The sequence below is a fragment of the Hyperolius riggenbachi genome, chromosome 9, assembly GCF_040937935.1.
Source record: "Hyperolius riggenbachi isolate aHypRig1 chromosome 9, aHypRig1.pri, whole genome shotgun sequence".
Taxonomy (NCBI): domain Eukaryota; kingdom Metazoa; phylum Chordata; class Amphibia; order Anura; family Hyperoliidae; genus Hyperolius; species Hyperolius riggenbachi.
In genome coordinates, this window is record NC_090654.1 from 12,468,472 (window position 1) to 12,540,560 (window position 72,089).

At 48.1% G+C, this 72,089-nt stretch overlaps 1 protein-coding gene across 1 annotated transcript; it reads right to left on the reverse strand.

Annotated features, from left to right (window-relative positions):
* Positions 1–11,895: 11,895 nt before the first annotated feature.
* Positions 11,896–31,377, reverse strand: MPST (mercaptopyruvate sulfurtransferase). The gene is made up of 3 exons (XM_068251941.1): positions 31,281–31,377; positions 23,813–24,423; positions 11,896–12,554 (listed from the first exon to the last, which is right to left on the reverse strand). The coding sequence occupies exons 2-3, from the start codon at positions 24,411–24,413 to the stop codon at positions 12,256–12,258; spliced, it is 900 nt and encodes a 299-aa protein (XP_068108042.1). The 5' UTR covers positions 24,414–24,423; positions 31,281–31,377; the 3' UTR covers positions 11,896–12,255.
* Between the last annotated feature and the right edge of the window lie 40,712 nt (positions 31,378–72,089).

The window sequence follows — 72,089 nt, forward strand, 5'->3', positions numbered from 1 at the left end:
AGCTGCAGATAAATACCGAACACTTTTACCTGATTTACCAAACGCTTTAATCTTTGTGAATTGCAGTTTCTTGACATATCTTGAGGTATTTACCCCACAAGTCTGTAAATTACCTCAACGGTCCGTAATTGTACTTTTCAGTGTGGTGAAAGGCTTCGTGAATTGGCATTTGGCAAGTCGATTGGGAAAAACAGCTGTTTTCTGCATTACCAAATGTGGTAATGTGAGACCTTAGTAGCAGAACAAATAATGCCCTGACAGTCCCTGCCTGATGATGATGGGGGGGGTTGAACATACAGCCAAACTGACTGCCGCTACATGTTAATGCGGTTCTAAAGTGTAGGATTTCGATGCGTATTCTTGAGAATCTCTGTGCAGACTGGAATTAGAATTCCACCACCACTGAGTTCAGCTAAGCATGAAATCTTCGTCAGGGATCCGGTGTGACGAGTTTGCTGGGAATTAGCAGGTTGAGGACCTGTCATTAGGCCGGAGAAAGCTTGTTGGAGGTTAATGAATGGCTATGGGGGGATGCAGCAGCAGTTAGACTGAAGCAAGGCTCTTTATAGCGCAGGAATTTCTATATAAACGAGGTTTAGGAGGAAGGAGGTTACATGGAATATATAGAGAGGTTTTCACATACAAAACACAGTTTAATAAGAATGTTTTAATCATTTCGGTCAAAAACTTAAAGGTCAACTAAATCGAGAGGTATATGGAGGCTGCCAATATTTATTTCCTTTTATTGTTAGGGCTCGTTTCCACTATTGCGTTGCGAAATCGCTGCGAAAATTCGCATGGATGACGCTGTATGCGAATTTAACCATGGCAAATGCCGGTGTGCTTTTCCATTGATTTCATGCAAATTCGCATGAAAATTCGCATACCAAAACAGCATGCGAATTTCCTATTAAATACATTAGCGGCGATTCGCATGCATTCCACTCGCAGGCGAATTCTGCGGCTCTTTTGTGCGTTTTTTCACCGCTGAAAAAAACGCACCTCAACAACGCTACAGTGGAAACAGGCCCATAGTCTTGCATTACATGTGCGAATCTGCATGATTCGCGATAGTGGAAACGAGCCCTCAAGCAATACCAGTTGCCTGGCTGTCCTGCTGATCCTCTGCCTCTAATACTTTCAACCATAGCCCCTGAACAAGCATGCAGCAGATCAGGTGTTTCTGAAGCAAGTGAAGTGTGGCCCCGGTGATGTACGGTCTTTGTACGGTTCTGATCCAGTTCTGTATAATGCCTGAAGAAGAAACTTAACGTTTCAAAAGCTTGCAATAAACCATGTAAAGCTTGGCATTAGAGGTATCACCAGAATCAACATTTGTTGGTTGATGTCTGTGTTTCTGACATTATTGCAACACACACAACTGCTCACTCCCAGCTAGAGCACTTTCCTACCTTTATCTGGTCAGCACATGCCAGTCAGCCAATCAGGTGTACAGTCATACACCCTTTGCCGGCTGTACCGAATCTAGCAGGAATTGCATAAATTAGCATTCAGGTGGGAGGCTTCGGTTGGATGCAATCGTGAATTGCATCGTTTACAGGGACGCCCCGTGTAGGCCCATCTCCCACACGGCCCGCTCCCTAACCACTCACCTGTCAACCGCATCCTGGAAGCTGCAAAAAAGAAATTTAAACTCACAAACACTAGTTTGCATGACAGCCCCGGGGGCCCCAGTCTCTCTCACTGGCTGGGGCCCTCAAACCACCATGCAATACCCAGAGGGAAGTGCGGGCGGGCCATGTACCTCTCACCCTTCCCCCCGGGAATTCACCCCCACTGCCTCTGAACTGAATGCTAACTGCTATATATGTTTCCTTTTAAACAATGCCAGTTGCCTGGCTGTCCTGCTGATCTATTTGGCTGTAGTAGTGTCTGAATCACACCAGAAAGAAGCATGCAGCTAATCCTGTCAGATCTGACAATAATGTTGGAAACACCTGATCTGCTGCATGCTTGTTCAGGAGCTATGGATAAAAGCATTAGGGTAGGAACACACTAGGCAGAATCGCATATGCATTTTCCACTTACGCATATGCGATTATGCCTAGTGGGTTCCTACCCTAAGGTCTTGTTCACACCTTTTAAATGTAAAAAAGGCGTTTTCGCCTTTTTTTAAGTTTAAAAGCGATTGTTGATTCCCTGAGAGTGTTCATATCTGAGCGCTTTGATTCCAATCCGCTCACCAAAGCGCTGCCTGTACCGTTTTTGGGCTGATTTGCCTCAATGGAATGTATAGAGAAATCGCAAAACGCTTGAAAAAGCGCTTAGTATAGCAATTTCCCCAGCGTATTTAAGAATAAATACATTGTATTTACTGTATATACGCAAATGTAAGCCGACCCGTGTATACGCCGAGGTACCCACTTTCCCCTCAGAAACCAGGAAAAAACTCACGTATAAGCCTCCTCCCCAGTACAAGTCATTCTTTCTAACCATAGCCAGGTGTGCCCCACGATCATACAGCTGTGTCTCAAGATGCCACTAGATGGCGTCATAGATATGAGACACAGTGATTGCCACACAGGAAGAATCCCTGATCATTGTACCAGTGACATGGTGCATGCTTTGCTAGCCAGGGGACACAGTGTGCAGAGTGCACTGCTCAAGACTACCTATGTTGCGGGGATGGGGGGGGGGGGGGACACAGCAGGGAGCCAGCTGGCAAGAGCAAGTTTACTAGTGCACGATCCTTACCCTCCTCTGCCAGTAACAAAACCTGCTCCACCATCCGTTTTGCTCCACTGACTCACATATAAGCCGAGGGGGTAACTTTTCAGCACATTTGTGCTGAAAAAGTAGGCTTATATGCGAGTATATACAGTATTCTTTTCCGGGTCAAACACTTCACTTCCTGACTTGGCAGGCAACTGGTATTGCTTAAAATGAAATACATATGGAAGCCTCCATATCCCTCTCACTTCATGTGTCCTTTAAAGGAAACATATGGACTTTTTTTCAGATATCCCGCATTTTCATGTTATGCGTCTGCAGTTGTGCATGACCTTGGCCTAAGTCACACACCTAACAGAGCCCCAGTGGGACCACGGAGGGAGGCAAGAGGATGCCAAGAGACATAGCGGGCTATGGAGGGGTTGGATGAAGCCCCAAGTAAGTCCAGATTTTAATTTCATTACTCTGCTCGGGTTCCCTTTAATTTCTCTGCTGCGGTACACACACACTAAATTCTCGTCTGAGATGGTCCGGCAACTGGCCTCCTCTGCCGACAACCATCACACCTGTACACAGCTTTACCGTGTAAACTGGTGCAGCTCCCCTACACTTGCACACAAAGAGGAGCGCGGACACAAACATCCAGAGTCCAAGGCAGCAGCCTGAAAGAGGACTTGGGAAGCTTCTGAAGGATCCAGAGGTACCGGCCATCTTAGGTACCTGATGTTTTTATTTTACTCTGCCTCAGGTTCTCTTTAAACTCGGAGAGATGGTCAGGTAAATATGACCTCTGTGTGATCTGCCTGGAATGTAAATACTCATCTCTCTGTAGCCAAACACCGGCCAAAATCACCAAACTTCATCCAGCCGCCAATATCATTGTATTCAGTGCTGAAAATGCCTCCACTAACAGCTCAGGCCATTGTTTTATTTGGCAACAACAAACAATTAGGAAATGAGTAACTTACTGATGATCGGAGGTCACCAGCAAAGCAGCCCCAGTCTCAACCACGACTACTGAGGCTGGGGAACTCCGACCTCATCCGCTCCAACACTGTGCAGCCTGGGTGTAATAATGACTGATCGGAGGAATCAAATGTCAGCAATCAAAGCTCAGCTGTGAATCTGAAGACACAAGTTGTTTAGGTGATACCTTTAGGGCCTGTTTCCACTACATGCAGATTGGATGCAGAATGCATGCAGAAAAAACTGACTCCAATGAATGTCTATGGGAAAATCTGCATCAGAAAAATTGTGTTTAGTTGAAACAGGCCCATAAGAAGTCATTGGAGTCAGTGGATCTGCATCCAATCTGCGTGTAGTAGAAATAGGCCCTAAATGACTAACTGTACAAGATCTCTCTGCAAGCTTTCAAAACTTCAAGTTTCTTTTCTTCTTTGGGCATGTTTCAGAACTGGATCAGAACGGTACAAAAGTAACGTCCGGTTCTGTATCATTCATGTCCAGTTCTGATCTAGTTCTGTATAATGCCCGAAGAAGTAAGTTAAAGTTTGGAAAGCTTGCAAAGAAATCTTGTAGTTAGTCATAGAAGGTATCACCTAAACAACTTTTGTTATGTCTTTGGATTATCTCCATGACAAATACAGGACCCCACGCAACTAGCTAGTAATAATTTTTCCCCTTAAAGTGAATGCCAATTAAAAAAAAAAAAAACACAACAGATACCTATGGGACGGGTTTACCATAAGGCACTGTAGGCAAGTGCCTACAGGCGCCTAGGAAAGGCAGATCACTTTCCTTCCTCCTTCCCTATGCAGATTCCTCCCTAGTGCCTTCCTCCCTCCTTCCTATGCAGATTCCCAAGCAGAGTGTGAATGAGAGGTTACTCACCAGGGTCTCGGCATTCCACTGACGAAATCTTGCTTCAGTTGGGGGCACCACTAGCTACTTAGTACTGAGGACACCTCTGGCTACCTAATGCTAAGGGACTCTTGTAGCTATGACAGGCGGTGTGGTTTAGTGGAGGTTTGTAGGTTCATGGAGGGAAAAGTCTATGGTGCCACGGTATCGGTACCTGTAGGCTCCTGTGATATAAATCCGGGCCTGACCAATGGAGAGGAAAGGCTCTGGGGCCTGTAGAGCCTTCCAGTTCCTCTCACGGTCCTGTCATTCCAGCGCTGTTGCCTCGTTCCAATCCCCCGCGGGAGACTTAGGAAGCGGTCGAGAGCCAGAGTGCTCCTGGAGATGGGCGGCTCCATACCGGGTACGCGCGAGCGGAGTACGGAGCTGCCCATCTTTAAGAGCACTCTGGCTCTCGAAGGCTTCCCAAGTCTCTTGCATGGGGGGGGGGATGGAATTGGAACGAGGCAACAGTGGGGGGGGGGGGGGGCGGGAATTGGAACGAGGCAACGGTGGGGTGGGGGGGTGGCGGGAATTGGAACGAGGCAACGGTGGGGTGGGGGGGGGGGGGCGGGAATTGGAACGAGGCAACAGTGCTGAGGAACTGGAAGGCTCTATAGGACCCAGAGCCTTTCCTCTCCTTTGGTATCTGTTTATTTTATTTTTTTTCTCAATGTGACATTAGCTTTAACCACTTTTGGACCCTGGGCTAGTGACCAGGCCATTTGTTGTTTTTTTTGTACAAAATAGGCCACTGCATCTTTAAGGTCTCACTGCAGGGCTGCACAACTCAGCACACAAGTGCTCCCCCCCTTCCTTTTCTGCCCACCAACAGAGCTCTCTGTTGGTGGGCTGTGGTGATCTTTCCCAGTATGTTTATTTTTTCATAATTTATTTTTTCAATACATTTTGCAATTTTTTTTAATTTTTATTTTGTAAAACCCCCTCCCTCCCACAGCCAGCCAATTACAGCGATCGGCTGTCATAGGCTTCAGCCTATAACAGCGGATCGCCCCTGTCTCCCCCAGGGGGACAGCCGTGTCACATGGCTGTCACAGTACAGCGCTGCATTAGATCGCCACTGGGAGACTGATGTGGAGATGCGTGGACATCGGCGCGCACGATCTCCTGCAAAATACCCCTCCAGGACTGCACTCCAATCGGCGTTAGGCCTTCCTGGGGCTGCCGCCGTGTCCACGCCAATTGGCGTGGTGCGGTCGTCTAATGGTTAAGGAACATCGCAAAAATTAAGCACCTCATAGGAGTACTTTGATTTTCTTTTCTTTAGTGCATTGCTAATCCTCTGCCTCTAATACTTTTAGCCATAGACCCTGAACAAGCATGCAGATCAGTTATTTCTGACAAAATTGGCTGCATGCTTGTTTCAGGAATGTGATTCAGACACTACTACAGCCAAATAGATCAGCAGGACTGCCAGACAACTGGTATTGTTTAAAAAAGGAAACAAATATGGAATCCTCCAAGTACGGAGCTGGAGCCTTCCGTCATGCCGCCACTACCCTTTGGAACTCCTTGCCTCACCCAATCAGGATATCTCCATCCCTTGAAGCGTTTAATCATCTGTGCAGACACATCACTTTATTATTCAGCGTTCAGAGCGGAAGAAGCACAAGTAAGCTCGGAGGGGAGGACTATGGCTTTATTGCTTTACATTTCTCTGTGTAACAAATGTGGACATTTCAGCATCAGCATTGGAGTGCTAGAGATCAGAGTTTTCACATTATTACTCAGGCCTCCCAGAGTGGGATTCATTGGCCACAAACAATTATTTCACCTTGCATCAGACACATCACTGCTCTGACATAATACACACGTTTATTTCCATCACCAGCTCCGCATAAAGGACAAAACAAAGCATAACGCATATTCTATCATCTATTGGAGGAAACATGTCAGCATTCCTTTCTACTATCCACAGTGACTGGAGGGATCGGCCAGCTGCGGAAGATGAGGATTCCAAAAGATGATGATTTTCCACAACCGTTTCCATAGTCCAGCAACAGATCCACCAACTCATCTACCAATTTTGTGGTTGACTTACCAGAGAGAGAACTGGAGTCAATAAAATAATACATACTGTATTTCTTAATAGCTGATCACCTCCACTTTAAATAAACCAAAAAGTTTAACTTTACTTATCTGTTAATTCCTTCTTTTAACTTCAACTTAAAGGAAACCTGAGGCATGGGTTATATGGAGGCTGCCATATTCATTTCCTTTTAAGCAATACCAGTTGCCTGGCTGTCCTGCTGTTCCTCTGCCTTTAATACCTTCAACCATAGACCCTGAACAAGCATGCAACATATCAGGTGTGGCTTACATTGTCAGATCTGACTGGATTAGCTGCATGCTTGTTTCTGGTGTGATTCAAACACTACTGCAGCCAAAGAGATCAGCAGGGCTGCCAGGCAACTGGTATAGTTTAAAAGGAAATAAATATGGCAGTCTCTATATCCCGCTCACCTCGGGTTACCTTTAACAAAAAAAAACAAACAAAAAAAAAAACCCTCTTACACTATTCTAATCTGCAGCCCGAATTTAGCTGAAATTAAACTGAAGTAAACCAGTCTTCATGTCTGCAATAATTAACATACTTGATTTTGCATTAAAATAACACAAATGAATGAACCCCGTCCCCCAAAAGACAGGAAATGCAAATGAATGGCCACGCCCCCAAAAAGACAGGAAACGCAAATGAACGAACTAGTCCCCAAAAGACAGAAAACACAAATGAATGGTCCCATCTCCAAAAGACAGGAAATGCAAATGATTGAACCCCATCCCCAAAAGACAGGAAATGCAAATGAATGGCCCCGTCCCCAAAAGACAGGAAATGCAAATGAATGGCCCCGCCCCTAAAATACAGGAAACACACATGAATCGCACATCCCTGAAAGACAGATCCCAACGAAAAACATCACGGGGGCAAATTTATTACTAAACTCAGTGTCACAATAATGTTTCTACAGAATCAATGCTCAATGAGATGCTATTTCCAGCTTGTATGCAAACTATCTTCCCCTTGGAGGTGGGCCTATTTAAATCAGCAGAAAGTGCATTTTATTAATCCACTGCATACAATTTGCATTTTATTTTCATGTAAGTTGCAATTATTATCTTATTGACCATCTTTAGTAGACAGCAAGTTCCTCGGGGTGAAAGAGGAACCCGTGGCCACAAGTTTACACAAAGAGCTACTAATAACATTGAAATACTATGTAAATGTACCAATACAGAAACTACGACTTTTAAACAGCTATTTTAAGCCTCAACTTCACCGAAGGTGTTTCCCCAAATACCATGTAGGAATTCGAGATGTGAAATTTAACTAGACGTTTCTCCTGCTCGGCAATAAGATGAAATCTGAGCTCACTCAAGCCACGTGCCTTCACTTACTATCACCCGTAGTGATCAGGAGTCAAACCCTCAGGTGTCCGTTCAGAGCCCAGTGCTGTACAGACGCAACGCTAGCCTCCAGTCTAGCAGTGCCTTCTGTTGTTGATCTCTAAGGTTATCACAAGCAAAGTACTGATATTCAAACGACGGTAAAGGCACAGCAGTTCTAATCCATGCAGGACAATAAGTCCGGGAGGATCTGTCCGGACAAAAATCGTTCCTACCGCACGATGGCAAACAATCGCTCTGTTCAAATTACTCATGTGTTGCAAATGTTGCACTTCCTGGTCATTTTTACGCCTGCACTGATGTCGTTCGCTCATCGCCAACCATCGGGAATCGATCTCTATTACATGTGTGTACAGAGCTTTTAGCAATGACAGGGGCTCCCATTCATGTAAGATGCTCATCCAAGGCTCAATCTAGTGCGTGTACATCGTGCAATGATTGAGATTGAGGTTTGATTATCTGACAGCGGATTATTCAGAGCCTAGTATTCAAATCAGATTAGCCCTGCAGGCAGTTCTGGTCCTGCCAGAGGCAATTTGGTTTTCTGTAGAGCAAGAAATCTACATCAAGTCGTATTTTCAGCTCATCAGAGGTTGTTTGGATCAAAAAATTTTCTTGCTCTCAAATTTCTTTATTAATAAATGGGCCTCCTAAAAACCTGATCTAACTTCAAACATGCCTGACACTTTTTTTAGCACCATATGGGGTGGTGGGGTCAGATTTTGGTCACTGAATCCCTGTTCCATAATTCCTGGAAAATCGGTAATCCACACTTGATTAGAGTAACAGATCATCAGCCCGACTGTTACTTCTCATCACAAAAGCAATGGTGGTTCTCTGTAGGCTATACCTTCATCTGACTACAGCAACTTCTCAGGGTGCCCATACATTCGTTGATTTTCTCTCAATATCCCCAGCAGTTTCGATCATAATGATAGAATCTGCCAAAGACAGATACTGCAACTTGGCTGTCCAATCTTAATTTCAATCGATTTCCAGCAGCAATCGATTGCAACGACCGATCCAATATACTGGAGAGGTATTGCTCGAGATGGGTTGGTGGGGCGAACAGTGGCAGCGGTGTTCGATTTCCCAACAACCGATGAACCGCAAGCCCAATTCCCAATGTGTACTGTATACCCGGACCCGTGGTAAGTCTTCCCTACATCACCACCGGGTTCCTGCACCATGTGACCTGTATGTCCTGTCAGGAGGCACTGGTGGACATGTAGGGTAAGGAACACCTACACACACACCACAAGGATGGAGGAGGGGGCAGGGGTAGGTGGGGTACACAATACATGGAGGGAGACCTGGGAGGTGGGGTTAAGCAGGCAGAGGCGTCTGCCCAGATTTTAATGCTGAAATCAGTTGGAAGTCTGTGTGCACTACACTGGCAGCAATAGATCTCTGATCAGATTCGATCAAGGAGGGATCTATCCAAAAGGTCAAATCTGCCAACCCATCGAGTAACATATGGATGCCTTAAAGTGAACCAGAGGTGCAAGGGATATGGAGGCTGCCATATTTATTTCCTTCTATGCAATACCAGGTGCCTGGCCACCCTGCTGATCCTCTGTCTCTAATACTTTCAACCATAGCCCCTAAACAAGCATGCAGCACATCAGGTATTTCTGACATTATTGTTAGATCTCAGAAGATTAGCTGCATGCTTGTTACAGGTGTGATTCAGACACTGCTGCAGCCAAATAGATCAGCTGGGCTGCCAGGCAACTGGTATTGCTTAAAATGAAATAAATATGGCAGCCTCCGTATCACTCTCACCTCGGCTTCACTTTAAAGAGATATAGCAGATTGTAAACATAACAACCATCACTAATGGCAAAGAAGCAATTCTGTAAAATACTGTATAAAGTTTTGATAACGTAAGCCGATCGTTATAAGTGATCAGCTGGTTGATGTGAAACGTACCGTTCTACTAAAGAAAGTATAAAATAAAACCCAAGAGTAACTTGTGAACAGCGCCCCCCCTTCTATAAATAGGCCCCTTATACTGGGCACGTACGACTAATTTTTGAGCCATTCAGATGGCTCGATAATTTCCGACATGTCCGATCTCCCGCCCGATCGGTTCGCCGCTTGATTCCTGATAGCAGTGAATGGAAAAAGATAAGAAAAACGAGCAGAATATAAGAGAATCGACTGCAGAATCAAGCGGCGAATCAATCAAACGGGAGAATCGAGCGGCAAAAACGAGCCGTGTTCTTACCAGCCCCGCTCCCCGCATCCCAGACTTCCTTTGTCGCAGGCCGAGATTTGCTCACACAGGTGAGTCTTTACAAAAAAATCTAAATCATCTCACGTCCACGAGGAATAACACTGAAAGGGATGTTAAAAGTTACAGACACTAGATTTTTATCATAAGATGTGATAGTTTGTGAGCTTCGAGAAAATTGAGCTTCTGTACACCTCTCCCACAATACTGTTTACAGACAAATGAACAATGTTTATTTTACTCTTCTTTCCCCCATGAGCGGCATTTTCTTGTCCAAAGCTTGCATCCCTCTTTCTACAGAGCAGAGAAGACCGCCCATCTGTAGCCAAACAGCAGGTCTGTACAGTAATCACACTCAAACAGTTGCAGAGTGCGCACAGCTGCGCTCTCATTAGTGAACAAGCACAGCCACACTGTGCAGCGCAGGGCGCTTCACGACTGAGCGGTAGTTTGGGGGTGTGCCGAGCCCAAGTGGATCCGTCAATAAAAAAAACGGATGGTCAATAAAAAAAACCCAAGCGGATGGTCAATAAAAAAAACAAATCATTTTGAGTTGATGCAGGAGCATGCAAATTGTGTGCAGTTTGAAAATGGACCAATCAAATTTTACCCCAGCAGGATTAGACTGGTGCGTGTTCAAGCTGCAGACATTTCCACACAAAATTTGCATAATCTTACATCAACTCAAAATGGTTAGCATCTCATGGCCCATCCCTAGTTCCGTGCTATTGGGCATGCATCCTGTGCAGTGTGATAGCGCTTGTTCAGGGACAGGAGCGCGGCAGCGAACTTCAAGAGGGTGCCAGAACTGGATCAGTGGTCGGGAAGTGGGAGGAGTCAGGAGGATACAAAGGTAAGTATAGCACTGACATCTTCTGCAGCGCTGTACAGAGTATATTGTCTTGTCACTTAAAGTGAACCAGAGACGAAGCACCCTCATGTATTTTCCCATATATATCAGTGGGAACATTAGAGAAAACACCTACCCTGCTCTCTGTTTCATCCTTCACTGCTCAGCCTGCTTCTTAGCAGTCCTGATAACATCCACTACTGAGTCATTATAGCAGAGCCAGAAGGGGGCGGGCTTGAAAAGACATCAGAGCAGACAGACTCAGCTATAGTGATTCCTGAGCAAAGCCAGATTGAATGCTCAGTCGGGGATTTTATCAGGGCTAATAACAAGCAAGACTGAGCAGTGAAGGATGAAACAGAGAGCAGGGTAGGAGTTTCCTCTAATGTTCCCACTGATATATATATATATATATATATATATATATATATATATATATATATATATTGTAAAATACATAAGGGTGCTTCGTCTCTGGTTCACTTTAACTGTCCCTCAGAGGGGCTCACAATCCTAATCCCTACCATAGTCATATGTCTATATTGTGTAGTGTATGTGTCGTAGTCTAGGGCCACTTTAGGAGAAGCCAATTAATATATCTGTATGCTTTTGTGAAGTGGAAGGAAACCGGAGTACCCGGAGGAAACCCACATAGACACGGGGAGAACATACAAACTCCATGAAGATAGTGCCATGACTGGGATTCAAACCAGAGACCACTATGCCACAATGCTACCCATAAGTATGCGACTTTCTCTCCTCTTAGAGTCCCAGGTTTACTCTAATAATAGGCAAACCAAGAAACCGGATTGAAAAACAGCACTTGAACAAGTATGAAAGAAAAAATATATTATAAAGACTACAGTATCCCTTTAGAGAAATGGCTGAAGTTAGAATTACTTCTGGCATCAGTTATTGATTCCCCAAGGGTCGTACATAAAACATTTATCTGAAAATGTTATTAAAAGCTCTTTCATATAATACAATCTTAATTTAATCAGCCCAAGTAGGTCAAGTTCCACATACAAGTGAACACCTCCCGCAAGAATCAAGGCACTTAATAGCAATGTCACTGCGGCACGGCTACGCGTTTCAGCTGTGAAGATGGCGAAGTGCGTAGGCTGCGCTCAGTTAACCGTTTCTGAAGAAGACACCTCAGCAAGTCCAGAAATCGCCACAGAAGGCCGAGCGCTCACAAGGTCTTCCCTCTGCCCTCCGACACGATGTCTTCCGGCTTGGCGCGCATGTACCACTCCACCCAGGAACCGTCGTATATGGCTGTGTCTTCCTTGCCGCAGAGGAAGGAGGCCAGGGCGATGTGGCAGGCGGTGACGCCGGAGCCACAGGTGGCCACCAGACGTTTGGACAGATCGATGCCTTTCTGCTGGAAGATGCGTTTCAGCTCTTCGGGAGATTTCTCGAGACCTTCCTCTGTCAGGAGGCTCGGGAACGGGATGTTCACGGCGTGAGGGATGTGACCAGACTCGATTCCTGGAAGGAAGAAGACAGCAAGTCAACCTTAAAGTAAACCTGGAAGGGAGAAAGGTTAGGTGCTTCCCTCAGTACTTGGAAGCTTATTATTTCTATTTATAGAAAGCCAACATATTCCATAGCGATATACAAAAGTGTAAAACATACAGTGCTGCCCATAATTATTCATAAAATCATTAACATTTTGGAGTGGCCAAGCCAGAGTGCTGACTTGAATCCAACCGAGACTCTGTGGGGAGAGCTAAAGATCAGGGGGATGGCAAGAAGACCCTCCAACCTAAAAGATTTGGAGCTCATTGCTAAAGATGAATGGACCGTGCACCTGTTGGCACCCACACCCGCTGCCTCCCACTGTCACCCAGGTACAGCTAAATCGGACACTTATGCGAGGATACATATTTTTGATGCCTGTCTGAAGTCTGTCATCCTTTTGCAATGTTACATTTCACCTTGCTGTTTTGTGTCACTCTGCTACATTTTAAACTATAGTGCCAGACTTCCATTCATTCTTTGAATTTCCACTTGCACGCCATGACAGAGGAAAGAAACACACCGGAGTCACGTGAAGAGCGAGGAAGTTACCTCCTGTGACTCCGCCCACGTGCTGAGGTGCGGTGTTGGGGATTATTTGGGTTCCCAAATTCCATACGTATCCCGAATTCGATCATCAACACTATCCAGATTTCCCAGGTCCTTATAGCGCGGACAAGCAGAAACACACTGGGCATGTGTAAGGTCTGTGCATGCCCAGTAGAAGGAAGCGCTCATATGTATATCATATCATATGCTCATATGTGTGGACCTCACTTGCACATGCCCAGTCCAGATGCACTGCTTTAGGAAGCACGGCCACAGCAATTTCTTCAATAACCTTGTGGTGAGTTCGTTTTAGAGGGACTCTGCCCTGGAAGGCTGTATGAGGATGCGGGAAACATGCAGAGGCCTCCCACTACTGAGATAAGTATTTTTATATTAATGCAGAGTAAGTAAGAAGTGGGAGAGGAGATTGCAGAGCTGTAGTACTGGCCACAAAGAGATATACTCTGCAGAAAAGGAGGTGTATAAGCTCATCTCTAAGCTCATAGGGAGTCTTGCAGCTGCCCCTCCCAGTTCATTCCTAATCATCTCATGTCAGGGAGAATAGGATTGGGGGGGGGGGGGGGGGGGGGTTAGGATCAACAACAATCCCTCCCACCCAGGCTTCAGGAACAGTTTCTGCTGCCAACTTTCTGAACTTCCTCCACACTAGCCTCCCCCCTGCGCCCACTTCGGATTTTCTTTTTCTCTTGCGCAGTAACCAACAAGTCTTGTTCACACTGCCATACATTTCATTTACTAGTGATGAATTTCTGTGTTATGTTTTTGCTTTTTTAATCTCTGCTACTTTTGCTGTATGTGATTTTAAAGGGAACCAGAGACGTTGGGGGGAAGCTTTTATACATACCTGGGGCTTCCTCCAGCCCCATACGCACGGATCGCTCCCACGCCGCCGTCCTCCGCTGCCTGTATCCGGCGGTACCGGGTCCCGTCATTACCGCCAGTCGGCCGGCAGACGCGGCCAATTGTCCGCATCACACGGGGCTCCCTTCATATACGTACGCGTGAGGCTGCATACTGCGCAGCCGCATGCGTACGGGTATGGAGGGAGCCCCTGTGATGCGGACAATTGGCCGCGTCCGCCGGAAGTGATGGGACCCGGTACCGGCGATAGAGGAAGCGGAGGATGGCGGCGTGGGAGCGATCCAGGCTTATGGGGCTGGAAGAAGCCCCAGGTATGTATAAAAGCTTGTTCTATTTTTTATCAATGGTCATCTCTGGTTCCCTTTAAGATGTTCTCTCTGCTGTATATCGAGTATCTTATCCTATACTTTAAGCCTTGTTGTGCCAAGTCCAATTCTGGGCATGACCCAGTCATACTTAGTGAAATAAAATTATTCTGATTCTAAAAACTGCAAGAAGAGGTGCAGGACATCATTAAAGTGAACCTGAGGTGAGAGGTATATGGAGGCTGCCATATTAGTTTCCTGTTAAACAATACCAGTTGCCTGGCAGCCCTCCTGGTCTATTTAGCTGCAGTAGTGTCTGACTCACAATAGAAACAAGCATGCAGCTAATCTTGTCAGATCTGACAACAATGTCAGAAACACCTGATCTGCTGCATGCTTGTTCAGGGGCTATGGCTAAAAGTATTAGAGGCAGTGGTTCAGCAGGACAGCCAGGCAGCTGGTATTACTTAAAGGGAGATAAATATGGCGGCCTACATATTACTCCCACCTCAGGAGTCCTTTAACTTCCTTAGCGTTCTGGACGAGCTGAGCTCGTCCAGAGACGCCGGAGGGTGCCGCTCAGGCCCTGCTGGGTCGATTTTCACAAAATAAAAAGGAGCACACACAGCCGGCACTTTGCCAGCCACGTGTGCTACCTGATCGCCGCTGCAGCGCGGTGCAGCGGCGAAAGAGGGTCCCCCCAGCCGCCCGAGCCCAGCGCAGCCGAAACAAACAGTTCCGGCCAGTGCTAAGGGCTGGATCGGAGGCAGCTGACGTCAGGACGTCGGCTGACGTCACTCCTCTAGTCGCCATGGCGATGAGGAAAGCAAAACATGGCGGCGAGGAAAGCTCATCGCGGCCCTTCTTCTTACTTCTGATCGCCGGAGGCGATCAGAAGTACGCATTAGGAGCGCCCTCTAGTGGGCTTTCATGCAGTCAACTTTCAGTTTATTAAAAAAGAAACGTCCGGTCGGAAGCCTGGCGATCTTAATAGAACGCCAGGCAGGTTAAAAAGGGAATTTTAAAAACAGACTAATAAAAAAATAAAAAAAAATCCCCTCCCCTGTAGCTACGGGGAATCTAGCGCTGGCTCCCCCGAAAGGCCCTCAAGGATTGACAAGAGGGCGCAGACGTGGCCAATATTTACCTACCGCGATAGGTAAATATTTAAAATTGCTGCTATTCAGGGGACTCGGGAAGGCTAACGGAGGAGGAACCCTCGTTAGGATCCAGAGCCTTCCTCCTCACAAGGCAAGTACCCCCCCCCACACACACACATGGGCCCTTTTTTGATACAGGTTCTCTTTAAGTCAAAGCTGGCCTGTTGCCGCCAGTCACGCGCACCCTGGTCGCGCCCCCAGCACCAGGTGCGCTCTGTGCATGCGCAGAAACGAATTACGCATTCCGCGCATGCGTACAACGCTCCTGGGTACAGGAGCGTGACCAAGGTGCGCGCAGCTTGGGGTCGCAGGCCAGCTTTGGGGGGGGGGGGTTCTGGGGGTCACTGCCATTAGCCGAAAGGGGATCAGGAGGACGTCATGGGCACAGTAGGAGTCCAGGGGGCTGGAAGGAGCGCCAGGTAAGTTAAAAAAAAAATGTTTTATTTGACTTAAGATTCCCTTATATGAGATAACAAGTACTACACCAGATAGCTCTTCACAATAACTTCTAGAGCACAGGTCCAGCACGTGAAACACTTGTGAAGGTACTAAAGATACTACAAAACAAACCCTTAACCCAGAAAGCCTGGAGTCACAGCAGCAAAGGTCACAAACAGCCCCGTAAATAACCGGTTGTATTCTCAGTGTATATTATCCTGATGGACGGCTGAAGCACCATAAGACATTTTGTTACAACATAAAGAGGTGGCGCACCTAGGGAGTTTCACCACACATCAATATCTGCAATATGATTCACTATAGTTGCACCAGTCCCTACTATTCACTAATATATAACAACAGTCTGTAGTTGTAGCTTGATCGCAGTATCACAGTGTTTAATGCAATATGACAACAGTTTGTAATGGCAGCTCGATCGCAGTATCTCCATCAATATATCAGGCTTCTATAGATGGACAGGCAGCCTCCACCACACCCTTTGTGCCAGACTCACCGTCTGCTGAGACCCCCACTCGGGTCAAGTAGCGTCTTGGGACCGTTACCAGGTCGTCCCCCACCACTCTGGCATATATGTGGACCACACTTGTCTGGCTCACCCACAAGTGGTTTGTCTTCCTGGTTTGTCTTATTCTTTTTCCCAGACCCTCAATAAAAAAGGCCTCTCATAGTGTAAAACTGTTAGGCATTTATTAACTTATAAAAAGAGTTTGCACTCACATGTTCCAGGATAAAAATAGGCAGAGTTTTGCTTGATGCGGGCTCTCCCCCGCTATGTTGGCCGCAGGCAGGCTGATCCTTGTAGTCCCTCCGTGTGTTACACCGCTGGTGCGCGCTCCCCTCGGCTACACTCCACGTGGGACGCCTGCCTCTTAGTATCCACTTCCTGCTCGCGTGGTTAGGCTCCGCCCGACATGTTTCATCATCATCATATGACTCATCAGGGACCTGGGAACGGTCCCAAGACGCTACTTGACCCGAGTGGGGGTCTCAGCAGACGGTGAGTCTGGCACAAAGGGTGTGGTGGAGGCTGCCTGTCCATCTATAGAAGCCTGATATATTGATGGAGATACTGCGATCGAGCTGCCATTACAAACTGTTGTCATATTGCATTGAACACTGTGATACTGCGATCAAGCTACAACTACAGACTGTTGTTATATATTAGTGAATAGTAGGGACTGGTGCAACTATAGTGAATCATATTGCAGATATTGATGTGTGGTGAAACTCCCTAGGTGCGCCACCTCTTTATGTTGTAACTGTTGATGAAGGAGAGGAGGCGAACAGGGAAAGATACACACACATACATGTTCTCCGGTCTCTCTTTTTATATTTTTTTTGACGGAAAATTTTGATATTGCATTGCGTATCAGCGCGCATGTGCTTTGGAATATAAGACATTTTGTGCTGCCTGATTTCTAGAGAAAAAGAAAGCTGCTCTGTAACTCCTTTGTGCAATCATGTACTCAGTTACTGAAAATACGAGGCGCCTGGCGTATATCGGACCTGCTGCTGTTGTATGCTCCCCCATTTTTATTGCCTGAGGAAGCGGGGTTATGCCTGCGAAACGCGTTGCAACTTTTTATGGAGTATGCTAATAAAACTATACATCTGAATAAATTGACAGTTTCTAGTGTCTGCTTATAGGAGGCAAGTCCACCACTGCCTCCCAATCATTTTTTGACAGTTTTAGGCCTCTTGCACACTGCAATTGATTCCGATTCAGATTCCGCTTTTTAATCAGTTTTTACATCCGATTCAGATTCCGATTTGCAGTGTGCAGGGAGCAAACTGCAAATCGGAATCTGAATCGGATGTAAAAACTGATTAAAAAGCAGAATCTGAATCGGAATCACTTGCAGTGTGCAAGAGGCCTTAAAGATTGCTTTTATCCTGTCTGTTCAGTACATATCTTTGAATCCACCCCTGGTGGAGGGGGATCCCCCTTTTTTCCGATCTACAGAGTGCGACTTCTTAATCCTGAGAGGGGAGAGGATAACTCATCTGCCTATACAGTGGTTGCCTTGGAGGTAACCCTGCCTTGTGAGTATATTACCTTTGTACTCTTCTAGACCCCCATTTGCCAGTACGTACTACACTATATTGGGCTCTCTGTATTTCTTCTTTTATATCTGAAAATACGAGGCGCACACCAAACGCTTGCACGCCGCTACAGAACACAGGCAGTGAGCTACTGGCATGAGGGAGAGGAGGCCACCCGCTATTTCAAGTCATACCAAGGCTTGGGGAAGACATCTCAACTCCTGACCTTAAGGCTGGTTCCACAGTGGGACGTTAAAGTCCCACGTTACAGCAGCCAGTAACGCAGCCTAACTCACAGCACTGTAAAATCAATGTGCTGTTCACAGTGCCCACCTTGCGTTACATAGTAACGCAGCACGTTTAAACAAAGTGCTGCATGCTGTACGTTATACTGGGCTAAGCCACGTTAGACTGTTTGCACATGCTCAGTAATGTTGGAGGAGGAGGTCTCCCCTCCTCCTCCGCAGCCAGCCACATGGCTAATTAATATTCACTGCACTGTGGTGACTCCTGGTAGGACTCGTAGTGTTGTCCGGATCATGAACGAATCGTTCATTTGATCCGAGTCTTTGTGAGTCGATTCATCCGGATCATCACAATGAAAGATTCGGTTCACAGTGGATGTCTGTCTGGAAGAAACAAGAACATACAGAATGTACAGTGCAGGGAAAGTCCTGCTAGTCATTTCACCCAGTCTGCTTCCCTAGTAAAATGATTCAAATGATTCGGTTCAAAGATCCGGATCTTTTCAATGATCCGATTCAAATGATCAGAATCCTTAAAAAGATCCGGACTTCCTATCACTAACCTGGAGCTGCTGCTTTGAGAGCTGCATAACGTGGCTCAATCTGACGTCCAACTTCAACACCACCAGGCGTTGCGTTAGGGGCACATTATGCGACCTTAACGTCCCCTAAAACGCAACGTCTTGGTGTGTAAGTAGCCTAAAAGGACAATTTAAGTGAGGGATATGGAGGCTGCCATATTTATTCCTTTTTAAAGAGTAACTGTCAGGCATAAAATTAAAAATAAATTATTTTTATCTGGTAAACAAGTAATAAGGGTGCTAACCAAGCAATCCAAAAGTTCAAATCACTATTACCTTTCTTGTTGATAAATGATTATTCCCCAGTTTACGTGACTCTTATTTGGTATGCAAAAGGGAAGTTGCAGGGCAGCCTGAAGCCCCTTTCCCTCCTGTTTTCCCCTCCCACACCTCTGTTCATCTCTGATTGGCCAATATTTCACATGCTGAGACAATGTACTTTCTATATTGAAGGGCGGGCAAACCAGGCAGAAGAGAGTAAGGGAGGAAAAGACTTCAGAATTGGCTTCAAAATAGCCACAGTTAACATGGGAAATGCTCAGAAAGATTTTCTCTTTTTTTTTACTATAGAAAAATCACTATAATCAAAACACGGACAGTATAATACACGTGTTATGTAAGTAGATCAAGTATTTATCTACTTATATATGTGTTTTTTTTCCTGAGATAGTATGGCGACAGCTCCTCTTTAAGCAATACCAGTTTGCCTGGCACCCCTGCTGATCCTCTGCCTCTAAGGCTGGGCATACACGGCTCGTTTCCCCCTTTCAATTGAGCACTCGATTCCCCGCTTGATACCCACGGGCGGACAATGGAAAGAAAACGAGCGGAAGATAAGAAGCGACCACGGGGACGAGCAGGTATCGAGCCAGCAGCTACCAGCTCGATACCATCGTGTATGCCCAGCATAATACTTTTAGCCATAGACCCTGAACAAGCATGCAGATGAGGTGCTCTGACTGAAGTCAGACTGGATTAGCTGCATGCTTGTTTCAGGTGTGTGATTCAGACACTACTGCAGCCAAAGAGAGCAGCAGGGCTCCAAAGCAACTGGGTAGTGGATCCGAGGTGAACTTTTACTCATTGCATAATTGTGTTCCTTTCATATTGTTTATAGGGCGTTCCTCTAGCAAAATACTCTCCAGGTCCACGTGGATGGTGGGGAATGATGTAATTCTGCTTCCAGCTATTGTAGCTTCCAGCAATGTTTTAAAAGCAACTTTAGCCGGCTTTTTTTTGTCATACATTTTTTATTGAATTTCAAAAGTTTCTCAGAACAAAATGCAGTATACCAGTGAAAAAAGTCTAACTGACAAGTTGGAGTACAAGTAGATGTGAAGGTAACAGCGTATGGAAAAAAGCATGAAAGGTTGTAAAGAATGAATAACATCAATAGTACCTTGTAGTATAGGTAAGAGAGTTCACAGTTACAATTTGTCTATTAAATAACAACAACTCAAGTAGGTAACAGGATATATTCATCTTACTATTGTGTTCGTTAAGATTTACTACAGGTACTGAGTCTTCTATCTATAGAAACTAAGAGCTTATAGTTCTTATATAACCGGAGTCCAATAAAACGGGTGGACTAATATAAGAAGCTATAACCGAGTGGAAAAAGAGAGAGAGGTAGTCAAGGAAAGTTAGAAGAAAGGTCAGGTAGAAGAGAAACAGATTGTCTTATTAGCAGAGTTGTGGGAAGTGTATTGAAGGTTAGCCATAACTACTATTAAGCTTCTTTCCCACCAGGACGTTGCGTTTAGGGGACGTTATAGGGCACATAACGTGCCCCTAACGCAACGCCTGGTGGCGTTGGAGCAGGACGCTACCAAAAGCCGCGTTACAAGCAGCTCTAAGTGCGCCTGCTCTGTCGGAGGTGCTGCGGAGACCACGTGAGCAGAGCTCTCTGCATCACGTGGTCCCGCCAGCCAATCCGCGGCCGCTCCAAGAAGTAAACACTGCAAGTGCAGTGAATGTCAAGTAGCCATGTGCCTGGCTACGTACCAGCCTCTCCCCGCCTCTAAAATAAACACCCATACTGAGCATGTGCAAACAGTCTAACGCGGCTTAAGCCGCTAGAACGCACAGTACGCTGCACTTTAAACGAACGTCCAGCGTTACAATGTAACGTAACATGGGCACTGTGAACAGCCCATTGATTTTTCATTACTGTGCGGTGGGGTGTGTTACTGGCTGCTCTAACGTGCGCCTGTAACGTCCCGCTGTGAAAAATGTAGGTCTCTTATAAAAGAAGAAAGCAGATCAGGGCCTCATGTTAGTTGAGATAGAAAAGAAGTGCCTTTTTGGTGTCACGATGCCTTTGAGTCTCAACATGTATTAGAGATAGGAGGGTGAGAGATCACGGGGGTTGGAAGGTAAGAGATGAATAGACCCATGAATCCCACATTTTATGTAAATTGTTTTCTGCACCTCTTAATGAAGCTGTTCATTCTTCCATGGACCTAGTCCAGTTGAGCTTGAGGATAACTTCACATTTTATTTCCGTCTTCTGACGGTGCCAGTGTTACTGACTATGCACCACTATAGCTGTAATTCCTATTACGGCCTATGGTGGCACCAGCTGCGTCCAAATCTCCTGCGCTGTAATTACAGCACTTGTCCCGTCCGGATGCACCAGTCCACACCCAGAAGATGAAGAGGGACGAAGCACCGGAACGGTGGGATCTACGAGGTTCCCGGAAGCCGCTTAACCATCCACAGGCTTCCCACTACTGAGGATAACTAGGTTTTACTCCTTCTCCATAATACAGGTTTGCTTTAAAGGAAACCAGAGGTGAGCAGGATATGGAGGCTGCTTTGTTTTTCCTTTTAAACAATGCAGATTTCCTAGCAATCCTGATGATCTGCTGCCTCCAATACTTACCATAGACCCTGAACAAGCATGCAGATCAGATGATTTTGATCACAAACACTTCCTATATCTATATATTGGTGTATATTGGTATGCAGCCCCGCCTTCCCAGTGATGTCACAGCCTAGCCTGTTTTTGTTGGCAGAATTGAATATTAATTAGTAGAGAACACAGCCAGGGCTGTGGAGTCGGAGTTGGAGTCGCATGATTTTTGTACAAAATCCACAGCCCTGTTAAGTATTAGACTAAGGAGTTGGAGTCGGAGCAATTTTGAGTAGCCAGAGTCAGAGTTGGAGTCGTGGTTCCAGAAACTGAGGAGTCTGAGTCGGAAGATTTTTGTACCGACTCCACAGCTGCAAGGCTGTTAACGAGCCAACCCCACCATTGCCACATAACACCGACCCTTTGCTCACTACACTGGATAACCATAAAATGGAGACTTCCATTAAAGATTGGCTTACTGAGATACAAATCCCAACACAATCTGGGTCCCGGATACCTGAAGGACTTGTTGCAACTGCATCACCCCCCCACAATCTTAGCTCAAAAGGATCTGATAACTTGGTCAACCCCAGAGTCCACCTCAAAACCTTCGGAGACAGAGCCTTTTGTCATGCTGCCCCTACACTTTGGAACTCCCTGCTACACCCAATCAGGACAGCTCCATCCCTGAAAAGCCACCCATTTAATCTGGCATTTATGAACACCTGACTTTTTCTTCTGTAACAACCCTGTATTGATCTGAGACTTATCTGTGTGCTTTGAGTCCTATGAGAGAAAAGCAATTTAAAAAGCAATTTATCGCAATGCATTATATTCACTATGGTTCCTTTTTGAAGCAAACCTGAAGCGAAAATAAATATATGAGTTAATGAATTGTATGTTTAGTACAGCTAAGAAATAGAACATTAGGAACAAAGAAAAAAGTCTCATATCGTTTTCCAGGAAGAGTTAAACTTCAGTTATCTGTGCGAAAGAGCTTCTCTGAGCTCTTCAACCCACTAGGTGAAATACAGAGCAGTAAAGGACTCCCCACCTGTAGGTATAACTGATAGCAGATTGGCCAGCCGATGCAGTGTCATGCAGGTACACCACTCCAGCACAAACCACGTGTGTGAGGAAGGGCTCCGCCCAAAACATGTAGTGTGTCGTCTGCTCCAATATAGATTGTTTGCTACTACAGCTCCTGAGTGCCGTGCCTTCCTTTACTAGTGTGGGTGGAATACGGTCCCGTTTTCTGAAGCACATAAACAGCCAAGGAGAAGAAACAGACAGCTTGAGATAAGGTTTTACCGCAGGAAAGTTCAAAAGGTCATTATTGGTGGATAGTGTAATGGTTATGGGCTCTGCCTCTGACTCAGGAGACCTGGGTTCGAATCTCGGCTCTGCCTGTGCAGTAAGCCAGCACCTATTCAGTAGGAAACTTTGGGCAAGACTCCCTAACACTGCTACTGCCTATAGAGCGCGTCCTAGTGGCTGCAGCTCTGGCGCTTTGAGTCCGCCTGGAGAAAATCGAGATATAAATGTTCCGTGTTTGTTTTGTTTGTTATTTCTGCTTTGTTTTATAGCTTAAAGACTGAGTGTGGTTTTAAAACTGCAACAGTGACAGAATGATGCAATGTTTTAAAAACAAAAAAACTACAAAACTGGAAATAAAAATATGAGACTTCTTTGCTACTAAAGTTCTATTCATTATTCATACTACACATACTATTTATTAGACAGTATGTTTTTCCACTTCAGGTTTGCTTTAGGGCTAGTTCAGACGGACGCTTGCGGAGCGTTTACCGCCAGCGCTCGGGACTTGGCGTTAAACGCTTGAATGGGAGCGTTTGCACCGAGCTTTTGCACATGTTTACACGAATGCGGCGTTCGGGTCCCGATTTTCGCTAGCGATCGATTCGCCCCTGGAAGAGACATGTAGCTTCCAGGGGGGCGGCCAACCGCGACGGCTAATGCCCCCCTAGGGGGAAGAAAAAACGTGACCGCATCGGAACGCGACGGCTACTGAAAGCCTGACCGCGCAGCCAGCGCAACGCCCCCAAACGCGACGCCACGCAGATGTCTGTCTGAACCAGCCCTTAAACTCAAAAATATACACTTCCAGAGCAGTAATAGTGCATCATTCTCACCTTCCCGGGGCTCAGGTTCAAGTCCCCGGAACCTTCCCTCTATTCTGGCGTCTACCAGCTGAAAGTTCCGCTTCTCGGTGAATTCCTCGATCTCTTCGTGCCCCACGACGTTAGACTTGTCCAGTTTTGCCTGGAACTCTGTTGGCTTTGGCCAAGGCTCTTTCCCAGAATTCACCGGGTGTCCTTCCCTGAGCCAAGCTCTGAGGCCTCCATCCAACACAGACACATGAGGATGTCCAAAGACCCGGAACATCCACCAGACCCGCGGCGCGCTGAAGGAGCCCAGATCGCTGGCGTCGTACACCACGACATGGCTGCTGTTGGAGACCCCAAGTTTCCCCATGTACTCGGAGAACTGGTCTGCGCTGGGGAGCATGTGGTCATAGGGGGAGGTGCGGTCACTGCAGCCATCTAAGTCGAAGTAGAAGGCTCCGGGTATGTGGCGCTCCTTGAACTCCCGCCAGCCGTCACGTCCCGTCTTCGGAAGGTGCCAGGAGGCGTCAAGGATCCGGATGTTTGATTTGAGAGTTGAACCAGCCCGGGTGGCGTCCCAAAGCCAACGAGTGGAAACCAAAGCTCGAGGCACAAGCTGCTGGGCCATGGCCACGGTTCTGTAAAGAAATATATATATATTGTAAAACTAAAGCGTTAAATAGATAACAAGGATGGAAAGCTTAGAAAGAAGAAATAATATAGAATGCATCTTAGGGTTGGTTCATGTGATTGGTGTTTTTATCGCACAGCAGAGGCATTTTTAGGCATAGGCATTACAGGCCACTGCCTGGAGTGCCATTTTTTCTGGGGAGCACCATGACCCTGATTAAGCCCCACCCCAGAATGAAGCCACGCCTCCACAGGTGTTTGTACCTCCTCCTGTCTCCTTGCGCCACCTTCAGTCCCCCGGTGTGTCCCTCCATCCCCGTGCCTCCTGTCTCCCTTTGTGCCACCTGCCTTGTGGATGACCCAGCTCTGCCTGCATCCCTCTGTCCACTGGTCCCACTATTTGTTCCTGTCCCTCTCCTGCACTCCCCCAGTCCAGTGTGTAAAGGCAGCAGAAGCTGTGCTCTCATCTCCTCCCTGGAGTCCAGTGCTGTGCCTGTGCGACCATCCTGTGCGTTTTCTGCTTCCTCTAGTGCTGGTTGTTCTCCTGTAGCGTGTAATCACGTTACATGCAGTAGGAGATGCTGGGTACTAGGGCGAGTGGTGAGCAGACATGCAGCAGCACAGCACTGGACTCCAGTAGGGAGGTGAGAGCACAGCTTCTGCTGCACTATACTCTGCATTTACACACTGGGCTGGGGGAGTGCAGGGAGGGGATGGGGACAGACAGGATGGTCGCACAGGCACAGCACTGGACTCCAGCAGAGAGATGAGAGCACAGCTTCTGCTGCACTATACTCTGCATTTACACACTGGGCTGGGGGAGTGCAGGGAGGGGATGGGGACAGACAGGATGGTCGCACAGGCACAGCACTGGACTCCAGCAGAGAGATGAGAGCACAGCTTCTGCTGCACTATACTCTGCATTTACACACTGGGCTGGGGGAGTGCAGGGAAGGGATGGGGACAGACAGGATGGTCGCACAGGCACAACACTGGACTCCAGCGGAGAGGTGAGAGCACAGCTTCTACTCAGCTGCACTATACTCTGCATTTACACACTAAGCTGGGGGAGTGCAGGAGGGGGATGGGGACAGACAGGATGGCCACACAGCCACAGCACTGGTCTCCAGCAGAGAGGTGAGAGCACAGCTTCTGCTGCACTATACTCTGCATTCACACACTAAGCTGGGGGGAGCAGGAAGGGGCTGTGCAATGAAATACAACAGGATTGGTGGGTTGTTTGTACCTTGGGGTCTCCCTGTCTTCTGCACCCACCTAAACTGCACCTGCTTTATATTCTCTAGTATGTGTTTGTTTGGGTTTATTTATTTATTTATTTATTTTTTGGGGGGGGGGGGGGGGAGAATGCGTGACAAAAACAACGCAGAAAAACCGTGATTGGAAATCAGAAATCGCATGTAAAAAACAATTAAAAATCGGAATTGTATGCAGCGTGCAGGGGGCTTTACAGTGAATTTTAAAGAGACTCCGTAACAAAAATTGCATCCTGTTTTTTATCATCCTACAAGTTCCAAAACCTATTCTAATGTGTTCTGGCTAACTGCAGCACTTTCTGCTATCACAGTCTCTGTATTAAATCAATGTATCTTTCCCTTGTCAGACTTGTCAGCCTGTGTCTGGAAGGCTGCCAAGTTCTTCAGTGTTGTGGTTCTGCTATGAACTCCCCCTTCAAGGCCCCTCTATGCACACTGCCTGTGTATTATTTAGATTAGGGCAGCTTCTCTCTTCTCTCTTATCTTTTACAAGTTGGATAAATCGTCCTCTGAGCTGGCTGGGCTTTCACATGCTGAGGAATTAGACAAGGGCAAAGCTTTTTGCAAGGAAGAAACGAGCAGCCTGAAACTTCAGTGGAAGATAGCTGCAGGGGGAAAGAAACACACAATGATCTCTTGAGATTCAAAAGGAAGGATGTATACAGCCTGCTTGTGTATGGATGTATTTTCTATGTGTGGACATACTGTACATCAACCTACTTCCTGTTTTGGTGGCCATTTTGTTTGTTTATAAACAAACTTTTTAAAACTGTTTTTAACCACTTTTAATGCGGCGGGGAGCGGCGAAATTGTGACAGATGGTAATAGGAGATGTCCCCTAACGCACTGGTATGTTTACTTTTATGCGATTTTAACAATACAGATTCTCTTTAAGGTAGCCATACATGTAGCTATTTTGGCGGCCGTTCGACCACACATCTCCCTCTGATCAGAGAGAGGTCTATTGTCCGGCATAAATTGCGGGCAGATTCCCAATCTATTTCAAACAAACAAACACAACACTTATATCGCGCTTTTCTCCTGGCAGACTCAAAGCGCCAGAGCTGCAGCCACTAGGATGCGCTCTATAGGCAGCAGCAGTGTTAGGGAGTCTTGCCCAAGGTCTCCTACTGAATAGGTGCAGCTTACTGAACAGGCAGAGCCTAGATCTGAACCCAGGTCTCCTGTGTCAGAGGCAGAACCCTTAACCATTACTCCATTCAGCCACTTCAGCATGAAATCTTGTGGGAATGAGCCTTGTGATACCACCCCTGGCTACAGCCCCCCTAAAGTTTTATATACCCCCCCCCCCCCACAACCTGCACCCATGCATTAACATTTTACCTGCCAATGCCCACACGTGTCCTCATACCTCCACATTTGCACCCTCACATGGTTGCCAGTGTTCTAGCACAGGAGCGTGTGTAACATGTTATGTGCCCCCCCCTGTGCAGTTATACATAACCTGTCCGACATCCACGCTGAACGAGTTTAGCATTCGGGCCCCACGTGATTAGCGTGGATGGCAGACAGGTTAAAGAGACTAACAAAGGTGGGGGTAATCACCTCGGGAGGGGGAAGCCAAAGGGTCCCAATGAGGCTTCCCCCTCCCCTGTAGCTGCAGGCAATTCAGCGCTGGCTCCCCCGCAATCTTCCCTCGACAAGCCTTGCTATATTTACCTTCCCTGGCTCCAGCGGGGGCGCTGTTGTGGCTCTCAGCACGGAGATAGGCAGAAATAGCTGATCTCCGTCGGGTCCGCTCTACTGTGCAGGCGCAGGAGACTTGCAGGAGACTTGTGCCTGCGCAGTGGAGTTGACCGACAGCGATCGGCTATTTCTGCCTATCTCCGAGGCGGAGAGCCGATACTGCGCCTGCGCTGGAGCCGGGAAGGTAAATATTTACATCCCTGCTGTTCGGAGGGGCACAGCCAGACCGCCGGGGGACACAGGAGGACGTGGGAAGCCTCGATAGGGTCCGGAGGCTTCCCCCACCCCCCGAGAACTTTTTTTTGTTAGAGGTTTTCTTTAAGTATAACTACTTGGGCGCCGGGGGGCACAAACTGCTAGGGAGGACAGTGCCTCATCCTGATTTTGCACTCAGTTACCGCCATGCACCCGATTAAGCATGCTGGTCCGAGATTTTGCAGCACGTTCGATCGATACATGCGACCAATTTCAGCTCGAAATTGGTCGTACCGTTGGCTGGGCATGCTCTTAGCAGCACCAATTTTCATCGAATGCGATGATTATTATCAAATCGGATGGTCGATTGGCCAAGTCGAGTGACGTATGGGGACCTTTGCTGTCAACCATTATCAACCTATATCCCTGGGCTGCTCCACAGATACGCTGCGCATGCACAGAACGCTCGCAGTAACAGAAGCTTGATCAGGGCATGCACGGGCGGAGCATGCACAGTTGCCTTCGACTGGCCGGCTTTGAGGGGGCGCTGTGCTGCTCACTGGAGGGTCCCGAGAAGGACGGACGAACACAGGATGACTCCAGGGGGATACAAGAAGCCCCAGGTAAGTTAAAAGGACAACTTAAGTGAGAGGGATATGGAGGCTGCCATATTTCTTTCCTGTTAGACAACACCAGTTGCCTGGCAGCCCTGCTGATCTATTTAGGTGCAGTAGTGTCTGAATCATACACCTGAAACAAGCATGCTGCTAATCTTGTCAGCTCTGACAATGTCAGAAACACCTGATCTGCTGCATGCTTGTTCAGGGGCTATGGCTAAATGTATTAGAGGCAGAGGATCAGCAGGGCTGCCAGGAAACTGGTATTGTTTAAAAGGAAATAAATATGGCAGCCTCCATATCCCTCTCACTACAGTTGTCCTTCAAACTGCTTTTTTTGTCTTTGCTTAAGTAACACTTTAAGCCACGCCCCTGCCACACCTCTAATAACATCACCGCCACTCCCCTAATCACGAGTAACAAAAATATTTCATAAGAAGCACATGTTGTTTTATAATTCAAACCACACCAGTCCTTTCTATCCTGGTTCATTTTCCTTCATATTAACATCTAAATATAAGAAACACATCAATTTAAAAAGGATGGGAATAAAGTTAAGAGTCAATTAAGCACATTTTCAGTAGAAAAACTAAATATATTTACAGAGATTTGCACATCAGCCCCAAAAGAGGGACAAATGAGGAAGAAAGAGGGACAGAGGTACTGGGGTACCAAAGAGGGACAGTTGGGAATATATATATATATATATATATATATATAGATAGATAGATAGATAGATAGATAGATAGATAGATAGATAGATAGATAGATAGATAGATAGATAGATAGATAGATAGATAGATAGACACACACACCTCATCCCTACATTGTACATGCCACACATCAGTCCTCCTCTGACCTCTCCATCCTCTGTACAGGGATCAGCACTAGTGATGATGGGAATGGGCTGGTAGTAGGGATAACTCAACTGTCCGGCGGCTCCACTCTCCTCTTATATATGGATCAGTCTCTGCACGCGACCTCCGCTATCTACACAAACACACACAATCCATACATTGTACACGTCACACCAGCAGTCCTCTCCTGACCTCTCCTCTCCATCCTCTGCTCATATGATGCTGAACGGGCTGTTAGTGTATGAGATCTCACCCGTCCGGCGGCTCTGTGCTCCTCATATACGGATCAGTCTCTCCGCCGCACGACAGCTAAAACTATCTGCACACGTGTGTGTGTGTGTGTGTGTGTGTGTGTGTGTGTGTGTGTGTGTGTGTGTGTATATAATAGTTGCACACACATCATCCATACATTGCACACGTCACACATCAGCCCTGACCTCTCCATCCTCCGCTCAGGGATCAGCGCTAGTGAATGAGCTGCGATACCTCACCTGTCCAGCGGCTCCGCGCGCCTCTTATACGCGGATCAGTCTCTTCGTCCCATGCGACCTCCGCCATCTACACACATACCATACGTACACTGTACACTATATCATACATACATCAGCCCTGACCTCTCCATCCTCCGCTCAGGGATCACCGCTAGTGATGGTGAATGAGCTGCGATACCTCACCTGTCCAGCGGCTCCGCGCGCCTCTTATACGCGGATCAGTCTCTCCATCCCATGCGACCTCCGCCATCTACACACACACACACATACCATACATATACTGTACACTATATCATACATACATCAGCCCTGACCTCATCGCTCCTCCCCCATCCTCCGCTCAGGGATCACCGCTAGTGATGGTGAGTGAGCTGCGATACCTCACCTGTCCAGCGGCTCCGCACGCCTCTTATACGCGGATCAGTCTCTCCATCCCATGCGACCTCCACCATCTACACACACATATACCATACATACACTGTATATCATACATACATCAGCCCTGACCTCTCCATCCTCCGCTCAGGGATCACCACTAGTGATGGTGAATGAGCTGCGATACCTCACCTGTCCAGCGGCTCCGCGCGCCTCTTATATACGAAACAGTCTCTCCGTCGGCCCCAACCGTGTGTGTTTGTATACACACATATACATCCATGTGTATGTATTATTATTTAGTATTTATATAGCGCCGACATATTACACAGCGCTGTACATATATATATATATCTTGTCACTAACTGTCCCTCAAAGGAGCTCACAATCTAATCCCTACCATTGCCATATGTCTATATTAAGAAGTGTAAGTACTGTAGTCTAGGGCCAATGTTTTAGAGGGAGCCAATTAACTTAGCTGTATGTTTTTGGAATGTGGGAGGAAACCGGAGTGCCCGGAGGAAACCCACACAGACACGTATGTATGTATATATACAGGTAGTCCCCGGTTAATGAACGAGATATGGACTGTAGGCTCATCCTTAAGCTGAATCCTGTGCCATCTCTGTCCCCTGTGCCTACTCTGTTCCCCCCTGTGCCTCCAGTGTCCCCCTCTGTGTCACCTCTGCCCTCTGTACCTCCTCTGTGCCTGCAGTGTCCCCCTCTGTGTCACCTCTGCCCTCTGTTCCCCCCTGTGCCTCCAGTGTCCCCCTCTGTGTCACCTCTGCCCTCTGTACCTCCTCTGTGCCTCCAGTGTCCCCCTCTGTGTCACCTCTGCCCTCTGTACCTCCTCTGTGCCTCCAGTGTCCCCCTCTGTGTCACCTCTGCCCTCTGTTCCCCAATGTGCCTCCAGTGTCCCCCTCTGTGTCACCTCTGCCCTCTGTACCTCCTCTGTGCCTCCAGTGTCCCCCTCTGTGTCACCTCTGCCCTCTGTACCTCCTCTGTGCCTCCAGTGTCCCCCTCTGTGTCACCTCTGCCCTCTGTTCCCCCCTGTGCCTCCAGTGTCCCCCTCTGTGTCACCTCTGCCCTCTGTACCTCCTCTGTGCCTCCAGTGTCCCCCTCTGTGTCACCTCTGCCCTCTGTACCTCCTCTGTGCCTCCAGTGTCCCCCTCTGTGTCACCTCTGCCCTCTGTACCTCCTCTGTGCCTCCAGTGTCCTCCTCTGTGTCACCTCTGCCCTCCCAGTGTCCCCCACACATCATCCATCCATACATTGCACACGTCACACATCAGACCTCTCCTCCTCTCAGTGACAGTGAAGGGGCTGTACAGTGATGGATGAGATCTCACCTGTCCGGCGCTTCTCTTATATGCGGATCAGTCTCTCCGCCGCACGCGACCTCCGCTCTCACCTCGCTGCTGTTGTATGGAGGGGGCGTGGCAGGGGTGTGTCCGGGTCAGAGGGCGGGCGGGCTCACTGCAGGGAGGAGGGGGAGCGGGGGCTGCGCATGCGGTCAGGATCAGCACAGGCAGCCGGAACACCCCTACTCTCCCGGCAGTGGTATGATCCGGACAGTGCGACGAGGATTCCTGGGAGTAGTCAGCTGGTGGGAGGGGCGTGGTCACACTGCGGGGGCGGGGAGAGGGCGCGGCTCTGAATATAGCTGCTAGTTTCCGTGTCATCATGCAATGAGCGGAATCCTGCAGTCTGACCAGCGGCACGTACATCACTGGGGCTCGGGTGCCCGTGTGGGGGCGTGGCCTGCGCCTTGCAGAGGGGAAGGGGTTAAGGCCAGGCAGCAGAGGCTGGGCAGCAGTGAGAAAAGGGTTAAAGCCAGTGGTGAAGGGGTTAAGGCCGGGCAGCAAAAAGGAAGGGGTTAAGGCCAGGCAGCAGAGGGGAAGGGGTTAAGGCCAGGCTGCCGAGGGGAAGGGGTTAAGGCCAGGCTGCCGAGGGGAAGGGGTTAAGGCCAGGCAGCAGAGGGGAAGGGGTTAAGGCCGGGCTGCAGAGAGGAGGGGGTTTAGCCTGAGCAGCAGAGGGGAAGGGGTTAAGGCCGGGCAGCAGAGGGGAAGGGGTTAAGGCCAATCGGCAGAGGGGAAGGGGTTAAGGCCGGGCAGCAGAGGGGAAGGGGTTAAGGCCGGGCTGCAGAGGGGAAGGGGTTAAGGCCGGGCTGCAGAGGGGAAGGGGTTAAGGAGGGGAAGGGGTTCAAATCTGGCAGCAGGGGGGAAGGGGTTAAAGTCGGGCTGCAGAGGGGAAGGTGTTAAGGCTGGGCTGCAGAGGGGGAGGGGTTAATGCCAGGCAGCAGAGGGGAAGGGGTTAAGGCTGGGCAGCAGAGGGGAAGGAGTTTAGCCAGAGCAGCAGAGGAGAAAGGGTTAAGGCCAGGCTGCAGAGGGGAAGGTTTTAAGGCTGGGCTGCAGAGGGGGAGGGGTTAATGCCAGGCAGCAGAAGGGAAGGGGTTAAGGCCAGGCTGCAGAGGGGAAGGGGTTAAGGCCTGGCTGCAGAGGAGAAGGGGTTAAGGCCGGGCTGCAGAGGGGAAGGGGTTAAGGCTGGGCTGCAGAGGGGAAGGGGTTAAGGCCGGGCTGCAGAGGGGAAGGGGTTAAGGCCGGGCTGCAGAGGGGAAGGGGTTAAGGCTGGGCTGCAGAGGGGAAGGGGTTAAGGCTGGGCTGCAGAGGGGAAGGGGTTAAGGCTGGGCTGCAGAGGGGAAGGGGTTAAGGCTGGGCTGCAGAGGGGAAGGGGTTAAGGCCGGGCAGCAGAGGGGAAGGGGTTTATTAAAAAAAAAAAAATCACTTTACAGAGAAGAGCACATAGTCCCTACCATAGTCATAGTCTAACATCTTACCATATTATTATTATAATGATGTCTTTATAGCACTGACATCTTCTGCAGCACTTTACAGAGTACATTGTCATGTCACTGACTGTCCTCAGAGGAGCTTACAATCTAATCCTACCATAGTTATAGCCCCAGTATAAGCACGTTCTCTCCTGCTGTTCTCACCCAACTAACCTGGTCCTCACCTGTAACATCCCACCAACCAGGTCTCAGTATAAGCAGATTCTCTTATAGTGTCACTGTTACCTCTCCACCAACCAGGTCCAAGTGTGAGTGACTAACAAGTAGTTGGGTAGGAGCGCAGACTGTAGGAGTAGCATAGACCCCTACAGCACAACCCTTGTATACCTCCCCAGTGTATGCACAATGAGGCCCCAATAAACACTAAGTTACCATACGGTCTTATTTGCCATTCCTGAAACATCATAATAGAGTAGACAAGTCTGAGACAAACACAAATGATTGTGATAATCTGCTTATACCAGTGGACTTTGGGATTCAGCTAGCTGGGTCATCTCCCAATATATTTCTGATTTGTATAACTGACCGTCGCAATAGCAGCATAGGGGGCGATATACAGGCTGGAAACACGAACAATCACTCGCGTTCCCATGCCTGCCAGGTGAGTTAATCTAATTTTTTTTACTTGGCTTTAGGTTCACTTTAACTCACAAAAATGCTGAATCATATGGACCCTCCTCTATCTTGCGGCTATTAGAACATTTTTTTTCCAGTGAACAATACCTATTAACATCCATGGCGGTCTATTAAAGCAAAGTGCTAGCTGCGTGCAACAGAAAAAAAGTGTACAAATCGGCTAAACGGCCTGAGCAAACCTCCGCGGTGGCTTAGCCCGTGCTCAGCACGGGCTTACCACCAGGGAGGTTAATCTGTCCTGGTACAAAGCTTGGCTCATCATGTATTACTTTCTTATATCTTCCAGCGTGTTTTTATAATTTGGAAAACTTCACACCAGTGAAGCAAAGTCCACATACATGCTATTGACACCAAAATTGCTACATATGTTAAAGGGACACTTTAAGGCTGCCCACGCCGTCTTGCTCGGATCCTCCAGGCCCCCGCCGGCATCTACTTCCGGTTTCCAGGACAGAAGCCAACAGTAGAAATCACTCGCGTTCCTGGCTGCAATAGCACTCTCTATACTGGCTGGTGGAAGCCCCAGGTGAGTAAAACTCAGTTTTTTCCCGAGCCTTAAGTATCCCTTTAAGGAGAATCATGAGTACTAGTCAAAAAAAAGAATTTTGCAAAAAGACCTTATAGTTTTTGAAAAACTCTATTTTAAAGGGACACTTAAAGAAGTTATCAGGCAAATGTTTTACAATATAAGTGGCCTACCTGCCGCTGTTCAGTAGGCCAATGTCAGTAGAGTCGCATTGTTTTTTCCCCCCTCCGGTCTTTCCCGGCTCTGCAATTCGGGACGTTTGTATTTGGTGCCCCGGAAGTAGATAGTGAGGAGTAATGTGTAACTTCCCTGTTCCTGTGCTTGGAACGCAGGGGGAAGTTACTTCGTTTTGCGTGCAGCCGTACAGTTCGGTATGGCTGCGCACGCGCAGGAGGAGGGTTTGAGCTTGCCTACGTCAATCGCAAGCCAAACCCTCCGCTTCTGCCACCGCCCGTCAGGCCCGCCCACTCCTCCCAGTCGCCGCCTTGCCTCTATGCGCGCTCCAAGCACAGATCATTTTATTTTGTAAAAAAATTAATTCAGCAGTGGCTGTCGGAGTGGGCTGGGAGGAGGAGTGGGCGGTGGCAGAAGTGGAGGGTTTGGCTTGCGAGTGACGTTGCAAGTTCAAACTCTCCTCCGGCAGTTCCAGAACGCGTGCGCAGCCGTAAGGGAACGTACGGCTGCACGCTTCTTAAGTCACTGCGCCAGCGTCCAGCAGGATATTGCGCCTGTGTTGCCACATTAGTTCCGGGTCGCTGGGGAGCTCGAGGTCGGGTCCCCGACCGGGGCTTGCCGAAGGAAACTGGTACGTTTGGACGGGGATTGGAGGGGGCGACCTGGCCACAAAAAAGGTTAGTTACACGCAGGCAGAGTCGGGAGAAGGTCCTCCAGCACCCAAGGCTGAGACACCAAAGTGCGCCCCTCCATCCCTGCCTCCCCAGTCGTCACACACTGATTGCTATTAGACTAAGATGTGCCCCAGGGCCCCCAACACCTTAATCTCTAGTTATCTGGCTTGCAGTCACTGTCATGTATCCCCTTTTCTTATTTCTCTCTACTTCAAACTCAATAGAGGAATGATAGCTGAGTGAGTTGTGCGCCCCCTCCTACAATGCGCCCTGAGGCTGGAGCCTCTCCAGCCTATGCCTCGGCCCGGCCCTGCACGCAGGCATGCGTGTTTTCAATTTGAGAGATTGCCTGATAACTCCTTTAAGTTTCTGGAAAAAATGAGTTTTGCTCACCTGGCACTTCCAGCAGTCCCCTGTAGCTGTGTCGTGCCCACACAGACTCCATCAGATGCTCCTGGCCCCGCTGGCAGCCACTTCCGGTTTCAGCAACAGGAGCCGACAGGCCGGGAACGCGAGTGTTCGTGTTTCCTGCTACAATAGTGCCCTCTATGCTGTTATAGCATACTAGCCAACCCGCGTCGTAGCATACGCCGCATCTATCTAATAGAGTACGCGCCTCAGCCTTGAAGCAAGAAGAAGTAGGCTTTCCATGAGAAAATGTATGCGTGCTCAAACACCAAGTTTAACCCTAGCAAGTTTGGCTTTGCAAATCCGGCCTAATTGGCTATTCATGAGGCAATGCTCATGCAAATATGCATTTGCTTTCGCATGCCAAACTATGCAGGGTCCAAAAACCAATACCGCAAAGCGATCGCCCTGCGGGAATTAGTTCATGCTACATTAGCACTATCCAGGAGCGCCACGGGGAGGCTTCCCAATGCCCCCATACAACCGGGGGGATCGCGGGGTCCCAGACTCACTCACTGCCTGGGAACCACATCGGCACCCCGGAGGGGGAGGCTAGGTAGCGCAGCTAACCCCCCCCCCCCCCCCCAAATGTGGTCAGCGCCGGGGAGAGCCGTCCGCACCCACCTCCCAATATTAAAAAAACAGGCACTTACCTTAACGTCCATTGCGTTCTGCTACATGCGCATTAACTTGGGGGCACCACATTAGAAAGGAGTGAAGTATGGGTCACCCCGAGCTTTAGAGCTCAGGGCTGGCTCACATACAACACTCCAGAGGGGGTGGGGAGGACAGGCGCAGACAACTCACTCCAGGGCCCACACCACCAGAGCAAGCCATCCACCACCTGCCTCCAAAGGATACAAACTGCAAAAAATGCTTCTCATGAGAAAAATTATGCGTGCTCAAACACCAAGTTTAACCCTAGCAAGTCTGGCTTTCCAAATCTGGCCTAATTGTCTATTCATGAGGCAATGCTCATGCAAGTTTGCATTTGCTTTCGCATGCCAAACTATGCAGGGTCAAAAAACCAATACCGCAAAGCGCTCTCTCGCTGCCTGGGAACCACAGCGGCACCCTGGAGGGGGAGGCTGGGTGGCGCAGCCGACCCCCCCCCCCCAAGCGTGGCCAGCGCCGGGGAGAGCCGTCCGCACCCACCTCCTAATATTAAAAACAGGCACTTACCTTAACGTCCATTGCGTTCTGCTACATGCGCATTAATTTTCTCATGGAAAGCATTTTGTGCAGTTTGTATCCTTTGGAGGCAGGTGATGGATGGCTTGCTCCAGTGGTGTGAGCCCTGGAGTGAGTTTTTCTGCACCTGTCCTCTCCCTCCCCCCCCTCTGGAGTGCTGTATGTGAGCCAGCCCTGAGCTCTAAAGCTCGGGGTGACCCATGCTTCTCTCCTTTCTTATGTGGTGCCCCCAAGTTAATGCGCATGTAGCAGAACGCAATGGACGTTAAGGTAAGTGCCTGTTTTTAATATTGGGAGGTGGGTGCGGACGGCTCTCCTCGGTACTGGCCACACTTGGGGGGGGGTCGCCTGCGCCACCCAGCCTCCCCCTCCGGGGTGCCGCTGTGGTTTCCAGGCAGTGAGAGAGCTGTATAAAAAGGGGGCATTGGGAATCCTCCCCATGACGCTCCTGGATAGTGCTAATGTAGCATGTAGCAGGGTGTGACCGCTTTGCGGTATTGGTTTGTGCATGCATTTGCATGAGCATTGCCTCATGAATAGCCAATTAGGCCAGATTTGCAAAGTCAGACTTGCTAGGGTATGGCCTCTTTTCCATGGACTGTTGATAGGCAGTGAAATGCCTCTCAAACTCTCACAACTGCTCACTGCTGCCTGGTAACTGTTCACTGCTGCCTGGTAACTGCTCGCTGCTGCCTGGTAACTGCTCGCTGCTGCCTGGTATCTGCTTGCTGCTGCCTGGTAACTGCTTGCTGCTGCCTGGTAACTGCTTGCTGCTGCCTGGTAACTGCTTGCTGCTGCCTGGTAACTGCTTGCTGCTGCCTGGTAACTGCTTGCTGCTGCCTGGTAACTGCTCATTGCTGCCTGGTATCTGCTCACTGCTGCCTGGTAACTGCTCGCTGCTGCTTGGTAACTGCTCGTTGCTGCCTGGTATCTGCTCACTGCTGCCTGGTATCTGCTCACTGCTGCCTGGTATCTGCTCACTGCTGCCTGGTATCTGCTCACTGCTGCCTGGTAACTGCTTGCTGAGCACACAGCTTAACAGTCCGTGGAAAAGAGGCCTTAAACTTGGTGTTTGAGCACGCATAAATTTTCTCATGCAAAGTACTTCTTCTTCTTGCTTGAAGGTTGAGGCACTTACTCTATTATATATATAGATAGTTCGTAACTGTCACGGTCAGTTACCTGTCCAGACTAGGGGGCTGGTACATACGGATGCTAGCATTCGTCCTGGGGGGTCCCGGTGGGGCGGCCTGTCGGTGCTCTCCAGCGCACGTTGCGCGGCGTAGGCGTTGGCGCCGGAAGGCGTTGACGTGAGCGCTGTATACGCACGTGCGCAGGGATGACCTGTTTATGCATGTCTGCTTTGCGCGGTGCGCGCCAAAACGGCCTATTTAAGTCTGGAGAGTGCAACACTCCAGTGCTGTAGTATTGCAGCTAGTGTTGTACTCCCGTGCCGTGACCTAGTGTCTGCCTGTTTGTCTGTTTCCTGGATCTTGACCACGGCCTGCCTGATTACCCGCTCTGTTGATGACTTCTGCCTGCCTGACTACCCGCTTTGTTGCCGAACCTTGCCTGTAGGAGAACTCGCTCCGTTGCCGACCTCTGCCTGTTCTGACTAACCGATCTGTTGCCAAACCCTGCCTGTACGAGAACCCGCTCCGTTGCCGACTTCTGCCTGTCCTGGGATCTGTCTTGCTGCTATTCATACTGGTCGCTGAGTCCTTGCAGTACCCGACTCAGGCCAGGGGAGTGCTGTGGTTCCAGCCTACTCATTGTGCCACCGGTTCCTGCAAGCACTCCTGCCTCCTGCACACCTTGGTCTCCCTGTTCCCACTTCAAGGGTGCCAGGTGTCAAGCTGCAAGAGTTGCTACACTCAGCACAACGGTCTCCGCTACTACAAGGTTTGTGACATGATACTACAGCCAAACATGGAGACCGCTGAGGTAGCAACGGTCCTAAGCCCCCTCTGCAATCAAATTGCTGCTCTGACATACGCCCTCAAAGAGTTACAAGCCGGACACCAACGCCTGGAGGGTTGATTAAACACTTTGTCCTCTGCAACCCCTATACTCAACCCAACGCCTGCCCCTGCATCTCAAGGAGCACCATCCGTATCCAGCAATCCCGTGTCCGCATCTGCTTTAATGGCCCCAGAACCACGTGTACCCACTCCCAAAACGCTTTTCAGGGGACAGAACGAAGTTCCGAGCTTTCAGACATGCCTGCCAGCTATATTTTTCCTTACAGCCCCGCACCTTTCCCTTGGAAAAAATAAAAGTGGGATTCATCATTTCGCTATTGCAAGGAGAACCCCAGGCCTGGGCCCACAGATTGACGGATCAGAAACATCCCGCTCTGGCAACAATGGAAGTTTTCTTCACTCACATGGCTACACTGTATGACGACTCACAACGACAAGTGACAGCTGAAATGGGGCTACGTAACCTACGCCACGGCCGAAGACCAGTAGAGGAGTACACTTCAGAATTCCGCAAATGGTCAGCATACACTGACTGAAATGAGGGTGCACTGAAACACCAGTATCGCCCTGGACTTTCGGAGTCCCTGAAAGACGAGCTTGCACGTGTAGGAATACCAACCACCCTCGACGGTTTGATTGAATTAGCAATCCAAATGGATCAGAGCTTTCGGGAACGCCAGATGGAAAGATCTGCAGGCAGTGCCTCTCGTACATCATGGGTCCCTACCTTCCCATCATCCTCAGCTACAGTTCCTGCTGAAGTAGGGGACCCGGGCGAACCCATGCAATTAGGAGTTATGCGGCCTTCTTTAACAGCAGAAGAAAGGAACAGAAGAAGGCTAGGAAATCTGTGCTGCGGAGCTGCTGGTCACCTAATCAAGACCTGCCCGGTTCGACACAGCAGGTAAGGATGTTACTTCTAGAAATCCGTCTCCCAGTCTTCCTTCAACAAATACTAATCACTTTCTCATTCCGATCTCGTTCCAGTTCCCAGGAAAAACCATTAAAACCACCGCCATCATCGACTCCGGAGCCTGCAGTTGCTTCATGGACATCACTTTCGCTATTGATCACCAAATTCCTGTACAGATCCGCAAAGAACCACTTCACATCCACTTAGCTGATGGATCAACAGTCAGCTCGGGTCCAGTCACCATCGAAACTATTCCTGCCAATGCTTTAATCTTCGAAGATCATCAGGAGCTACTCAAGTTTGACTTGCTGGCCTCTCCGATGTTTCCGGTAATTCTAGGACTACCGTGGCTCCGAGCACATAACACGCTCATTGGCCTTGATTCATAAAAGTGCTGCCGGTAAGGTAAATTCGAGCGGGGAAACACCGCTGTAGGTATTTCAGCCTTCTGGGTGGTCATTTATAAAAATGTTTCTAGTTGTGATAGGAGTGTGGAGATATTCCGCTGTAGGCTAGCGTTAGGCTGTCGGTAGGCATGCGGAAACAGGAGAAGCTGGCCGAGTCCCTCCATGTGGTGTTCTCTCTGCTGCTGCTTGGGAGGTCTGTCCCATTCACTGCAATGTATTCCGCACGCTTCTCGCCACATCAGAGGTAGCGGTAATCCCCGTCTGCATACCGCTTCCTCTAATCTTTATGAATTGACATTTGTTATTTTTGTTGTTAAGATAATCACCGCATAAGGCGGTGATTTATCACTCTGCTCACGAATGTCGGCTTTTCATGCGGAAAAAGTCTTTATGAATACAGATTTTGCTATGTGGTCGGTAAAATCGGCTGTTTTCAGCATTGACTGGTCCACAGGGGCTGTGTCATTCAACTCAGTCTACTGTGGAAGCTGCTGCTCATCCACAAATCCGGTCTCGACCGGCCCGCTGCTATGTACATCAGAAAAGCTTCAAGAAACCGTTCCTCCTCAATGCCATGAATATCTCGATGTCTTCGATAAAAAAGGGGCAGACCATTTACCACCTCACGACCATACGATTGCCCTATTGATCTAATTCCAGGCTCCAAAATTCCGTTTGGGTATATGTTCCCTCTCTCTGATCCTGAACAGGAAACCCTCAGACAGTACATCGAGGAAAACCTAAAGAAAGGCTTTATCTGCCCATCTGTCTCCCTGCCGGAGCAGGGATCTTTTTCGTACAAAAGAAAGATAAAACACTAAGACCTTGCATAGACTACCGGGAACTCAATAAAGCGACTATCAAGAATCGATATCCGTTGCTTTTAGTACCAGAACTTTTTCAGAAACTCCGGGAAGCCAGAATTTTTTCAAAACTGGATCTCAGGGGAGCATATAATCTGGTGAGGGTAAGAGCTGGAGATGAGTGGAAGACTGCGTATAGATCCAGTTTCAGACACTTTGAGTACTTGGTGATGCCATTTGGGCTCTGCAACGCCCTGGCGACATTCCAGTACTTTATCAATGACGTTCTAAAGGACTTCATTGATCAGTTCATCATCGTTTATTTAGATGACATCTTAGTATTCTCGTCATCACTGGAGGATCATCGCCATCAAGTCTGTCAAGTGCTTGCCCGTCTCAGACAATATAGCCTGTTTGTCAAAGCAAAGCTGATGTAATGATCCGCTCAGCTGGCTGCACAGGCAGACAGCTGTTTGACCATTCCTCTAGTCTGTGGGCTGCAGGTCTCTGGAAGAGAGACCTGTCTTTCCTTTGCAAGTTTCTGATCTGCTCTGCTGCTGAGGAATTTGCATACATTGGTTATGCAAATCACCTAGCTGTCTCCTTTGAAGGCTGGCAGTATAAAAGCCATGTTTTCCCAGAGTCCTTTGCTGGTCATCCCTTCATGGTTTGTTGAAACACTCCTTGAGTGTCAGCCGTGCTATTGCTTGTTAAAGGGAACCAGAGATGAACGATTCACACAAAATAAACATATCAGTTGATAGCTTGTAAAGAATAAATGCTCTACCCGATAATTTCGCCACTCTGGTGTGCCTTTTTGAGTGCTTTTTATCCATTATTCCTCCAGGAAATATCCAATATGGCCACCGGCTCATATTCCTTCTGTTCCAGGTTATGAGGTGTTCTGGATGTGCTGTATAGGCTATATGAGACTATAGACAAGAAGGGCTGCTGTAGGCTTTCATCTGTGTGCTTTCAACTTTATTATTCTGGTATGCTTTGTGGCTGCCTGTAGGAAGTGTCTCTCATAGTAATGAAACTGCATACAGTAGATAATAATGACAGGCTGCGCACACACAGAGCACACAGATCACACAGCCACACTTGTCTGTTAAGGTGGCCACTAATGATCCAATCTTTTTCAACCAATCTTACCATTTCTATGTAATATAAGGGAAAGCCTATAGTATTCATTTAATATATTCACTCAGTTTACTCCTCTACTACATAGATTTGGTAAGATTGGATGAAAAAGATTGGATCATTAGTGGCCACCCTTAGACAGAGATTTTTCCTGCAGCATCAGTCCCTCCCATATCATCACAGCTCTCAGTATGTAAAGCATGAAATTTGAGCCAGGAGGGGGAAGGCTTGGGCTTGAAAAGACTTCACAGAAGAGTGACTCAGCTATAATGATTCCAGGTCAAACCTCGACTGAATAGTCGGTGTATTCTTATCACAGTTGATAACAGATAGATTAGACTGAGAAGAATAAAACTAAAAGCAGGGTAGGTGTTTACTGTCATGTTCCCACTGATAAATGTAATAAAATACATGAGGGTGCTTCGTCTCTGGTTCTCTTTAAAGTTATCTTAGAGTAATTCTTGGGACTGCACTAGGCAGCTTCCCTAGTGCAGTTAGGTTGCTATCTGTTTTGTCTGTATTGCCTCTCTGTTGCGATTGTCCTGTCACCAACGGTGGTCGTCAGGAAATCGTTCTGTCTGGGGGTGCTAACCAGAGCAGCGGTTGCTACTGGTAGCCCCTTCTGTTCATCTATCTGTCTTGTTTGGATCGCACTAGCCTCTAGCGGTAGCGGCTGTGGATCCTTCTAATCTATGTTCTTGGAGTGTAAGCTGGAGCAGCGGTTGCTACCGGCTACCTCATCTGTCTGTCTTGTTTGGATCGCACTAGCCTCTAGCGGTAGCGGCTGTGGATCCTTCTGATCTATGTTCTTGGAGTATATGCTGGAGCAGCGGTTGCTACCGGCTACCTCATCTGTCTGTCGTGTTTGGATTGCACTGGCCCCCAGCGGTAGTGGCTGTGGATCCTCCTGATCTGCTATCCTGTTCCTGTACCCGGATCGCACTCGCTCTGGCGGAAAGAGCAGTGGATCTTCCCTATCCTGTTCCTGAACCCGGATCGCACTCGCTCTGGCGGAAAGAGCAGTGGATCTTCCCTATCCTGTTCCTGAACCTGTATCGCACTCGCTCTGGCGGAAAGAGCAGTGGATCTTCCCTATCCTGTTCCTGAACCCGGATCGCACTCGCTCTGGCGGAAAGAGCAGTGGATCTTCCCTAGCCTGTTCCTGAACCCGGATCGCACTCGCTCTGGCGGAAAGAGCAGTGGATCTTCCCTAGCCTGTTCCTGTACTCGGATCGCACTCGCTCTGACGGAAGAGCAGTGGGTCTTTCCTTTCGTATCCCTGTTTTTTCGTTTGTCTGTCTTGTCTGATACGAACGCTTGCTGTAGGCTCGGTGAGGTAACCGTTAAGCAAGCGCTCGCGTTCTTTGTTTCGTGTTTGTGTGTCGGTGGTTAGTTAGGCGTGCTTGTCTCTGTTGCGCTTAACTTGCGGAGATCGCGCTGTAAACGCGTTTGCTGTTGCGAATGAGTGCGGTGTTCGCGTTTAGTTAGTGTTTGTTGTTTTCGTTATTTTCTCATTGTTGTTTGCTGTGCCTTTGCTACTCTTGTGTTCTGCTCTGATCAGTCTTGTGTCACTTCTGGCGATCGCCTCTCTCGCAATCGCGTTCATACTTTGTTTCTGCTGATGTGTGTTCACCGTCGCTGGGTGGCGACTAGTTTGGGGAACACACATTTAGCCTATCTCTGTGCTCTTCTCTCTAAGGGCTGTTCAGCCCCGCATTGTCTTAGTTCTATACAATTCCCATCTGGCATTTGTGGCCGTGCAGAGGCTGTGCTCGTCTGCACTCCACAGCGCCATCTGCCAGTGGGAATTGCCCTCTGCTGGTGCATTGCACCTAGCCTAGGTTCACCTAATTATACGCTTGTGGAGGGTTTTCGCTGTGTCAGTGTGCATCTCGTGCGCTGACCATGAAAACGATTCTGCAAACGTTACAGCTGAAAAGTGTGAGTTTGAGAAAAATTCCATATAGTTTTTGGGACTCATCATATCGGATGAAGGATTCGTGATGGATCCACAGAAGATTCAGGCGATCCTGGATTGGCCAGCCCCCACTAATAGGAAGGCAGTTCAAAGATTTGTGGGAGTTGCCAATTTCTACCGCAGATTTATAAAGAACTTTTCCGCCATAATTCTTACCATCACCCAGCTCACCCGTCAGAATATTCACTTTACATGGAATAAGGAGGCCCAGGTGGCATTTGATAAACTGAAACAACACTTTACGTCCGCTCCTGTTCTCAAGCACCCGGATCCAGCCCTCGCATTTGTACTGGAAGTAGACGCATCAAACTCAGCGGTAGGGGCAGTGCTATCTCAGAGACAAGGAATTCAAGCATTGCTGCATCCAGTGGCGTTCTATTCAAGGAAGCTTTCTGAGGCAGAAAAGAATTATGATGTGGGAGATAGGGAATTGCTGGCTATCAAAGTAGCATTGGAGGAATGTAGGTATCTTCTGGAAGGAGCAACTCACCCCATATTGATTTACACGGATCACTGTAACCTTGAATACCTGAAGACGGCAAAGAGACTGAACCCCAGGCAAGCTAGGTGGGCACTCTTCTTTTCCAGATTTATCTTCCATATCACATACAGACCAGGAGCAAAAAACACGAAACCCGATGCACTGTCCCGTATGTTTCCAGAAGAAGAAGGTTCAAGTGTGCCTGACACAATCCTGTCCAAACATAATTTTCTAATGATTTAGCCAGCCATAATCGAACAGTTTCGTCAGACCTTAGCTGACTCACCAGAGGCTATCAAGGATTCTCTGATTAAGAAGGAAGGACTGTGGTGGTGTAAGGTCAAACTGTTTGTTCCAGAAGAATTTCATATCTTGGTACTCGAGACCTGTCATGACCACAAACTGACAGGACACTTTGGAGTAACAAAAACTCAAGATTTGGTGCAATGTGAATTCTGGTGGCCCAAGTTTTAAAAAAGACTGTAAGCGTTATGTGAATTCCTGTCCCACGTGTTGTCGTTTTAAAGGGTCAAAATTCAAACCTTGGGGGTTACTTAACCCATTACCAGTACTTCCTAGGCCTTGGCATTCAATCTCGATGGACTTCATTGTCGAACTGCCAAGATCTGAAGGATGTAATACTATCTTTGTTGTGGTGGATTGGCTATCCAAGATGGCGCACTTCTTACCCATGGAGGGGGTCCCTTCAGCACAGATAACCGCCAATACCTTCATAAAGGAAATAGTACGCTTACATGGGATTCCAGCTGACATCGTGTCAGACAGAGGTACACAGTTTACATCCCGATTCTGGAAGGCCTTGTGCAATTCTCTGAACATCCAAATACACTTCTCATCTGCCTACCATCCACAGTCAAACGGTCAAACGGAACGCACCAATCAAACACTAGAACAATATTTGAGATGCTTCTTATCATCATCACAAGACAACTGGATCCAACTATTACCATTAGCCAAATTCGCCTATAATAATTCTGTTCATTCAAGTACACAACAGTCTCCGTTCTTTGCTAACTATGGATTTCATCCGTCATTCTTACCAAACACTTCTCCAAAATCATCAGTGCCGGCTGCAGACAATTTCATCAAAGCACTGCAGGATAACAATCAAGTATTGCAACAAACAATGGCACAAGCACAGGAGGACTACAAGAGGAAGTCAGATCGCCATAGGAGAGGTAATCCAGACCTCAAAGAAGGAGACTTTGTGTGGTTATCCACTGTGAACCTGAAGCTGGCCTGTCCATCTAAAAAGATGGGACCTAAGTTTATTGGACCATTTCCCATCAAGAGGAAAATAGGACAAGTGGCATATGAGCTTAATCTCCCTGATAACCTGAAGATTCACACAGTATTCCATGCCGCCTTGTTGAAACCCACCGCCCTGGATTTTTTTCCTGGCCAAAGGGCGAGTCCACCACCACCAGTCTTGGTAGAAGGAGAGGAAGAATACGAGGTGGAGACAATTTTGGACTCGAGTAGAAGGTACAACCAGATCCAGTACCTTATCAAGTGGAAGGGTTATGGTGTTGAGGAGGGTACCTGGCAACCAGCAGTCAATATCCACGCTTCACGTCTGATCAACAGGTTCCACAGACAGTTTCCGGAGAAACCAGCTCCTGAGGGCATCCGGAGGCTGCCCCTTGGGGGGGGGCATTGTCACGGTCAGTTACCTGTCCAGGCTAGGCGGCTGGTACATACGGATGCTAGCAGTCGCCCTAGGGGGTCCCGGCGGGGCGGCCTGTTGGTGCTCTCCAGCGCACGTTGCGTTACACGGCGTAGGCGTTGACGTGAGCGCTGTATACGCGCGTGCGCAGGGATGACCTGTTTATGCATGTCTGCTCTGCGCATGTGCGTTGCGCGCAAAACAGCCTATTTAAGTCTGGAGAGTGCAACACTCCAGTGCTGTAGTATTGCAGCTAGTGTTGTACTCCCGTGCCGTGACCTAGTGTCTGCCTGTTTGTCTGTTTCCTGGATCTTGACCTCGGCCTGCCTGATTACCCGCTCTGTTGATGACTTCTGCCTGCCTGACTACCCGCTTTGTTGCCGAACCTTGCCTGTAGGAGAACCCGCTCCGTTGCCGACCTCTGCCTGTTCTGACTAACCGATCTGTTGCCAAACCCTGCCTGTACGAGAACCTCAGAACCCGCTCCGTTGCCGACTTCTGCCTGTCCTGGGATCTGTCTTGCTGCTATTCATACTGGTTGCTGAGTCCTTGCAGTACCCGACTCAGGCCAGGGGAGTGCCGTGGTTCCAGCCTACTTATTGTGCCACCGGTTCCTGCAAGCACTCCTGCCTCCTGCACACCTTGATCTCCCTGTTCCCACTTCAAGGGTGCCAGGTGTCAAGCTGCAAGAGTTGCTACATTTAGCACAACGGTCTCCGCTACTACAAGGTTTGTGACAGTAACACATATAGTTCGTAACGCTGACAGCTTCATAAAACACACTTGTAAGTAAGGAAAGTTGGAAAGTTTAGATACTTACCTCTGTACTGAGAAGTGTCTATGCTTCAGAGGCTTCCCATATTGTCCTCATCACCACTGCTGCTGCCCGGCCTCACTTCTGTCTGTGTACAGGGCCGGATTTAAGCCAAGGCTACAAAAGGCCATGGCCTAGGGCACCACAGGATCAAGGGGCGGGTGGACAAAAGGCTATAGTAGGGGGAAGGGAAGGGTCATCTGGCTACCTATATGGAAAACGGAAGAGTCATCTGGCTTCTTATTTTAGATGGATGGGGGGATGGGTCATTAAGATACCTATACTGGAGGGAAGGGGTGGGGTCATCAGGCTATCTAAACTGGAGGGGAGGGGGAAGGGTCATCTGGCTACCTATACTGGAGGGGAGGGGGAAGGGTCATCTGGCTACCTATACTGGAGGGAAGGGGGGAGGGTCATCTCACTACCTATACTGGAGGGGAGGGGGAAGGGTCATCTGGCTGCCTAAACTGGAGGGGAGGGGGAAGGGTCATCTGGCTGCCTATACTGAAAGGGAACAGCTGCTGACAGTGGCCTTGGGCGATAAAGAGTACAAATCCGTCCCTGTCTATGTATAAGCGGGACCGTACTGTAATCACTGTGCACTGAAGGGAATGGATGGCTCTGGGCCTAAAGGGGCCAGAACCATCAGGTCCCGAAAAGGTTAAAGATAATCTGTATTAACAAAAAAAGACAGCCCCTGGGGGGGGGTACTTACCTCTGGAGGGGGAAGCCTCTGGATCCGAATGAGGCTTCCCCCTTCCTCTACAGTAGCCCCCATTCAGTGATGGGATCCCTGGACAGCTGCAGATGGCAATATTCACCTTGTGGATCCACCCCGGTGAGCGGACTCGATCGGGCTTGGCTATCTCCGCTGGCCTCAAGGTGGAAAATGGTACTGCGCCTCCGCTGGATCCAAAAGGTAAATCTTGCCGCATGCTACAAGTGCCGCTGCGCGCAGCTTGTTGGCGGATGTTCGAGAGGAGTCAGCATTTGATCGGGGCTACTGCAGAGGATGGGGGAAGCCGCATTAGGATACAGAGGCTTTCCCCTCCTGAGTAGGGATGGTCGGAATGCCAATTTCTGATTCCGCAGTAAATCCGCATTCCGTCATGTACCGATTACCGATTCCGCTTTCCGCTACCAATTTCCGCATTCCAATGCGGAATTTTCCCCGGAAATCGTGGAAATTCCGCCCGACTTTAACAGCGATTCTGTTTAATAAACCCTGAAAATGTGGTGTTTCTAGGACTTACTGGGGCTTTGCTATTAACCACTAAAGTCGGTGGATTTTTACTGTAATGTAAAATGCAGAAAATAGGCAGATGCTTTAATTTTCAGGGTTATTAAACCGAATCTTCTGAACAAGATGCAAAAAAAAGTTTGCAAAAAGACCTTATAGTTTTTGAGAAAATCGATGTTAAAGTCGGGTGGAATTTCCGCGATTTCCGGTGGAAATCCGCCTATGGCACTTGCATTACCGATTTCCGCATTCCGATGCGGAAATGCAATTTCCGATCGGAATTTCGGAAATTGCATTTCCGCAGAATCCGAATGAGCATCCCTACTCCTGAGGCAAGTACTCCCCAGGGGAACTTTTTTTAAATCACAGATTATCTTTAAAGAATACCCGAGGTGACATGATGAGATAGACATGTGTATGTACAGAGCCTAGCACACTAATAACTAGGCTGTGTTCCTTTTTTATTTCTCTACCTGAAAGAGTTAATGAGGTAGCAATTGTGTTTGTTGCAGTTAGCATTCAGTTTAGAAGCAGTGGGGGTGAGAGGTACAGCGCCCGCCCGCACTTCCCACTTGGTACCGCATGGTGGTTTGGGGGCCCCAGCCAGTGAGAGAGGCTGGGGCCCCCGGCTGTCATGTGTACCAGTGTTTGTGTCAGTCCTGACTCAGACAGGAAGTGATTACAGTGTGACCCTCACTGATAAGAAATTCCAACTGGCAGAAAATGGCGTCTGAGAGCAGGAAAGAGATAAAAGGGTCAATAGTTCATAGATTTTAGCTCTGGCATACTTCAATGAATGTGTCATTGAGAAAAAACAATAAAACAGTTAAAACTTAAAAACTAGATTTCAACATAAAATAAAACTGGAATATCTTAAAAAGTCATTTTTAGGAGAAGGAAGATGGATACAATCGTTTAGTTCATTAGTTTATTTTTGCCTCGGGTGTCCTTAAAGTAAACGTGGGGGGAAAAAAATGCAGAAGTTAGATCCTTATCTCAGTAGAGGGGAGCCTGTGGATGATCCAGAGGCGTCTCCGATCATCCTCCACCTCACCCGCTGTCCCCCGGGACCCTCCTCTTCTTGTGCTTGTACATGTATGCGAGTGCGGCCGCAGTGTGCAGGCGCAATGTCGGCCTGCACAGTAGCATAGAGCCACTCATGCACAGAGTAAAAATCTGTGCACAAGCATTTCCATGGTACCACGCATGCACGGGCCATCCAGACGCACAGTGGACTCCTACATGGACGGGAGCATGGCCAAGCGAACATATTCGGCAAGCCTTGGTTGAATACATTCAACCGGCAACAAGAACGTCTCAACTCACCGGCAAGACTGATGGATAACAGGGACTTTAGTTTTGGGGGGGGGGGGGTTTACCTCCCTTAGGGCTGTTCACACTACAAGAGCTTTTCTAAGCACTTTGTGATTTTAAAAGCTCTTGCTAATGTTATCCTATGAGTGTGATTTCACTGGAGCGATGTGATTTTGTAAAAATCCCCCATAGCATTGCATTAGCAAGAGTTTTTTTTAAATCTCTAGCGCTTAAAAAGCTCTTGTAGTGTGAATCAGCCATTACTCTTTTTTTCTTTCCTAGAAACTGCACTGTCATATCTAGCTTGCTTTGTAAACACATGAGCACAGCATAGATTGTATTTCAGCAGCTTCATAGTGAACTGCCCTCAGCTAGTCTGTGGGGAGGTTTGAAGGCATTTTAAATACTTACCGAGCTTCCAGTGACATCTAGCAGCCTTTCTGCAGCTCCTAGCAGCTTTCTGGCGCTGTGTACGGAAGCCAGCGTGTCACCTAACCTGATGCGGGTCAGGTGACACTCCACCTAGCGTTCAGGGAGGAAGCCAGAAAGCCACGAGGTGCTGCAGAAAGGCTGCTAGACATCGCTCAAGGCTCGGTAAGTATTCAAAGCCGGGGGGTTGTGCTTTTTTCAACCGGCAATCACATGTATCCGGCATGAGGTGATCCCCACTGGTGCTGAATATTGGGGAATCTGCTGTATCTATCTGTTTTCCTCACAGGTATACTTTGAGGGCTCGTCTCACTGGAGGCGTTTTTGGATTTTTTTTAAGCACTGGCGATTTATCAAAATCGCTCTGAAATTGCTTACACCATGCTATCCTATGCGCTAGTTCAGATTAGGGCGATCTGTCTGCGTTTCGCTCAGAGAAGCGCTGCATAGACTATTTTCGGGGTCGATTTTGCTACAATGGGAGGTATAGGAAAACATTGTATTTATTATTTTCTGGATTGAAGCTTTTACTTCCTGACGTACATCAGGAAGTGAAAAAACAGAATCTCTCTGCAACAACGCCTATGAAAACGATTACCAAAAACGTCCAATGGACAGAAATTGCCGGGAAGGGGAAAAAAAAAGTTTCAAAAAAGCCCAACGCGAACGCTAACGGCAGCGGAATGCAATGTGACTGAAGCGTCATAGGACGTTATAAAACATCAATGTAATGTATACGGATGAACCAAGATGGTTGTCCACCAATACATGTTGCCCTTTTATGGTGAATCTGTCCTGTGGAGCAATGGCTGCCTTCTGATTGGTGCATGATGGGGGGCGGTCCCTGTGATTCAGCATATTTAGAGTTATGGAAGTTATATTGTATCGGGAGAGGTCTAAGGTCATCCCGCATACATAATGGTAACAGCTACTATATTGACATTGGAATGTGACTTGCAGGGCTTTGCATTTGGTAAAGGCATGCTAGAGCAGCAGATATGAGGATATATGTACAGGAGATGCCTGTACTGCTCAGTGCAGTGACACAGGGAGAGGAAAAACACACACACAGAACGCTATGCAAAAGTCTTAGGGCTCGTTTCCACTATAGCGAATCCGCATGCAGGCACTGCATGCGGATGCGCATAGGCAATACAAGTGGATGGGATTGTTTCCACTCGTGCATTTTGGTGTGCTGGGGAAATCTGCACGGCAGAGCCGTCAGATTTCGCGTGCGCCAGGAATGCGGGCGAATCTCCCGCAATGCTTTTAATAGGGAAATCGCATGCGGCTTTGTCATGCGGTTTTCCCCGCGATTTCGTGTACGAATTCACATGTAAGGCTATGGAACTTTACACAGGCAGGACATGGTTAAATTCGCCTGCTACCTAGCCATGCGAAATCGCAAGGAAACCGGCATGCGGAAACGCATCTGCATGCGATTTCGTCCGCGGTGGAATCCAGGCGATTCTGCACCGCAACAGTGGAAACGAGCCCTTAAGTAACATGGGGAAAATGCCGCAATGTAAGATAAGAAAGTATCATAAACATGAACTCTTATGCTGGGTACACACGTTGAGATTTCCCGCTCGATTCGCGGGATCTAACGGATCGATTCGATTATTTCAAACATGCTCGATTGGATTTCGATCGTTTTTTTATGTTAAGTATGCAAAATCGACAGCAGGAATGATCAAAATCCGATCGAGCATGTTTGAATAATCTAATCGAACCACGAATCGAGCAGGAAATCTCAATGTGTGTATCCAGCATAAGGGCCTTTTTCCACTGTACAGCTGAATCTCAAAATTGCAAATCGCCAGTTATTTTTAAATCGCTAGGCTTGCTACTTTATCATAGAAATCATGAAAAGTATTTTACACTATAGTGATTCAATTTGTAAATCACAATCACTTTCTGGAGCGATTTTCAACAACAACAACAAATAACATTTGTAAAGCGCTTTTCTCCCGTAGGACTCAAAGCGCATAAGCATGGCTCCGACCATCGTGGTACAGAGGAAGAATTTTATAAGTCCGGAAATGCCAGGCTAAACAGGTGGCTTTTCAGTCTGGCTTTGAATAGCTCTAGGGATGGTGCTGTCTTTACTGGGTGTGGCAGGGAGTTCCAAAGAGTAGGGGCAGCATGACAGAAGGCTCTATCTCCAGATTTTTTGAGGTGCACTCTGGGAGTGACCAAGTTTATAGAACTTGCTGATCTGAGGTTGTGAGAGGTGTGGTGCAGCTTCAGCAGGTCCTTCATGTATCCAGGGCCCAGATTGTGCAGGGATTTGAATGTCAGCAGTCCAATCTTGAAGAGTATTCTCCATTCTACTGGTAGCCAGTGCAGTGAGCGAAGGATCGGTGTAATATGACAGTGGCGAGGCTGGTTTGTTAGTAATCTGGCAGCAGCATTCTGCACTAATTGCAGGCGACGCAGGTCCTTTTTGGGGAGGCCAGCATAAAGGGCATTGCAGTAGTCCAGCCGTGATGTGATGAAGACGATTTTCAGAGGGATAATGCAATCGCATATCAAAATTAATGAAAAATCGCAATCGCTGGCGTTTGTGATTGCTAGTGGAAAATGGCCCTAATTTAAGGTAGCCATACATCTCTTGACTTGGCGGCCAATAGACCATCTAATTCGATAATCGGGCCGTAATTGGTCGCATGTATCGATAGGACATGCTGCAAGATGTCGGTCCATCATGGTCAATCAGATGTGTGGATTTCTCTCTGATTAGAGAGAGATCTGTCGGCTGCCCGTACACCGCAGGCCAATTCCTGATTGATTTCAGCATGAAATCTCGCTGGAATCAGCCAAGTTCGCTGACTCGTCGCTGCCCCCTAGTGTATAAATGTGCTAATGGAAGAGCAGGGGATTCGGAAGATGGATGGGCGACACAGGACAGGTAATGTATGGATGCACACACAGGGGGCACATTTATACACTAGGGGGCAGCGGCGAGGCAACGGACTCGGACAATTCCAGGGAAATTTCATGCTGAAATCAATCTGGAATTGGCCTGTGCTGTATGGGCAGCTAACAGAATTTTTCTGAATATTTTTTTAGTATTTTCTTACTTGCTGAGAATAAATCTCGCTTCAAAGCTCATAAATAGCAGGGGCATGTGTGCCCCTGCTAAACCGCCGCTATAGCGCGGCTTAACGGAGGTCCCTTTACCCCCAAAGCGACCACTGCAACACTTGGTCGCAGATTTGGTCGTGATTTATTGCTTCCTGGAGGCAGGGCTAACGGCTGCAGCCCTGCCTCCAGTCGCGTCTGTCAGCGGCGCATCGCCGCCTCTCCCCCACCCATCTCAGTGAAGGAAGACTGAGAGGGGTGGGGGAGAGGCGGAAATACGCGCTGACAGACGCGCGTGGGGCAGGGCTGCGGCGGTTAGCCCTGCCCCAACCAGGAAGCGCTCCCCGGGTGTATTGAGGGGGATTTGGGGATGAAGGGACCCCCGTTAAGCCGCGCTATAGCGGCGTTTTAGCAGGGGCACTATTTATGAGGTCTGAAGCGAGATTTATTCTCGCTTCAGACTCTCTTTAAAATGCATTTTATTCATAAGGTGATAAAATATCACCTTGGAAAAACTTAGGTGAAAAAGTGAATTGCATGGGGCCCAAAGTAGTTATACTACACAAGAAAGTATTTTCGCAGGCATAGATTTGAAGAGAAACTGGGGTTTCAAGATGCAATGTTCTAGCAACCAAGGAAACTTGGATGAAAGACGCATCATGCTTGCTTCCAATTGAAACTGGAAGATGTCCATCAGAGCCATCAGCTCAGAATGGCAGAAACCTGTGGGTCAGGCACACCTATCTACAGCCCAGAGGTGTTTGGCCAAAAGAGGTCTTCATGGAAGATTTGCGGCAAAAAGCCAAACCTCTGATGTAAAAGCAAGACTAAGCATCTCAACTATGAATGAAAATGTAAAAATAGGGGAGCAGAAAATGGCAGCAGATACTCTAGACTGGAGAGTTGAAATATTTGGCAGTAGCAGAAGGTAATTAGATCACAGAGTAGAAAGTGGTACAATGAAGGTCTGCAACCAACAGTGAAGCATGGCGGAGGTTCCTTGCAAGATTGGGGCTGTATTAAAAATTAAAATTTAATTGAACTACGGCCAAGGATTCTTGGAAGTGATGTATGACTTGGATTTGATATTCTCTGTAGGACACGTGCTCAGGGCCCATATGCAATTCACATTTTCTCCTAGATCAGTGGTTCCCAACCTTTTTGGAGTCGTGACACATCAAACCAAACGTTCAGATCTCCGTGACACGTAGACTAAATGCATGTAATGAGAGACAGCGTTTCCCCACTAAATGCACATAAGAGACAGCGTTTCACCAGTAAATGCAGGTAATGACAGACAGCCTTTCACCAGTAAATGCAGGTAATGAGAGACAGCGTTTCCCCAGTAAATGCACATAATAAGAGATAGCTTTTCACCAGTAAATGCACATAATAGACAGCTTTTCACCAGTAAATGCACATAATGACAAACAACCAGTTGTCCCCAGTATATGTAGCCAGGGGTATATGTGCCCAGTATATGTAGGCAGGTGTATATGTGCCCAGTATATGTAGCCAGAGGTATATATGCCCAGTATATGTAGCCAGGGGTATATGTCCCCAGTATATGTAGCCAGAGGTATATGTGCCCAGTATATGTAGCCAGAGGTATATGTGCCCAGTATATGTAGCCAGAGGTATATGTGCCCAGTATATGTAGCCAGAGGTATATGTGCCCAGTATATGTAGCCACGGATATATGTGCCCAGTATATGTAGCCAGGGGTATATGTCCCCAGTATATGTAGTCAGGAGTATATGTCCCTAGTATATGTAGGCAGGGGTATATGTCCCCAGTATATGTAGGCAGGGGTATATGTGCCCAGGTAGCCAGGGGTATATGTCCCCAGTATATGTAGTCAGGAGTATATGTCCCCAGTATATGTAGTCAGGAGTATATGTCCCCAGTATATGTAGTCAGGAGTATATGTCCCCAGTATATGTAGGCAGGGGTATATGTCACCAGTATATGTAGGCAGGTGTATATGTCCCCGGTATATGTAGCCAGGGGGTATATGTCCCCAGTATATGTAGTCAGGAGTATATGTCCCCAGTATATGTAGGCAGGGGTATATGTCACCAGTATATGTAGGCAGGTGTATATGTCCCCGGTATATGTAGCCAGGGGGTATATGTCACCAGTATATGTAGTCAGGAGTATATGTCCCCAGTATAAGTAGGCAGGGGTATATGTCCCCAGTATATGTAGTCAGGAGTATATGTCCCCGGTATATGTAGCCAGGGGGTATATGTCCCCAGTATATGTAGTCAGGATTATATGTCCCCAGTATATGTAGTCAGGAGTATATGTCCCCAGTATATGTAGGCAGGAGTATATGTCCCCAGTATATGTAGTCAGGGGGTATATGTCCCCAGTATATGTAGTCAGGAGTATATGTCCCCAGTATATGTAGGCAGGAGTATATGTCCCCGGTATATGTAGCCAGGGGGTATATGTCCCCAGTATATGTAGTCAGGAGTATATGTCCCCAGTATATGTAGGCATGGGTATATGTCCCCAGTATATGTAGGCAGGGGTATATGTCCCCAGTATATGTAGGCAGGGGTATATGTCCCCAGTATATGTAGGCAGGTGTATATGTCCCCAGTATAAGTAGGCAGGGGTATATGTCCCCAGTATATGTAGGCAGGGCTATATGTCCCCAGTATATGTAGGCAGGAGTATATGTCCCCAGTATATGTAGGCAGGGGTATATGTCCCCAGTATATGTAGGCAGGTGTATATGTCCCCGGTATATGTAGCCAGAGGTATATGCGCCCAGTATATGTAGCCAGGGATATATGTGCCCAGTATATTGTAGCTAGGTGCCCCCCCGGGAGGAGAGAGCGAGGGAAGGAGAGCGGCACCTCAGGGTGCTCTCCCTCCCTCACTCTCTCCTCCGGAATGAAGTGCGGTGGCTGGCAGAGGGGCGGAACTTACCTTCCGTGTCCTCCGTCTGGTCTCGTCGCCGGCGCGGGATGATTTGCCACTACTCTGGCCTGATCCAGACCAGAGCAGCGGCTGCGGCACCAGAACTTCCGGCCGGCGCATGGAGCGACACGGAAGGTAAGTCCCGCCCGCTGCCAAACGCCGCCGCACACACAGATCGGAGGGGAGAGCGAGGGAGGCAGAGCATCCTAAGGTGAGAGAAGGGGGGAGATGGCCCCCTTCTCCGCCGCTGCCCACAGCTTTACCTCCGCTGCGCTGCTCCCCTCAGAGAGCCGCGACACATACCCGAAGCTGCCGCGACACATGTATGTGTCGCGGCACATGGGTTGGGAACCACTGTCCTAGATAATATTCAGCACTTCTTTGGCATTGAAAAAGTAATTGGAAAAGTATTGTTAAATTTATTTTAAGTATTTTCAACGCTTGTTGTGGGCATTTTATTGGCAAGCAATTAAACTATCACCTAGTAGAAAACTCAGGAGAAAAAAAATGAATTGCACATGGCCCCGGGGACCTACTAGATCATTTTCAATTCATAATTTTTGAAGCAGCTTAGATGCTGGAATAACGCTGGGGCCTCTGGTTTTGATGATACATTGCCCAGTCCTGACTTACAAGGCACCCTGTATATAAGACACCCCATCATGTATAATGTGAAGAGCTAACATCAGTTTGAAACATTTCTCAATGAACAGTAAAATAATGACAGGTTATTTGTACCAGGTAAGGTCCAAGGCCAATACACATTCTGAAGTAGCAATAACAATTTATTTTATTGCCAACAGGTTTTGAACAGTCATGCTAAAGCAGCAGATATAAGACAACATATATGCATATATATACATACTGCTCAGTAAAGAGAAAGGGAAATATATATATATATATATATATATACCGTATCTTTAGTGAATTGCACAAATAGGGGAGGAGCAAATAAGTTATTTAAAAAAAAAGTGTTGGGAAATGAAAGCAAAATAAACATACACAGGTCATACCTCTAGTGGTGCTCAGCAGAGCTCGAATATTCGAGTAGCTCGAATATTCGAGCTCTTTTTCAGCTATTCGAGCTCGGTATTCGAGCTCCGAATAGCTGGAGCTATTCGAATGGGCTATCCGAGTACACTCGAATAGCCCATTCACTATTCGAGCTATTCGAGCAACCCGGCGCTATTCGAGCTCGGTACCGAGCTCGAATAGCGTCATAGCCCAGATTGATGTCCTTAGAGCCAATCAGAGGGCTCCCAGGCCCTCTGACGGCAGCCAATCACAGAGGGGGACCCTGGCCAGCCCCTACCCTATAAATAGCGGCCGCCATGTTCCGTTTCTCCATGCTTGCCTGAGACTTGTACAGAGAGAGAGTTGCTCCTTTGTGCTTTGGCTTAGCAAGTGCTCTATTGTGATCATTTGCCTAGCGTTTTTGCTCACCTACACCTGCCATATACACCTATATTGTTGTTAGTTAGATAGACATTGTATTTTAGTTAGTAGCTTGTGTGTTACATTAGAGACAGGCAGCTGCTGCAAGCTTACAGGTTTAGGCCTCAGGGGGGCCTTGCCTCTGTGGGCAGCTGTCCTCTGTTTATTTCTCTCATCTATACCAGTATTTCTGCTGTCCTTTACTAATAGTATTGTAGTTATACTGTACTAGGAGTAGGACACTCACTGACTGTCACTGTTTATAGGCTACTAGCTAGCTCCTGCGTGTGTGCACTCACTCACTGTCTGTGTGTACACACACTCTATTTCCTTCTGATTACTGATAGATTATTGTTAGTTAGTTGTACTTACTTACTACTTACTCTTACTGTACCCGTAGGGACACTCACTGTCACTGTTCATATAGGCTACTAGCTCCTGCGTGTGCGCACTGCACTCACTGTCTGAGTGTACACACACAACACACACTCTATTTCCTTCTGATCGCTGATTGATTATTGTAATTAGTTAGTTCTACTTACTGTTACTACTTACTCTTACTGTACTAGGAGTCTAGGACACTCAGTCACTGTGTTCATAGGCTACTAGCTCCTGCGTGCGTGCACTCACTGTCTGAGTGTACACACACCCACACTCCATTTCCTTCTGATCGCTGATTGATTATTGTAATTAGTTAGTTCTACTTACTGTTACTACTTACTCTTACTGTACTAGGAGTCTAGGACACTCAGTCACTGTGTTCATAGGCTACTAGCTCCTGCGTGCGTGCACTCACTGTCTGAGTGTACACACACCCACACTCCATTTCCTTCTGATCGCTGATTGATTATTGTAATTAGTTAGTTCTACTTACTGTTACTACTTACTCTTACTGTACTAGGAGTCTAGGACACTCAGTCACTGTGTTCATAGGCTACTAGCTCCTGCGTGCGTGCACTCACTGTCTGAGTGTACACACACCCACACTCCATTTCCTTCTGATCGCTGATTGATTATTGTAATTAGTTAGTTCTACTTACTGTTACTACTTACTCTTACTGTACTAGGAGTCTAGGACACTCAGTCACTGTGTTCATAGGCTACTAGCTCCTGCGTGCGTGCACTCACTGTCTGAGTGTACACACACCCACACTCCATTTCCTTCTGATCGCTGATTGATTATTGTAATTAGTTAGTTCTACTTACTGTTACTACTTACTCTTACTGTACTAGGAGTCTAGGACACTCAGTCACTGTGTTCATAGGCTACTAGCTCCTGCGTGCGTGCACTCACTGTCTGAGTGTACACACACCCACACTCCATTTCCTTCTGATCGCTGATTGATTATTGTAATTAGTTAGTTCTACTTACTGTTACTACTTACTCTTACTGTACTAGGAGTCTAGGACACTCAGTCACTGTGTTCATAGGCTACTAGCTCCTGCGTGCGTGCACTCACTGTCTGAGTGTACACACACCCACACTCCATTTCCTTCTGATCGCTGATTGATTATTGTAATTAGTTAGTTCTACTTACTGTTACTACTTACTCTTACTGTACTAGGAGTCTAGGACACTCAGTCACTGTGTTCATAGGCTACTAGCTCCTGCGTGCGTGCACTCACTGTCTGAGTGTACACACACCCACACTCCATTTCCTTCTGATCGCTGATTGATTATTGTAATTAGTTAATTCTACTTACTGTTACTACTTACTCTTACTGTACTAGGAGTCTAGGACACTCAGTCACTGTGTTCATAGGCTACTAGCTCCTGCGTGCATGCACTCACTGTCTGAGTGTACACACACCCACACTCCATTTCCTTCTGATCGCTGATTGATTATTGTAATTAGTTAGTTCTACTTACTGTTACTACTTACTCTTACTGTACTAGGAGTCTAGGACACTCAGTCACTGTGTTCATAGGCTACTAGCTCCTGCGTGCGTGCACTCACTGTCTGAGTGTACACACACCCACACTCCATTTCCTTCTGATCGCTGATTGATTATTGTAATTAGTTAGTTCTACTTACTGTTACTACTTACTCTTACTGTACTAGGAGTCTAGGACACTCAGTCACTGTGTTCATAGGCTACTAGCTCCTGCGTGCGTGCACTCACTGTCTGAGTGTACACACACCCACACTCCATTTCCTTCTGATCGCTGATTGATTATTGTAATTAGTTAGTTCTACTTACTGTTACTACTTACTCTTACTGTACTAGGAGTCTAGGACACTCAGTCACTGTGTTCATAGGCTACTAGCTCCTGCGTGCGTGCACTCACTGTCTGAGTGTACACACACCCACACTCCATTTCCTTCTGATCGCTGATTGATTATTGTAATTAGTTAGTTCTACTTACTGTTACTACTTACTCTTACTGTACTAGGAGTCTAGGACACTCAGTCACTGTGTTCATAGGCTACTAGCTCCTGCGTGCGTGCACTCACTGTCTGAGTGTACACACACCCACACTCCATTTCCTTCTGATCGCTGATTGATTATTGTAATTAGTTAGTTCTACTTACTGTTACTACTTACTCTTACTGTACTAGGAGTCTAGGACACTCAGTCACTGTGTTCATAGGCTACTAGCTCCTGCGTGCGTGCACTCACTGTCTGAGTGTACACACACCCACACTCCATTTCCTTCTGATCGCTGATTGATTATTGTAATTAGTTAGTTCTACTTACTGTTACTACTTACTCTTACTGTACTAGGAGTCTAGGACACTCAGTCACTGTGTTCATAGGCTACTAGCTCCTGCGTGCGTGCACTCACTGTCTGAGTGTACACACACCCACACTCCATTTCCTTCTGATCGCTGATTGATTATTGTAATTAGTTAGTTCTACTTACTGTTACTACTTACTCTTACTGTACTAGGAGTCTAGGACACTCAGTCACTGTGTTCATAGGCTACTAGCTCCTGCGTGCGTGCACTCACTGTCTGAGTGTACACACACCCACACTCCATTTCCTTCTGATCGCTGATTGATTATTGTAATTAGTTAGTTCTACTTACTGTTACTACTTACTCTTACTGTACTAGGAGTCTAGGACACTCAGTCACTGTGTTCATAGGCTACTAGCTCCTGCGTGCGTGCACTCACTGTCTGAGTGTACACACACCCACACTCCATTTCCTTCTGATCGCTGATTGATTATTGTAATTAGTTAGTTCTACTTACTGTTACTACTTACTCTTACTGTACTAGGAGTCTAGGACACTCAGTCACTGTGTTCATAGGCTACTAGCTCCTGCGTGCGTGCACTCACTGTCTGAGTGTACACACACCCACACTCCATTTCCTTCTGATCGCTGATTGATTATTGTAATTAGTTAGTTCTACTTACTGTTACTACTTACTCTTACTGTACTAGGAGTCTAGGACACTCAGTCACTGTGTTCATAGGCTACTAGCTCCTGCGTGCGTGCACTCACTGTCTGAGTGTACACACACTAAATTTACTTGTGATTACTACTGATTATTGTAACTGCTAGTTGTACTTCCTGACTGTTACTACTTACTTACTGTACTAGGGGACACTCACTCAGTCACCTCACCAACCAACCCACTCCATTAAAGTACCCCACTTTTCACCCGCCCTTTTACAAAACTTTTGTCTATACGCCCAAAACATTTAAGATGTCTGGAAGTGGCAGCCAGCGCGGTTTGGGCAAGGGGAAGGGCAGCAAGGGAATCAGGAGGAGAGGGAGCAGCATTGTGGCAAGCCGCGGCCGCGGGCGCGCCACCATGCACAGTTCCGCAGCAGCAGCGTCAGTGGCTAACATTCCTCCCATAGCCACTGGCCGTGGACGCCTTGGGCGCCGCCCAGCAGGAGCATCTGCAACTCACGCTGCAGAGACACAGCAGCAGCAGCGTGTAGCACCTGCTCCCATTTTCCTCCAGCCGGGTCGGAAACGTCCCATTGAGGAAAAGGATGCAGACACTGTGGTGCAACTCATGACGGAGGATGAGCAGCCTGCCATCAGCTCTGCATCCGAGGCCTCCACCCTCACCACCACCACCACCCCTGTTCGCAGCAGCCGCCCAGCAGGGCCTGGGGAGGAGGCCAGTTCACCATCAGTTGGCGACCTGTCATTCAGCAGTCTTTTGACCCCAGGCATCATGAGTCAATTGTCTGCTGTTGTTGGCGATTTTGAGGAGGAGATGCTGATGGGCACTTTGGGGGATGAGGGATTGGACAGCAAGACTGTGGCGACAGTCAAGCAGCCCATCCATGCATCAGGAGAGGAGTTTGGGGGGTCCTCATCCCAGCAGGACATGTTTCAGGAGGGGGAGGATGATGATGACCCGGTGACAGACAGAGACTGGGTGCCACCACCTCCAGGGGATGTCGTCCTCAGCAGCTCTGAGGAGGAGGAGGAGGATGCTCTTGTGGGCCTTGCAAGGAGGCGCATCATTGCAAGCATTGGCAGCAGCAGTAGGCAGGTCCCACAGCCTGCTGGTGTCTCAGGCTCAGCAGCAGCAGCAGCAGCATATGCCAGTACCACCACCAGCCGCACCCAAGCCCCCCAAGCCCCCCCCCCAACCACCACAGGGAGACAGGCAGCAGCGCTTCCATGCCGTAGGGGGATGTTTAAGTCACCAATCTGGCGATATTTCACCATGCCCACTGTGTACAGCAAGTACGCCACTTGCAACCACTGTCAGCGGAAGTTGAGCAGAGGTGCAGACCCCTTAAAGTTCTGCACCAGCTCGCTCATCAACCACCTTGCGGCTAAACATTTCCACCAGCATGAGGAGTTCCAGAGGCTGAAGGCATCTGGTGCTGGCAGTGGCACCACACCCATCACTGCACAGCCTTCAGCAGCAGCAGCAGCAACAGCAGCCACCCGCCCTCCTGCTCCTCCAGCAGCACCAGCAGGAGTGCGGAAACGCACTGCTCCTCCCCCCTCTGCAACTCCTGCCGCCGACACTGAGGCCTGTTCTGGCAGCCAGTCCTCAGTGGCCTCCTCTGCTGTGTCTGCTGATTCCCGTGTCAGCAAAAGGCCACGCCAGAGCCTTTTGAGCGAGTCCTTCCAGGGGGTGGTTAGGGCTCTGCCTCCCAGCAGCCGTCGCGTGCGGCAGCTGAACGGCTTGCTGGCACGGGCCATGTGCTCCCAACTCCTGCCGTACACGCTCGTGCAGGAGGGGAGCGACATTCGTGCGCTGCTTGCTTGCGCAGCCCCAGACTGGCAGCTCCCCAGCAGACACTTCTTTGCCCGCAAGGCCATTCCTGCACTGCACCGCTTTGTGATGGCCAATGTGGAGCGAGGGCTGGAGCACGCGGTTGGTGAAAGGGTCCACGTCACCATGGACTCCTGGAGCAGCCGCTTCGGGACAGGCCGCTACCTGTCCTTCACTGTCCACTGGGTCAGCTTGGTGGAAGGGGGTGAGGATGGGAGAGCAGCAGCGGGCACAGCAGCAGCAGCAACACACTGGGTGGTGCCACCCCGCAGGGTCAGGGGAACTGCAGCAGGTTCCTCCGATCCTCTGCCATCCTCCGGCACACCTGGCCAAACCCCCCGCCTCAGCAGCAGCGTGAAGGCCCGCCACTGCCAAGCGCTGCTGCACTTGGTCAGCCTTGGGAAGACCAAGCTGACGGCAACCCATGTGTTGGCCAAACTCCAGGAGCAGGAGAGGATTTGGCTGACCCCCAGAGGCCTCAGAGTCGGAGAGGTGGTGGCCGACAATGGGGCCAATCTGGTTGCCGCAATAGACAGGGGAAACCTGACCCACATCCCCTGTCTTGCCCACGTGCTGAACCTGGTGGTGCAGAAGTTCCTGCGCACCTACCAGGGGATGGGCGAACTGCTGGAAACGGCAAGGAATGTTGTGCGTCACTTCCGGCGCTCGGCTGCAGCCTGTGCGAGCCTGGAAGACGTGCAAAAGGAGCTGGATCTGCCACGCCATCGGCTGATCCTTGACGTTCCGACTCGCTGGAACTCCACCCTGGCGATGTTGGAGCGTCTGGTTGAACAGAGGCACGCTGTCAAACAGTACCTTGCCCTGGCCACTGTTTCCGCAGCTCAGAGAAGGGACAAGACCAGCAACATCCCGTCCATCGTCCCCGATGATGACTGGAGGCACATGCAGCAGGTGTGCTTTGTGCTGGCTCCCTTCCTGCAGGCCACAAACATGGTGAGCAGGGACCATGCTATGGTCTGCGAGTGGGTGCCCCTGGTTTCTCTGCTGAACAGGGCCCTCGATGCTTTGCTGGAACAGGGAGCGGCAGCCTTGGACCAGCAGGAGCGGCAACCAGCTGCGCAGTCCACCTCTGAGGGGGAGGAGGAGGAGGACTTGGTGGAGGTCCCTGACCTGGCTGCTGATGAGGGGGGTCAGCACAGCGCAGCTGAGTTGGTGCGGGGGTGGAGAGAGGATGAGGCGGCAGAGGAGGAGGATGAGGACAGCACTGACGTCGATGTGCCAGCAGACGTGGCCCGCCTCTTCCCAATGGCAGCGCACATGCTGACGTGCCTGCGCAGGGACCCCAGGGTGATCCAGATGAAGCAGAGGGAGGACATCTGGATCAGCATGATGTTGGACCCACGCCTCAAGGGGAAGTTGAGCCAGTTCCTGCCGCCTGCAGGAGGAGACCCAGCGCAACAAATAAGGAGCTTGCAGCAGGCCCTTGTTGAGCGCTTGGAGGAAGCCTTCCCCCAGCCTTCCACCCCCACTGTCCAGCAGCCAGCACAGAGGCAGCAGCAGGTGCCTGCATCCAGCAGCAGCAAGCGCCCCACAGACCTGCTGTCTCTCAGCCACGAGCTCTACAGGACTGTAGAGGCTCCGGCAGCAGTGACTAGAGAGGAGATGCATGCAGCAGCATCCTCCTCCGGTCACAGCCAGCGCCTGACCCGCATGGTGGCTGACTACATGGGGTCGTACAGCGGGCTTGACAGCGATGCCCCTGTTGATCCCATGGAGTATTGGGTCAAGCGCATGGAGATCTGGAGCGAGCTGGCGCAGTACGCCCTGGAAGTGCTGTCCTGCCCCCCTTCCAGCGTGCTGTCCGAGCGCTGCTTCAGTGCAGCTGGTGGCGTGGTCACCGAGAAACGCTCACGTCTGTCTCACAAATCTGTGGACAGACTGACGTTTCTCAAGATGAACCAGGCGTGGGTGGAAGGCGAGTTCCTGGCCCCTGTTGTCGGCGAGAGGGGGACATGAACTGGCTGCCGGAACCATCGTTAATGTGCCTTACCACCCTTTACCACCTCCTGGCTCCTGCTCACTAAGCCAGCCTGGTTCACTTTGACTATTACGTCGCCTGCAGCCACACATTTTACACCTACAGTGGGCTGCTGTGTACTGCCCTTCTGCTGTCTGTCTGTGTTTCCCACTGCCAGGGTACACAGAATTACCTTCTTCTGCTGCCACTCTGCCACCAGCTATTACGTCAAACAATAGCTATATTGGTTGCAAAACCAAAAAACCATAAAAAAAAAAAAAGGTTTAATTTTTCTGAGGTGCCCGGGTTGAAAACTGTGTTGTCCCAGTTGTGTATTGGACACAATGTGGGCTGCACGACCGCTGTCTGGGACCTCCTGTTGTGTTTATTTACAGCCCTGGTATCACCGCTAGGTACCAGGGCTATTATGTCACGCTGCCTACCTGCTGCCACACTCACACTACTCCTCCATACCTCCTCCTGCTGCTGCTGCTGTCTGTCTGTGTTTCCCACTGCCAGGGTACACAGATGATTTACCTTCTGCTGCCACTCTGCCACCAGCTATTACGTCAAACAATAGCTGCTCGCCTACTCCTCCATTCCTCCTCCTCCTGCTGCTGCTGTCTGTCTGTGTTTCCCACTGCCAGGGTACACAGAATTACCTTCTTCTGCTGCCACTCTGCCACCAGCTATTACGTCAAACAATAGCTATATTGGTTGCAAAACCAAAACCAAACAAACCATTAAAAAAAAAAAAAAAGGTTTAAGTTTTCTGAGGTGCCCGGGTTGAAAACTGTGTTGTCCCAGTTGTGTATTGGACACAATGTGGGCTGCACGACCGCTGTCTGGGACCTCCTGTTGTGTTTATTTACAGCCCTGGTATCACCGCTAGGTACTAGGGCTATTATGTCACGCTGCCTACCTGCTGCCACACTCACACTGCTCCTCCATACCTCCTCCTGCTGCTGCTGCTGCTGTCTGTCTGTGTTTCCCACTGCCAGGGTACACAGATGATTTACCTTCTGCTGCCACTCTGCCACCAGCTATTACGTCAAACAATAGCTGCTCGCCTACTCCTCCATTCCTCCTCCTGCTGCTGCTGTCTGTCTGTGTTTCCCACTGCCAGGGTACACAGAATTACCTTCTGCTGCCACTCTGCCACCAGCTATTACGTCAAACAATAGCTATATTGGTTGCAAAACCAAAACCAAACAAACCATTAAAAAAAAAAAAAAAGGTTTAATTTTTCTGAGGTGCCCGGGTTGAAAACTGTGTTGTCCCAGTTGTGTATTGGACACAATGTGGGCTGCACGACCGCTGTCTGGGACCTCCTGTTGTGTTTATTTACAGCCCTGGTATCACCGCTAGGTACCAGGGCTATTATGTCACGCTGCCTACCTGCTGCCACACTCACACTGCTCCTCCATACCTCCTCCTGCTGCTGCTGCTGCTGTCTGTCTGTGTTTCCCACTGCCAGGGTACACAGATGATTTACCTTCTGCTGCCACTCTGCCACCAGCTATTACGTCAAACAATAGCTGCTCGCCTACTCCTCCATTCCTCCTCCTGCTGCTGCTGTCTGTCTGTGTTTCCCACTGCCAGGGTACACAGAATTACCTTCTGCTGCCACTCTGCCACCAGCTATTACGTCAAACAATAGCTATATTGGTTGCAAAACCAAAACCAAACAAACCATTAAAAAAAAAAAAAAAGGTTTAATTTTTCTGAGGTGCCCGGGTTGAAAACTGTGTTGTCCCAGTTGTGTATTGGACACAATGTGGGCTGCACGACCGCTGTCTGGGACCTCCTGTTGTGTTTATTTACAGCCCTGGTATCACCGCTAGGTACCAGGGCTATTATGTCACGGCGAGCTGCCTGCCTCATTGACTGCCTGCTGCCACACACTCATCCTCCTCCTCCTGCTGCTGAATTTACCTCCTGCTGTCTTTGTGTTTCCACTGCCAGGGAGCACATACAATGGCGCTTCCAACATGCGTGCGCCCACCAGCTATTTGTTACGCTCAAAAATAGCTGCATTTCTTTAAAAAAAAAATTGAAAAGAGAAATACGTGAAGAAGAAGAAGACGATATTGAAAAAGAAGGAGAAGGAGAAGATGAAGATGAAGAAGAAGATGAAGAAGAAGATGAAAAAGAAGAAGAAGATGAAGAAGATGAAGAAGATGAAGAAGAAGAAGATGAAGAAGAAGAAGAAGATGAAGAAGAAGAAGAAGAAGATGAAGAAGATGATGAAGAAGATGAAGAAGAAGAAGAAGAAGAAGAAGAAGAAGAAGAAGAAGAAGATGAAGAAGAAGAAGAAGAAGAAGATGAAGAAGAAGAAGAAGAAGAAGAAGAAGATGAAGATGAAGAAGAAGATGATGAAGAAGAAGAAGATGAAGATGAAGAAGAAGAAGATGAAGAAGATGAAGAAGAAGAAGATGATGAAGAAGACAATATAGAAGAAGAAGAAGAAGATATAGAAGAAGAAGATCTAGAAGAAGAAGAAGAAAGATAAAGAAGAAGAAGAACAAGTATATACAGTAACACTACTGAACAAAATTAAGGACACAACTTCTCTTTCCACATTTTTTTTTAAAGGAACATCCCCACATAATCACTTGCTGTTGTTACTTGGAAAAAAAGATGTTTCTTGCATCATTCACCCTCAAAACAAGTGTTGGAAGCTATTTAAGGCCAATTCGAATAGTCAGCTCGAATAGTGAGCTCGAATACCGACTCGAATAGTGAGCTCGAAGTCCGAGGTCGAATCGAATAGTAAAAATTATTCGACTCGAATATTCGACTGACCTCGAATAATTTACTATTCGAATTCGACCAAACTCGAATTTTAAAAAGGGGTATTTGAGCATCACTGCATACCTCCCACGCAGTCTACTCATCAATCTCTCTCTCATGTCCTGTTTGTTCACTGTAATCAATGGAATTCTCCTTCCTTCTGTCAGAACTGGAAGGATTGGTTGTAAGAAGAAAATGGTGAGCTTTTGAGAGGAACTGACAGCGAGGTAAGTATGTACTATTCATTTGCAGCTACATCGTGTGTTTATTTTAAATAATTTTACTCGGTTCAGGTTCACTGTATGTCCAATGGTACAAGTTGAAGGCTACAATAATCTCACTAATATTATAAGTGCGAAAGTTTGGATGTTTGTTACTCAATCACCCAACAATGGCTGAACCGATTTGAATGACATTTGGCACACACATAGTACACTACCTGGAATAAAGTATAAGATACTTTTTATCCCCATAACCAAAAAGTGGGCGGAGACAAATACAAATTTCACTGGGAAAATATAAACTGCAGCCATTCTTACACTGTCAATGGCAGGGTTCTCAGACTTTGCCCAGTTGGTCACTGGGTGACTGGGATTAATATTCAGAAACGTGGGTGGAGCCTACAAAGTCAAAATTCACCTATGGATTTTCAAGAGGAATATTTAATTGCTGCCATTCTTGCACTGTTAATGACAGAGGCCTCAAACCTGGTACAGTTGGTCATTGGGTGGCTGGGGTTCAAATTCAGAAAAGGGGTTGCAGCCACCAACAGCCAATCAGATGTGTTTCATTTCAATGCAAATTATTGATGCCAAAGACCGCAAAGCTCACAAACTTGGTCATTGAGTAATTGTGTGTTAGGGTTAGAAAAAGTGGACAGAGCCAACTCCAGCCAAATACATACCTGCAGGGGCGTAGCAATAGGGGTTGCAGAGGTAGCGACCGCATCGGGGCCCTTGGGCCAGAGGGGCCCCGAAGGGCCCTCCCTCAACAACAGTATTAGTTCTCTATTGGTCCTGTGCTCATAATAATAACTTCAATAGATACTTTGAATAGTGGTAATCCTTAACAAACTGTTTCCCATCCTTTTCTTGCACCTCTGACACTGTAGTTGTCCTTGGCAGATTTTGGTGCGCTGTATCAATTGTTACGTATAGAGTGCTTGGGGGGGCCCCATTGTAAAACTTGCATCGGGGCCCACTGCTCCCTAGCTACACCACTGCATACCTGGGCAACGCCGGGCAATCAGCTAGTTTATGATTGTCTATTCCATATGTTTTAAGTATGGCGCAGAAGACATTATGGAAAGTTGCTATTTAATAATATCCCATTGTGCATATAGCAGTGAGATATAAGAGTGAGGGATTGGCAGTAAATACTGAGACTTCTATATCACACTTGTTGATAGAATCTCTGTGGAATAGCTGATTTGCAGGGCCATGCTCTATCTACACTTTACAGGCTTACATGTAAGGAAGCTGATATGGGGGTAGACAGGGGCCACAGCAATTTATGGCTATAAACCGAAGTGATTGTTTTTTCTTGGCAATGGTGGCTTTTCACGCTAACCTTCCTGCTAACTTCTGTAGAGAGACTTAGGTTTTGACCCGCATAACTTTATCGCTTATACTTAGTAACCACCCAAAGACGTGTTGCATTCTCTTTTTTTAGGGCCAGGAGATAATCTCCATGGGAATACTCCTGTGGAGTGACATTAATCTTTACTAAGTCACTGATACACTAACTAGGCAAATACTGAACAATAACTGTACTAACCAATGGCAGAAAAGAAGTTTGACTAACCCACCAACTATCTCAGGGGGCCGGCACACACAGCCTTCTCCTGACGTGATATGGACACAGGGGACATCGGTCAGCAATGAATCATGTTACGATTACTCCCTCATACCTCATGTGACAGATACAGCCAATCCCGCATACTAGAGACATTCCAATTAACGGAGAATGTTGTGTAAAACACAAACATCAAATAAGGTGCCAGGAAAAAGGCCACGGGGTGTAGCCGAAATGTTAAGATATTGCATATAACAATATTTTTATTGTTTCTTTATCTTTGTCTGAGATAGAATAAATATGTTAAAATAACAGCAATAAAATCGCAGAATATCGTCTGCAACAATAAAAAAAATATATATATATATATATTTAGTCATAATGGGCATAGTATATTATCGATATTTTACTACAACTAAACCCTAGCCTACTCTCACACAGAACCCTGTCTCTATTAATGCCTTACCCTAAGACACCCCCCCCCCTGGTGGTGCCTAACCCTAAGACCCCCCAGCTGGTGCCTAACCCTAAGACCCCCTAGTGGTGCCTAACCCTAAGACCCCCTAGTGGTGCCTAACCCTAAAGCAGCGTACACACGCCGGACTTTAGGCAACGACGGGTTCGTCGTTGCCTCCCGCTGGGTGGGCGTGCCAGCGACAGTCCGGCGTGTGTACGCTCTGTCGTCAGACTGATACGGCTGTTTCTGAGCGATCCGCCGGGCGGATCGCTCAGAAACAGCCGTATCAGTCTGACGACAGAGCGTACACACGCCGGACTGTCGCTGGCACGCCCACCCAGCGGGAGGCAACGACGGACCCGTCGTTGCCTAAAGTCCGGCGTGTGTACGGACCTTAAGACTCCCCTGGTGCCTAACCCTAAGACCCCCTAGTGGTGCCTAACCCTAAGACTCCCCTGGTGCCTAACTCTAAGACCCCCTAGTGGTGCCTAACCCTAAGACTCCCCTGGTGCCTAACCCTAAGACTCCACTGGTGATGCCTAACCCTAAGACCCCCATAGTGGTGCCTAACTCAAGACCTCCCTGGTGGTGCCTAACCCTAAGACTCCCCTGGTGGTGCCCAACCCTAAGACCCCCCAGCTGGTGCCTAACCTCTTTCATGTGTAACATCCGTGTACTGAAGCTCCTCCTATTCCATGTGCAACCTTCTCTTCCATGTGTAACATCCATGTACAGCAGCTCCTCCCATTCCATGTGCAGCCCCCACTTTCATGTGTAACATCCGTGTACTGCAGCCCCTCCCATTCCATGTGCAACCCTCTCTTCCATGTGTAACATCCATGTACAGCAGCCCCCTCCCATTCTGTGTGCAGCCCCCTCTTCCATGTGTATCATACATGTACAGCAGCCCCTCCCATTCCGTGTGCAGCCCTCTGTTCCATGCATCATGCATTTAGTGTAGCCCCTCCCATTCATGAACAGTTCCCTTGGGCATCAGTTTCCCTTTTTCCTTTTGCCCATTTTCAGCCTCCACTTTCATGTTCAGGTGCCCTCTTGGGCTACTGTCGCCCAAGGCCCGGACTTTTGTTGCCTTTCCAGAAATCCGGCCCTATGCAGATCAGGTGTTTCTGACATTATTGTCAAGATTAAAGGAGAACTGATTAATGGAGAACTGAGGTATATGGAGGCTGCCATATTTATTTTCTTTTAAGCAATACCAGTTGCCTGGCAGCCCTGCTGATCTATCTGGCTGCAGTAGTGTCTGAATCACACCAGAAACAAGCATGTAGCTAATCTTGTCATATCTGTCAAAATTGTCAGAAACACCTGATCTGCTGTATGCTTGTTCAGGGGCTATGGCTGAAAGCATTAGAGGCAGAGGATCAGCAGGATAGCCAGGTAACTGGTATTGCTTAAATGGAAATAAATATGGCAGCCTCCATACACCTCTCTCTACACTTCTCCTTTAACTGCATGCTTGTTACTGGTGTGATTCAGATACTACTGCAGCCAAATAGATCAGCAGGGCTGCCAGGCAACTGGTATTGTTTTACAGGAAATAAATATGGCAGCCCCCATATTCTTCTCACTTGAGTTGCCCATTAAATAGAAGGCAGGATGAGGGGGCTTAAACAGGTTCCTTATTCAGACACAGCTGGACTAGCTGGATCTCTCCCGTTCTCGCTGCATGTCTTTTCCCCGCCGCCCTCTAGGGTTATGTTAGACAGGGAGAGACAAGGCTTGCTGAGCTGTCATTGATAGGTATTTCTGCAGGCATTTGTTTGTTCCCATGTTATCTTGTGTTTCATCTTGGCCAGCTTCATTACTGCATACAGCTCACACCAGGATTGTGTTCTGGAAAGGTTATCTAGGCTCTGGCCAGCATGTCCACACCGCACGACTGATCTCGTTGGAAACGAACAATCCGTCCTGGCGGATTTTTTCTAACAACCATCATTATAAAAAGCTATGTGTGTACAAAGATCGTTACAAAACGATCGTTAGAAAACATACGGGCATGCGCAAACACTATTTGTAGTATTCCAAAGCACCTTATGTTGTATTATGAGTAGTATGAAAAGGCTGTACATTTTTTACAATATATGTGTGTTTGTGTGTGTGTGTATGGAAATGTATATGTATGGTTATCCTCTCTCTCTCTCTCTGTATAATATATATATATATATATATATATATATATATATATATATATATATATATATATATATATATATATATATATATATATATATATATTTAACATCTCTTCCGTTTTTTCACACGATAACATCGTTACCAATATGTAGATTGCCACATCATTTCCGTATCATTCGTTCACAAATGATCGTTAACTTCTTTAGGCTTTCTTTCCACGACGATTTAATTACTCCTTATTAAACAATCGTTCGTCGTATGTGTGTGTGTAGCTTTAGTCTATGATATCTGCAGATCCTCATACACACCTTGTTTAACTGACATTCATCTGCAGATCAGACAATCATCTGCAGATCTGAAAATCCATCCTGGTGGATCTGATCTGCAGGTGAATGTCTGTTAAACAAGGTGTGTATGATGATCTGCAGATATAAGGACTATGAATGCATTTTGCAGGAACGGATCTTTTGCAGGAACAGATCTTTTGCAGATACTGATATCTTGCAGATATTGATCTGTTGCATGTGTACAGCATCTTTGTGTGCAGCATCTTGCAAAGATTTCTGTCTGATGGGGAGTTCAGCTCCATAGAAAAGACTGTGTAGGTATGGCTCTCATACTACATGGAAGGGGGTAAGATTTCTGTCTGATGGGGAGTTCAGCTCCATAGAATAGACTGT

What these genes read in the sequence shown, in the direction of transcription:
- MPST (XM_068251941.1), bottom strand. Translation starts at nt 24,413, where the DNA reads ATGGCCCAGCAGCTTGTGCCTCGAGCTTTGGTTTCCACTCGTTGGCTT. An exon ending in TGAACCTGAGCCCCGGGAAG is followed by an intron (nt 12,555 to 23,812) that starts GTGAGAATGATG and finishes TCTTCCTTCCAG; the next exon opens with GAATCGAGTCTGGTCACATC.